The sequence below is a fragment of the Ylistrum balloti genome, unplaced genomic scaffold (genome assembly GCF_031769215.1).
Source record: "Ylistrum balloti isolate Yb309-2 unplaced genomic scaffold, AGI_CSIRO_Ybal_v1 Utg370776, whole genome shotgun sequence".
NCBI lineage: Eukaryota > Metazoa > Mollusca > Bivalvia > Pectinida > Pectinidae > Ylistrum > Ylistrum balloti.
The window spans coordinates 417,103-489,191 of record NW_026782454.1 but is presented as its reverse complement, the minus strand read 5'-3'; the positions used below and the strand labels follow the sequence as shown (position 1 = coordinate 489,191).

General features: G+C 35.2%; 4 protein-coding genes and 1 pseudogene across 4 annotated transcripts in view; 3 read left to right on the top strand and 2 right to left on the bottom strand.

Annotated features, from left to right (window-relative positions):
* Nucleotides 1-2,614, bottom strand: part of LOC132558250 (prostaglandin E2 receptor EP4 subtype-like) — a 3,943-nt gene extending 1,329 nt beyond the window's left edge. Inside the window, exon 1 of the mRNA XM_060222790.1 lies at nucleotides 1,805-2,614. Coding sequence (XP_060078773.1) covers nucleotides 1,805-2,614 — 810 coding nt within the window. The remainder of the gene's footprint in view (nucleotides 1-1,804) is intronic.
* A 4,166-nt stretch (nucleotides 2,615-6,780) lies between these two features.
* Nucleotides 6,781-10,942, top strand: LOC132558249 (prostaglandin E2 receptor EP4 subtype-like; annotated as a pseudogene).
* A 2,024-nt stretch (nucleotides 10,943-12,966) lies between these two features.
* On the top strand, nucleotides 12,967-22,880 carry LOC132558268 (myosin heavy chain, clone 203-like). Its single transcript, XM_060222810.1, has 11 exons — nucleotides 12,967-13,049; nucleotides 13,986-14,043; nucleotides 14,613-14,905; nucleotides 15,947-16,028; nucleotides 17,053-17,251; nucleotides 17,461-17,528; nucleotides 17,831-17,907; nucleotides 19,205-19,311; nucleotides 20,041-20,144; nucleotides 21,158-21,313; nucleotides 22,807-22,880. The coding sequence occupies exons 1-11, from the start codon at nucleotides 12,972-12,974 to the stop codon at nucleotides 22,878-22,880; spliced, it is 1,296 nt and encodes a 431-aa protein (XP_060078793.1). The 5' UTR covers nucleotides 12,967-12,971.
* Nucleotides 22,881-30,110: 7,230 nt separating this feature from the next.
* LOC132558259 (THO complex subunit 1-like) lies at nucleotides 30,111-56,546 on the bottom strand. Its single transcript, XM_060222803.1, has 19 exons — nucleotides 56,503-56,546; nucleotides 53,450-53,523; nucleotides 51,655-51,715; nucleotides 50,467-50,533; nucleotides 49,696-49,814; nucleotides 49,088-49,136; nucleotides 47,047-47,142; nucleotides 45,736-45,806; nucleotides 45,201-45,259; nucleotides 44,548-44,650; nucleotides 44,042-44,173; nucleotides 43,377-43,477; nucleotides 40,962-41,079; nucleotides 38,977-39,074; nucleotides 37,296-37,427; nucleotides 36,706-36,789; nucleotides 35,034-35,278; nucleotides 32,562-32,743; nucleotides 30,111-31,048 (listed from the first exon to the last, which is right to left on the bottom strand). Exons 1-19 carry the CDS (start codon nucleotides 56,539-56,541, stop codon nucleotides 30,950-30,952), a joined length of 1,929 nt encoding a protein of 642 aa, XP_060078786.1. The 5' UTR covers nucleotides 56,542-56,546; the 3' UTR covers nucleotides 30,111-30,949.
* A 59-nt stretch (nucleotides 56,547-56,605) lies between these two features.
* LOC132558260 (adenosine 3'-phospho 5'-phosphosulfate transporter 2-like) lies at nucleotides 56,606-68,864 on the top strand. The gene is made up of 10 exons (XM_060222804.1): nucleotides 56,606-56,627; nucleotides 58,679-58,998; nucleotides 59,267-59,388; nucleotides 60,805-60,959; nucleotides 63,281-63,388; nucleotides 63,706-63,803; nucleotides 64,272-64,364; nucleotides 65,946-66,057; nucleotides 66,943-67,012; nucleotides 68,029-68,864. The coding sequence occupies exons 2-10, from the start codon at nucleotides 58,711-58,713 to the stop codon at nucleotides 68,195-68,197; spliced, it is 1,215 nt and encodes a 404-aa protein (XP_060078787.1). The 5' UTR covers nucleotides 56,606-56,627; nucleotides 58,679-58,710; the 3' UTR covers nucleotides 68,198-68,864.
* The last annotated feature ends 3,225 nt before the right edge of the window (nucleotides 68,865-72,089 follow it).

Here is a 72,089-nt window from a genome sequence, read left to right as displayed (position 1 = left end):
ATATAAAAAAGATCTTATTAAACATGTTTGTTAAGTTATAAAAAAGATCTTATAAAACATGTATGTTAAGACATAAAAAGATCTTATTAAACAGGTATGTTAAGATATAAAAAAGATCTTATAAAACATGTATGTTAAGATATAAAAAAGATCTTATTAAACATGTTTGTTAAGTTATAAAAAAGATCTTATGAAACATGTATGTTAAGACAAAAAAGATCTTATTAAACAGGTATGTTAAGTTATAAAAAAGATCTTATAAAACAGGTAGTTAAGACAAAAAAGACCTTATTAAACATGTTTGTTAAGATATAAAAAGATCTTATAAAACAGGTATGTTAAGACAAAAAAGATCTTATTAAACAGGTATGTTAAGTTATAAAAAAGATCTTATAAAACAGGTATGTTAAGACAAAAAAGACCTTATTAAACATGTTTGTTAAAATATAAAAAGATCTTATAAAACAGGTATGTTAAGACAAAAAAGATCTTATTAAACATGTTTGTTAAGATATAAAAAAGATCTTATAAAACAGGTTTGTTAAAACATGATATAAAAAGATCTTATTAAACAGGTATGTTAAGATATAAAAAGATCTTATTAAACAGGTATGTTAAGATATAAAAAGATCTTATAAAACAGGTATGTTAAGACATAAAAAGATCTTATTAAACAGGTATGTTAAGTTATAAAAAAGATCTTATTAAACACGTTTGTTAAGATATAAAAAGATCTTATAAAACAGGTATGTTAAGATATAAAAAGATCTTATTAAACAGGTATGTTAAGATATAAAAATATCTTATTAAACAGGTATGTTAAGTTATAAAAAAGATCTTATAAAACAGGTATGTTAAGATATAAAAAGATCTTATAAAACAGGTATGTTAAGATATAAAAAGATCTTATTAAACAGGTATGTTAAGATATAAAAATATCTTATTAAACAGGTATGTTAAGTTATAAAAAAGATCTTATAAAACAGGTATGTTAAGTTATAAAAAAGATCTTATAAAACATGTATGTTAAGATATAAAAAGGTTCTATTAATCATACATTTTCAGATATAACAATTTTTGAGCAACCAGGGCCTGCTGTATACAAGACTCCGATCTCGGTAACCAAATCAACATTAAGATTATCGAGGGCAGAATGTACGTTTGAATTGTTGTCGTAGTGTTGTTTTTTAACTTGATAAAAATCTTCGCTCTGGCCCTTTAACAAGTTAAGAGAAGTTGTTTTTTGTGTCTCACAACTCACTACGTAAATTGACCTCTATAACTAATAACGTGTACAGATTGTGATTTATTATAAACAGGGGTTGCAGTTATGTGATAATTATTAACTCTCGAATTTCCTCCGTTTCCAACACCAGCCGACTTGTGTTTACTTGAGGAAAATTAACATAGTCAATATAATTTGTGAGATGTCCATTTAGAATTGATTGTTCTTTGTTTTTAAAATGGAATATTTGAAATATGTTTTTGAAAAGATAAAAACAGTGTTAAAGACACGTGTATCTATTTTCCGGAAACTTTTTAACAAACAGAAAACGCGGCCTTTATCGTTCATTACGTTGATTTCAAGGTACATTCGATTTACCGACATCATTCCGGAAATGTTAGATTAAAGTTCTGAGACAAATCAATAGTTTGTGATAAAAAGAAACAGAATTAATTTATCCATGTTAAAGTAGATTTGATATCATCGTTTATTTCTTCATTAAAATTTCAAACGGTGTCGGCGATGTGGTGTAAGAAGCAGGGGACACAAACACTGCCATACAAAGATACAATACTCAACCATTAACGGAAGCCAGCAGATAGTAAACACCATCATGAGCACCACTAGGAACACCACGTTGAACACGTCACCAGCTCGCCGTGACTCTGAGGTCGCCCGACCTTCATGGTTAGTTTTTAGGAGCCTCCGTCTGATCAGCACTACAATGACCAATGTATTTAGGACCACCATCATCCCGACCATACCCATCCCGAGAGAGGCATAAAGGTAAGAAAACAGCTTACCACCGGCGTCTGTAGCAAACTGATTAAAGAAACACCAAGTTCCAGGAAACTGATGGACATTCTCGTTTATACCCATTAAAGGTAGGCAAGCCAAGATGAATGCAAAAGTACATATCCCTGCCATTGTGATGTTAACACGACGTTTACCTAACACATTAGTGTAGAAAAATGGGAACCACACAGCCAGAAAACGGTCTAAGGACATTGCTGCTGCAAGCATCGCCGATGTCATTCCAGCAAATATAAAGAAAAACGACATCAAGTCACACACCGCTTGCCCTCCCATCCATTTCTTGTTATTGACATAAGCGGTAATGGAAACCGGAAGTGGGCCAACGAGGCCTATAAAATCCGAGACTGCGAGGGCCAACACGAGCCGGTAAAATGTCCGCCATTTGTGTTTTCGTGACGTGCAAATGAGAAGAACCAAAGCTAGAATATTTCCGGTTCCGCCAAACAAGAGCATCATTACTACTGGTAGGACGGGGAGATCTTTCCCGGGTTTTGGCGTGGAACTGACGAGATTCCAAGTCGTAGGAGTGACGTCATCTGTGGTGGCTATGAAAGGGGTAGATACTGACGTCATAGTAGTGTAACTTTCCACCTTAAATGAAAAAACAAAGAAATAAACATGTGTTATGATCAACTGCAATGATAATCATGTCTAAAGCATTTATAAGACACAAATGATTAGCAGCTTTCAGTACAAATGTTTAAACAAAAGATGTTCAACTAGCACATTTAAGGAAAAATGATTATACAAAAGACACCAGTGAATAGATCGATTCAGCACACGATATTGTAAAATAATACACGATAATAAACCGTAATTACAAATTTAGATACAGGATTAAACTTCATGATTTGTAACGTTTTCGGTTTTCAATAACTCGTCCATGATTTTACACAATCATTTAGGTGACAATTAGTTTCATTCTGTGTAAATGTTTTGGACTCTCACATTATTGATATCAAACATGGAGAAATTTCTTCATATGTTTGCTGGTCTAAAAGTAAATCGTGTACCATATTTACTTGATTCATGACATCAATTTTTGTTTAAACATGTGACTTAAATGAAGTAATTGTCGGCCATCTTTCACCTTCTGTATCATAGCTGACTTTTGTGTTGTAACTCTATGTATACTTCTGTTGTGGTGTATCGTTTGATCACAAACTACTTATGTAGTACATAAATACCTGAAATTTATCCATATTAAATGGGGAAACTTTAGTCCAATTTTGTAAATAAAACACATCATACCAACATGGCAACATAATTATAGTTCACACTCAACAACAAGGAGAATAAGACCAGGTATTCCGGAAGAGTAAGCGTCTTCTGCTTCATCGACAAAACCCGCCATGTATACCTTGGTCAATCCAAGTAGTAATGTCACGTTCTCAAATAAGAACAAGGTATACAACAACGGAACCTATACCAAACTAACGAGCATCAAACACGACCAGCTTCATGTCGCACAAAGAAATAGAATTTTTCTCAATGAGATCACTATGGCGACCATAAAACTTTTCCAAATTTTTATCAACCCGCATCTTGTACCTGAACCCTCGTGTTCCGAGTTTGTCGGTCAGTTGACGACTTCTCTTAAGAAAATCGTTAAAAAAGGAAACAGGTCCTTGAACATCGAATCAACTGTGACATGTAAAAACCAAAGGTTGGAGATGCAGGTATACTGCTATCCATAAATGGAAAATTCACAAAAGGGAAATTGAGATCGTCACGTTTATCATACAATTAGAACTATTCCTTTGGTACAAAAAACCCAACATCTTACATTATATCATTACGTTATCTCACAGTTTGTACATTTTTTAATGATTGGCACAGTTTCGCTCCCAGACATATTTGCTTCAGCAAAGACACTGTGATATTTTAACAATCAGTTTAACTATCACATATTTGGTAAGTATATCTGTTAATGATAAGTCTGTGAAAACATACCTGACAAATGTCTTCGATGACTTTGTAGAGTGTGTATGTAAACAAGGTCTCATCAGAAAGGGAAGTGATGTACCATAACACGGAATGTAGGCTCAGAGGTTTTCATGAAAGACGAGCGAAGGACGTGTAGCACAATAAACAAGGACAAATGATGGTGGTTTTACCTGCTTAAAGTAGGATAATTCAATCAAAAGCGGACACAGAGAAATACATTCACTTAAAGGAAACGAAGCACGGAACCTATTGCGTGTCCTTTATACTTTATCACATACCTGGTGTTGTGTATCGTTTCTTCCGATACCTTGTCCGTTTGGCTTGGTTTATAATATATTGTGGTACTCAAATACTTCCGCTGTAATTTGAGAACGCAAAGATCTGCATTAACAATCAAATTAAGTATTTTTGATGGTGTTAGAAAACAGTAATAGATGTTATATCTTTTCTAAGGTTGTTATAGAGATGGAAGTTTTGCGAGGAAGTATTTGTCCTAGAATGAAGTGTTGTAGTATTTTGGCGAGGGACTTATTTTCGTTGATTTCTATGGTGCTATTAATCCATGATTTCATTTTTATGAATTTACTGAGGTATATATTTATCCACGAAATCAAGAGTCCACGGGTAGTTTTTTTCGAAAAAAAATATGCGATGTCATCATGAATCATAATTATCATTTACTCTGAAATTACAAATAATGCCATGCCCTTTTTCTATTGATGCTTTCTTGGTTCTACATGGTGCTATTGATGAAGGTAAAACACCTCTCCAGAACGCATGTTTTTATTCTCGTTGATGATATCAATAAAATATTGATATTACGATCTTGTTATCTTGGCATGCATTTCGGTTCCTATGCTTTGGATAATAACGACAGAGACATATCGACTAAACGCTAACATATATCTGTTTTTAAAATTATAAAGAAAAATGAAAATATTAGACAATATAACAACATTTCCATAAGCACTTTTGAATTTCGTGAACTAACTTTAAACAAACAATATAGAATATATCGTTATGTTAACAGATTTTATAAAATTAAAGATTCAATGAAACCAGTGCAGATATTCAAAAAACACAGATTTATATGGACAGATCTGAAAGAAATACAAGGAGAATAAGACCATATGTTCCGGAAGGGTAAGCGTCTTTTGCTTAATTGAATACGTACGCCATATAAACGACCGTAAACCTTCTCCATGATCTTCATCAATTTTCATCTCTCGAAACCTTAGACTGTGTGTTTATTCAGTTATCGACATCTTATGCTAAAATCGTGACTATAGGAAAAATTCCCTGAATGTTGCAATACATTAGGAAAGCTAGTTGTTACTACCTAGAAATAGAAAATTCATCCTAGAAATCGAAATGCTTATTAGACAGCTTGATGGTAAGAAGTCCATGTTTGTTTCTGGTAGGAAAGTTAGACAAAACATCGACAATATATCTCATAGTGAAAATTGGAAAGTCTTTCTGACCTGTTTTGAATTCAGCTCGTTAAAACAGTCAGAAAAGAAAGGGGCACAGTTTGTTCCCACAAGTATGTCAGTTCTTTAAATTCCAATTATATTAAGGTATCAGTATTTTCCCACACAAAAATGATATACATCGCAATGAAGGGTATTCACAATAAAATTGGGCAAATTTCTTGAACACTTTGACTATGTGTCTGAAGTTTCTTTATCAACAATGTTGTTAACGTTAAGGAAAATTGCACATATGTATAAGTAGGAATTCACAGCCAACCTTTGATATGTTAATTTTTTATCAAACATGATTGATAGGGTAAAAGCCATTTAGAGATCAGACTCCAGACTCAGCTAAACACTCACATACTACGTTGGACAACCTCTTCTACTCCATCAATGGTCCCAGTCTGCACTTCGCTGGGTATATCTAATATCCCTTGCTTGTCTGGAAAGTGTACCTAACCAGATCAAAATCAGACAGGTGCCTTCAAAATAAAAGCTGAAAACTTGTCAAGTATGAATTATGTACCTGGTGGTAATCATTGTGTGACGTGACAAGTATGAATTATGTATCTGGTGGTAATCATTGTGTGACGTGACAAGTATGAATTATGTACCTGGCGGTAATCATTGTGTGACGTGACAAGTATGAATTATGTATCTGGTGGTAATCATTGTGTGACGTGACAAGTATGAATTACGTATCTGGTGGTAATCATTGTGTCACGTGACAAGTATGAATTACGTATCTGGTGGTAATCATTGTGTCACGTGACAAGTATGAATTACGTATCTGGTGGTAATCATTGTGACGTGACAAGAATGAATTACGTACCTGGCGGTAATCATTGTGTGACGTGACAAGAATGAATTACGTACCTGGCGGTAATCATTGTGTGACGTGACAAGTATGAATTATGTATCTGGTGGTAATCATTGTGTGACGTGACAAGTATGAATTACGTATCTGGTGGTAATCATTGTGTCACGTGACAAGAATGAATTACGTATCTGGTGGTAATCATTGTGACGTGACAAGAATGAATTACGTACCTGGCGGTAATCATTGTGTGACGTGACAAGTATGAATTATGTATCTGGTGGTAATCATTGTGTGACGTGACAAGTATGAATTACGTATCTGGTGGTAATCATTGTGACGTGACAAGAATGAATTACGTATCTGGTGGTAATCATTGTGACGTGACAAGTATGAATTACGTATCTGGTGGTAATCATTGTGTCACGTGACAAGAATGAATTACGTATTCTTGACTGTAACATTCTTTATTAGTATTTATGGTGGAAAGTCACACCACTATGACGTCAGTATCTACCCCTTTCCTAACCACCAAAGATGACGTCACTCCTACGACTTGGAATCTCGTCAGTTCCACGCCAAAACCCGGGAAAGATCTCCCCGTCCTACCAGTAGTAATGATTCTCTTGTTTGGCGGAACCGGAAATATTCTAGCTTTGGTTCTTCTCATTTGCACGTCACGAAAACACAAATGGCGGACATTCTACCAGCTCGTGTTGACCCTCGTAGTCTCGGATTTTATAGGCCTCGTTGGCCCACTTCCGGTTTCCATTACCGCTTATGTCAATAACAAGAAATGGATGGGAGGGCAAGCGGTGTGTGACTTGATGTCGTTTTTCTTTATATTTGCTGGAATGACATCGGCGATGCTTGCAGCAGCAATGTCCTTAGACCGTTTTCTGGCTGTGTGGTTCCCATTTTTCTACACTAATGTGTTAGGTAAACGTCGTGTTAACATCACAATGGCAGGGATATGTATTTTTCGTTCATCTTGGCTTGCCTACCTTTAATGGGTATAAACGAGAATGTCCATCAGTTTCCTGGAACTTGGTGTTTCTTTAATCAGTTTGCTACAGACGCCGGTGGTAAGCTGTTTTCTTACCTTTATGCCTTTCTCGGGATGGGTATGATCGGGATGATGGTGGTCCTAAATACATTGGTCATTGTAGTGCTGATCAGACGGAGGCTCCTAAAAACTGACCATGGAGTTTGGCTGAAATCAGAGTCACGGCGAGCTGGTGACGTGTTCAACGTGATGTTCCTAGTGGTGCTCATGATGGTGTTTACTATCTGTTGGCTTCCATTAATGGTTGAGTAGTGTATCCTGGTATGCCAGTTAATAGTCAGGGTTCTGGAAGGGTTAGCGTCTCCTGCTTCTTCGACGACACACGCCAGGTAAACCTTGGTCGATCAAAGTAAGTGATATCACGTTCTTCTCAAATCAGAGAGAAAAGGAATCATAAAACTTCCTCGTCATTATGACAACCACAAAACTTCCTGGTCATTATGACAACCACAAAACTTCCTGGTCATTATGACAACCATAAAACTTCCTCGTCATTATGACAACCATAAAACTTCCTCGTCATTATGACAACCACAAAACTTCCTCGTCATTATGACAACCACAAAACTTCCTCGTCATTATGACAACCACAAAACTTCCTCGTCATTATGACAACCATAAAACTTCCTCGTCATTATGACAACTATAAAACTTCCTGGTCATTATGACAACCACAAAACTTCCTCGTCATTATGACAACCATAAAACTTCCTCGTCATTATGACAACTATAAAACTTCCTGGTCATTATGACAACCACAAAACTTCCTGGTCATTATGACAACCACAAAACTTCCTGGTCATTATGACAACTATAAAACTTCCTCGTCATTATGACAACCACAAAACTTCCTGGTCATTATGACAACCACAAAACTTCCTCGTCATTATGACAACCACAAAACTTCCTCGTCATTATGACAACCACAAAACTACCTGGTCATTATGACAACCACAAAACTTCCTCGTCATTATGACAACTACAAAACTTCCTGGTCATTATGACAACCACAAAACTTCCTCGTCATTATGACAACCACAAAACTTCCTGGTCATTATGACAACCACAAAACTTCCTGGTCATTATGACAACCACAAAACTTCCTGGTCATTATGACAACCACAAAACTTCCTGGTCATTATGACAACCACAAAACTTCCTCGTCATTATGACAACCACAAAACTTCCTCGTCATTATGACAACTTCCTGGTCATTATGACAACCACACTTCCTCGTCATTATGACAACTCATTATTATGACAACCACAAAACTTCCTGGTCATTATGACAACCACAAAACTTCCTGGTCATTATGACAACCACAAAACTTCCTCGTCATTATGACAACCATAAAACTTCCTGGTCATTATGACAACCACAAAACTTCCTCGTCATTATGACAACCACAAAACTTCCTGGTCATTATGACAACCACAAAACTTCCTGGTCATTATGACAACCACAAAACTTCCTCGTCATTATGACAACCATAAAACTTCCTGGTCATTATGACAACCACAAAACTTCCTGGTCATTATGACAACCATAACACTTCCTGGTTATTATGACAACCACAAAACTTCCTCGTCATTATGACAACCACAAAACTTCCTCGTCATTATGACAACCATAAAACTTCCTCGTCATTATGACAACCACAAAACTTCCTGGTCATTATGACAATCATAACACTTCCTGGTCATTATGACAACCACAAAACTTCCTGGTCATTATGACAACCATAACACTTCCTGGTCATTATGACAATCATAACACTTCCTGGTCATTATGACAACCACAAAACTTCCTGGTCATTATGACAACCATAACACTTCCTGGTCATTATGACAACCATAACACTTCCTGGTTATTATGACAACCACAAAACTTCCTCGTCATTATGACAACCATAACACTTCCTGGTCATTATGACAACCATAACACTTCCTTATCATTATGACAACCATAACACTGCATCATTTTTATCAGCCTACCCACTTGTTATGTGATTTTTTTTCTCTGTCAATTGCATATATCTTGCATGAAAATAGTGATATTGGAAATAAGCCCTTGAAGATCGAAACAGTTGCGACATGTAAATACTATAGGTTGTGGATGAAGGGATGTTGATATCCGGCGATAGAAACATCATATACCTGAACAGTGTGAATTCTTACTTAAACATTTAAAGTTTTTACAACAATACAAACGTGTTTCATTCATGAAATGTTTGTTGTTCTGACAGAATTTTTTTATCAGTCTTCATCTAAGTTTAAAACTCTATGAAACACTAGCTTAAAGTTCTTTGCAATACGGTGTTCCAGGTTTACTTGTGTATGTTAAAGGAAGTAAATGGCTCATCGTGCGTGTTTATGAAACGTCTTCATGTGATACTACTCTGTAAAATTGTTACTGTAATACCTGTTTTGTGGGGTGTGTCTGAATAGATGACGGCGTCACAACTTGGGAACTACATCCTTCATATGCACATTAGAAAACGAAATAAATAAATAAATAATCCTTATATTTGCATTTCATACCAACGTGTTTTCATTTTTAAAAAATAGCTCCGCAAACGCGGGCAATACCCCACAGCCAATTCAAGATGGTGGCCGTAACCGCCATATTGGATATCGAGCGACGACGAAAAACAATAGGGTTGTGTAGGTCCATAGGCCCAACATCCTCAGTGAAAATGGTGACCACCGGTGTTGTCGTTCTTGAGATAATGAGCGGAAAGCAAATTCAAGATGGCGCCCGTAACCGCCATATTGGATATCGGGCAGCGACGAAAAACAATAGGGTTGAATAGGTCAATAGGCCCAACATCCTCAGTAAAAATGGTGACCACCGGTGTTGTCGTTCTTGAGATAATGAGCGGAATGCAAATTCAAGATGGCGCCCGTAACTGCCATATTGAATATCGCGCGGTGACGAAAAACAATAGGGTTGTGTAGGTCCATAGGTCCAACATCCCCAGTGAAAATGGTGATGACCGGTGATGTAGTTTTTGAGATAATAAGCGGTATGCAATTGTGGATGGACGGCGAGACGGACGGCGAGACAGACGGGCGGACGCCGTGCGTGACCGCAATACCCCACACCCTTTCGGACTGTGGGGTAAAATGTTCGGTTTGGTTAGCTACAGCTGCTATGCAACGCTTCTATAAATGTTACATCATAATTTGTTTATGTGTTGTTACCCTGTTATAATTCCTAATAAACATCATCCAGAAGAATTGCTGAAGAGTTGAAAGCACCAGGGAAGATATATCTATAAGTTTGTCCATTTATGTGTTTATATATCATCATTACAGGTAAGTATATTAATCAACCAATCAGCGCTCGGCGATATCGACCGTTTTAGTGACTTGATGGTCATGAGACTGGCTCTGGCAAATCAAATCTTCGGAAAGACTCCATAACTACGGTTATCAAAATAGGAAAACGTGCTCTTAAAAAGGGAGGCTATCTAAAACGGAACATCCAAAACGGATCTGCAAAATCTTGCTCAACCGCGACGAGTACAGTTGGGGGATCATACCTCGGATGCGGTGTTCACATAAAATTTCTCATTTTAAGGAACACTGATTGAATTTCATAAGCAATTACATGTCAGTATATTTTTAAGAGCGCAAAAGTCGCGCGAATGTAGATAATTAATGTACTAGATGCGATACTAGCACGCCAACATAATTAAGTCTTCTAGCTAAGTCTTGAACGTCAACTATGTCAGGTAAAATCAGAAACGTATGATAGAGGAATCTGAGACTGTTTTTTCTGCTTTCCCTGGTTGTTTCAGGTGCTGGAAAATGCATGTTTGTATCTATTTTGATATCTGATTATGATTGTGTCGAAACGTGCTAATTATAACAGATAAATTGATATTGTCTGTACGATGGGTGTGTTGTGGAACTTATTGAACTGAAATACTGAGTCAAATAAAGTTAATTAGCCTTGCTGTGTTCATATAAAATTTTCTCCAAAAGTTCCTAACTAATCTTGCCAAAACAAACAGTATAGAGCAGATGTCAATTTTCAAACTGATCCCACTAACTCTTTTGACAAATACTTTCTGTTAACTTTAGATATTTTAAAAACAAAACGGCTATTCACAACTGAAATATCACACTTTATTAAGGAAAGTAATTTATAAATCGGTGCCACTAAAAATCTGACTAATTTTCTGTTTGGTAAATTTAATTTATATGATTAGTCATTTTAATCTATTAGTATTATTTTTGTTACGAAAATGAGATTCCCTTTTCACTTTGGCTCTGGTCATGCCGGTCAATGCAAAGACAGCTTATATTTTGTAGTGAATGGGGTACAGTTAACTAAAAAAATTGAAGGCCTTGACGACTCAGTGAAAAAAAAATCTTGATGTAATACGTCCCGGGCAAAATTCCTGTTTATAAATTACTGCCATTACCCTATGATCTCCGCCGAGCTCTTTTAAAACCAAGAAAGTATCTGAAAGCATTCTGAACCCAGATAAAACGAAACCAAGAATATCTCAGTTATAATCATGGTTACAGTATACACTTCTCGTTAAAAACGATTGTATATGTAAATATCAACATCAACATAGTATATACATTGTACACTTCTTTAATAATGCTTGCATGATTCGTCATTATTGTTTTATTTACTATAAGTGAATCGGTCAGTATATATTCACACCAATGGTTACAAATGTCAGTCGTAAACTGAACGCAATATATAGAGATAAGCTTACAAAAAAAACCAATTGGAGAAAAAAAAACCAACAAACAAGGCATTAAAATAAACTCAAGTGTACTATGTTTTGATTATAACTGTGCCTTAAATTTTGATTAGAAAACAATATAACTATGTAGTATATATAAACAGCAGTCCGTCTTAATGACTCATCGATACACGTACATTGATGGTGTGTTACATATACAACGATATGACTTAAAAAATTTCCATAAACTGAAATTATGTGCTATTTTCACCTAAAAAAATGACACAACTAATTTTTAGTTCAAGTTTGTCAAAGTTATATCCATGTGTTGGAAAGTTACTATACTTGATATTAAGGGGCATACATTTGGAGATTTATACATTTTACATTTATACATTTTTGTACATTATACATAATAATGCTATTATTTCACAGTGAAATTGTCAAAATAATCATTTTGTTAAAAATTTTATTAGACTATGAAGGAGGTTCATGGTTCATTTTCAGTGGGCCAAGATCCACCGTTTATACAAAATTTCACCGGGGATGCTTCTGCCAAATTTGTTCAAAATCCTGTAAGTCGTTTATGACAGGTAGCGATTTGTATGAAAAAGCTGACGGACGGACGGACGAACGACAGACACCGGGGTATGCCATAAACTTACAGAATGTGCGTTTTTACTGATCAAGTTGTGCTCGCTTTTAGGCAGTAGCTATTTCATATTACCATTCTGTTATCATGTGTTAGCTTGATATCCAATTATGTCTCGCTTCCCTTTTTTCCGGATATGTTTAATCCGTTTTGCTACTTGGTAGTCTCCCTGATCTTGGTGGGTAAGACGTTTAGCTTCTTGGACAACGCAACCAACCGTAACATGTCAAAATTGTAACCACGGACAAGGAAACTTGGGAGACTATGAACCACAAAACAGATTGGGAGGGCAAAGTTTCTTCCCTTTTGCGAGAAACACAGTCAAATTTGTCACGAATGAAGGTTCGTATTTGCAAATCGGAAGCATTTATCTGTTGGCGAACATTCACCGGTCCAGTCATGTTTCATATCATTTTTTTCACCAATAACAATAGAAGATCAACAAGTACATGACTTGTGTATGGTTCTGACGAAGTTGATGTCTACAATAAAAATACAGTCTTTAACTCTTTTTTTGAAAAAAAATAATAGCTTATTCCAATTTGCAACATCGTCAGAATCAATCATATTTAAGAAAACAGAGACACGATTCTTTTACAACCGACTATCGTATTTATCTGGTAAAAAGCTCATGGCTGGTAATAAGTCCACCCATATATATATTGCTGTTTAATAAAATCAGTAAAGTGTACTATTTTCTTGCCTTGAAATAAGCCCTGGCTTTAGTAAGAAGGAATGTAATGACCCAGGGCTTATAACAGGATAAATATGAAACAGTATACTGTATCTCTAGGACCCAATGTAACAGGACATAAACATGATGTTGCTATACTCACATCATAATCTGCGTAACAAGCTGTTTCAATAGCAACCCAGAACCAAATTCAAATCCACTGGTTAGTATATACTAACAATTAATATCAAGATCCTCTATCAGTATTAGACTACATCATTGATATTGCTATAAGACTGCTGTTTGATAGGTGAGCTGACAAAAAAACAAAATCCCAGATGGATACAAATTAGACAGATTCCTTCGGATTAAACAGATCCTAATAGCCATCGATACCATGGATTTTGTAATGTGGATGTGGCCCATATTCGGCCCCTTTCTAAACAGAAAATTGACCTGTAGTTTTCCCATGTGTATCCATTACTTTTACAATTAGCAGTTTGTATGTTTCTTTGTCCTTGAAGCTTAGTTTGAAAGAATTTCTGTTTTCTTTTGATATATATAGTACTGTATAATCATATCAAATATGACTTTGTCTGTTGTAGAAAAGAGCTGGTGATGGTGTTGGTTTTCGTGGTTACAACGATTGGAAGTATAGAAGATGTACAGTTACTTTCTTACTTACAAATCTTAGTTTAAAACTTGTGACCAAATCAGGACCTGTTGACTCTATAAAACATTTGTTTATCTTTATAAAGTCAAGTGCATAGCAGTTATACCATAGAAAATCAGAACAGAAAGAACTATTCATATGTTAATGTTTCAGAAACTATTTACAATTACACGGAAAAATGATCAGAAATCTGATGTTACCAATAAGTTGCAATATATATGCTTTACTTTGTAATCCAACTCATTACATTATTGAAGATCATATCTGAATAATATTGTGGTGTGTGAAATTTCTCGATCTTCTGAATCAGAATTCACAATGAGAATATGTAGGTAGAATGAAGATCAAATTCTGCTTGACCAATTTTGTTTAAACTTTTAAGAGCTTCAAATGAGCCATAAAAAAGATTTATTTAATCGTTAGGACTGAAAATTTCATACATAGTAAAAAGGCGATGTGGAGATGTGTAAATATTTTCAGGTCATTGGGGAATCATTTTATCCATATTAAATTATAAGCAAGAATATTTTAAAACAAATCACTGTTTTGTGATTTTTAGACTCCAGTTCATCTCCATCTATGAGAAAGTTTTCTTCCATGTCTGATATATCGCCAAGCACCTCCCGCTATCCCAGTGGTTTGAATACATCTTTCCGTCAAGGGACACAACTCAGTACAATCCCAGATGCTTATGAATCTACTGCCTTAGATACAAAATCATATACACCCAGTGGTGGCCATAGTACCACATATACAGGAGCCACAAGTGGTAGTCAGGGCACCACATATACAGGTGGTGCTACCCCTATGTTCACACAATCACTGCAAGAGAAACTGGACCAACAAAATAAGGTAGGTATAGACGGGAATTCGGTGTTGCAGCCATGCTATCTCCTGTTATAAACCATTATCTTTTACAAATCAAGGCAAACTTGACGACTTTTGAAATAGAAACCTTGTGTAAAAGATATCACTTGTTTATTCACACCATTATATCACTCCATCAGGTTCTACATCTGATTACTTTTTGTTGGCCATTGGTCAGGAGTTGTACAAAAGACTCCCAAGTGGACAGAACCTATCAATGCAGATTTAGAAAAATAAGATAGAGTAGAGCCAAATACTGAATTAAACTGCATCATACAGCTGTTTTTTCTTTCTTTTACTTGTCAGTGATGCTACATCATACAGCTGTTTTTTTCTTTCTTTGACTTGTCAGTGATGCTACATCATACAGCTGTTTTTTCTTTCTTTGACTTGTCAGTGATGCTAAGGGCCTTAATTTTGAAACCTAGGTGGCAACTGAGGGATGAAAAAGTTGATTGAATGAAATATCAAAATCTAGATGGGGATGTGCACTTTCCCTGTAATTTGATAAATTTTGTAATTTTCATATCTTTGATAATTTCAAAAGAATGTAAGAAACAGCAGCTGAGTAATGCCAGTATTTGAATGAATTAAAATGTGGCATACAGGTTACAGCAAACCTCAGGGACAAAAAGTCCACCAGTAGTGTCTACCACCTGCAATCTCAGCAACTGTACATGGGTAAAGGGTCAATAGCTACACTTGACCTCTTTTTGAAATAAACAGTTTTGTATGAACCCTCAACTGGTTTAATTGACAATAGTTTGATCAAAGTGTCAGTGTACATGTTATTAGTAAGCACCTTCTCAATTTGTTTTTGTCTTTGACATCCTGTAAATTATACATAAATTATAAAAGTCCATTGTTAAATGAGAGGACATGTTTTGTCAGCTGCAGATTTAGATAAACTTACAAAATTCTATATAACTTGATACTGATGTACAGGTATATATATATTTGCTGGTTAATAATTATCTCTGCCCTAATGATAAAATTCCACACAATTGGTATTTTATTTTCTTACAGTTGATTGATCAGCTGATGCAGATGGTTCACAAGTTGGAGAGCGAAAGAAATAATTATGGCGAACAGATTCGAGATATACGAGGTATGTCAGGGTAATCATACAAATTAAAATATTTTGTCAACAAAGTATGCTGTCAGACTCAAAGTGACAGGAAGGATACATGATGTCTTATGGTGAATGACATTTAAGTAAAATACGTGGAAATTTTGATGAATTAACATTGTTACCCACAATTGAAAAATTATATTAATTAAAAACCTTCAATTTGTGTCTTATTGAATAACAATTACAGTTGAGATAATACATGTATACTCTATAGGATTGAGTATCATAATCAGTGGTGAATCCAGGATTTGGGATGTGTGAAGAGGGGATGGCAGCAACTTGATTTTTTTAGACTCAAATTTATATATATATATATATAGCCAAGAAATTTGACAACTGCTAGGTGATTTGGTCTCGTAGGTCGTGAGCTCAAGGCCCAGATAGGGCACAAGTAAAAATTGTCTTCCTTCATCAGTTGTGTTACCATGTGCCAATATCAATTAACACATTGTATTATATACGATAATGATTCGTAGGTATCAAATTTAAATAACCTGTTGTAACTGTACCTGTGTTTAATATATATATATATTATATATATGGAAAATTAATGAGATCCACCACTGGTATTTCTGAAGAGTTTGTAACATCAGAGTGAGTTACCAATTAACATTTCATCTGCTGAGACAAGGACTGGTCTGTGGCAGTAGGTAACACTACAAAGATATTATGATACCACAGTTGACAAATGCAAGTTTTGAGCTGTTTTTCTCCTAATGCTCTGTTCTCTTATTTGTCAGATAAGAATGGAAACATTGCACTCACTGTTTTCTGCTTCATATAAGCTGATATCTAGACTTTTCTTATGTTGATATTTAATGAATCTGAAAATAATCAGTTGTTGACTTTTCTGATAAAGGAGATGTATGTGTATGTACTACATATAAGAGTTAGTCCTGTTTCCAAACTTTTTGTGCACAGACAAACTGTCTGTCTGTCTGTCCGCCTGTCCGTCTGATAGGTAAGAATTAGTCCTGTTTCTAAACCTTTTTGTCTACAGGAGAAATACAATCATTGGGTGGGAAAATGTATGACAAAAATTCAGACAACACCATGGAACGCCGCATGGAGCAAGTGAAACGCGAAATGTTGTCTGAGATACATGTACTACAAAATCAGGTCCAAATGTACCGAAATAAGGGAGACAATCAAGTGTCAGACATTCAGGTGAACACAATCAGCAGAGATATGATGGACATGTAAGTATAAATATTTCTGTATTTATGTTGATCATATTAGACACGTCCTGAATCACCTGCAGTCTTCATTTATAACTAATGTTTAAACAATATATTTAGATGTCTTGGTTCTTTCTTACACATTTTTAGAATTATCTGGAAGTTTGTACTTAGGAATAAAAAAGTCACCCAGTTGTTATGAACAAGTTGCCAAATGGTTTACTTTACAGGAAACATACATTAAGAGAAGAAATGGAAACAGTGAGGAGAGATGTTGAAGTGTTGAAGAGTAGACTTAGTAAGTGTGATTTTAGAACTTAATTCCTTTTTCTTCCTTTACTGAAACTTACTCTTTTCTTAAACTCTGTATTTGTTAACTAATACTCAGTCCAGTGAAACAGTTACTGGAGAACAATCTATGGACCAACATTATGAAGACAGAATAAAGGTGTCTTATCTCTTTATCATTTTGAATCAATAGTTTGGGTTCTGATATTGATGTCTGTATCCTACTAAAGGTTTTCTTGAACCATGATTTCCTTTTGAAGAATTGAATTTTTTTCTTTCTGGTATATGATGTATAATCAAATTTATTCACAGTGAAAATAGAACTGGATATGTCTGATATTTACTCAAATCGGAAAGACATTGAACGTCGTCAAGACAGAATTGATCAGGTGAGTGTGGCACATTCTTAGGAAGTATTGATCAGGTGAGTGTGGCACTTTATCAAGACAGAATTGATCAGGTGAGTGTGGCACGTTCTTAGGAAGTATTGATCAGGTGAGTGTGGCATGTTCTTTAGAAAGAACTGATCAGGTGGGAGTGGCATGCTGTCAAGACAGAACTGATCAGGTGGGTGTGGCACATTCTTAGGAAAGAATTGATCAGATGAGTGTGGCATGCTGTTGGGACAGGACTGATCAGGTGAGTGTGGCATGCTGTCAGGACAGAACTGATCAGTTAGGTGTGGCATACTGTCAGGACAGAACTGATCAGTTAGGTGTGGCATGCTGTCAGGACAGAACTGATCAGTTAGGTGTGGCATGCTATCAGGACAGAACTGATCAGGTAGGTGTGGCATACTGTCAGGACAGAACTGATCAAGTAGGTGTGGCATACTGTCAGGACAGAACTGATCAAGTAGGTGTGGCATACTGTCAGGACAGAACTGATCAGGTGGATTTGGCATGCTCTCAGGACAGAACTGATCAGGTGGGTGTGGCATGCTGTCGGAACAGAACTGATCAGGTAGGTGTGGCATACTGTCAAGACAGAACTGATCAGGTGGGTGTGGCACATTCTTAGGAAAGAATTGATCAGATGAGTGTGGCATGCTGTTGGGACAGGACTGATCAGGTGAGTGTGGCATGCTGTCAGGACAGAACTGATCAGGTAGGTGTGGCATACTGTCAAGACAGAACTGATCAGGTGGGTGTGGCTTGCTGTCGGGACAGAACTGATCAGGTGGGTGTGGCATGCTGTTGGGACAGAACTGATCAGGTGGGTGTGACATGCTGTCGGAACAGAACTGATCATGTAAGTATGTAAGGGCAGTATCTACTGTGTTGGATAGGGAGGAATTTTCTATTAATATGATTACATGGGCTTTACAGGTCTTTCATATTTATTATCAGGGAGTTGTTTTATTCTCTGATATTTAATCATTTACTTTTATTATTCACGAGAAAAAACATGAAAACAATTTTATATCATAGCATTGTTTTAATTGGATTGGCTGTTGGACTTTCAGATAGAGATGTATTGTTTTGATATGCATGTTTAAATTATTAACTTATTTTTAAAAAAATGTTTAAAAGTCAGACTTTCATTTATTTAAAACTATTGATTTAAATATAACTCTTTGAAATCTCTTTTGATTAAATCAACAAAAATTTGAAAAGTACAGTGTTTGAACTGTTTAACAATACTTGAATACATACAGAGGGATATTTAAGATAAATTTCTCTACAGACAGTACAAGATTTATCTTCTCCGGCCAAAACTTTGTCAACTCCGTACTGGTCACCTGGTCATGTCTCTACTTCTACCTCGGACAAACTGCACATGTCAGAACTCAGGTAACTATATATCAGAGCTTGGATACTTAAATCTGGCTACATCACACATGCTGTGTTAATTAACCCTTTGTGAAATTTTTGTGTTTTATGATTTGATCAGTTTTGATGTTCTCCAAAAGTTTTAGGGAAGCTTGTAGTCGCCACCTTGTTAATCCCTATGGCTTTCTGTCTGTCCTTTTGTGTCTGTGGCATAGCTTTGCCCACAGTTAAGTAAGGATGATGAAACTTGGTGTATACATTGGTCATACTGGGGGATGTGCAGTGTACCAAATCCAGGGTCCTTGACTCCTCGATTACAGAGTTATTGCCCTTCATTAAAATTTTGTGTCATGAGCATGGCTTTTGTATTAAAATTAGGATTGTGAAACTTGGTGTATACAAAAGGTCATACTAAGAGAATGTTCAGTATACCAAATTCAGGATCTGCAACCCCTTAATTACAGAATATTGCCCTTTGTTAAAATTTTGTATCATACAAAGTCATTTTCGTCGAGCATTGATCAATTTCATGGATATTCTTGTCAGTTTTACTTGATATTCATACCTCTGGAGCAGATTGCTTCTCAAAAAACTATGATATTGATATTATAGTAGTGTAACCTGACAAAAGAACCAAGCGTTACGTGATCATTCTTTAGAACTTTTGACAGCTATCAGGAGGTTAATGTTACAGATGTTTACTGACGTAATTAACTCATATTTCAAAGCAACTTTAAATGATTCGTCCAGGTCCACCATTGCTACTCTGAAAAACAAAGTAGATAACATGGAAGCTTCCGTACACCGTGACGCCACATTATCAGGAGGAAACCGTCCATACACACAAACAAATGGTAAGTTTCTTATTTTCATAAAAGACAGCATGTATGTTAACTACGAGTTCAATTTCATTTGAACCTTGTTTTCCCAGCAATCAATATTTCTAATGTCTAGTTCTCCAAACAGCTGGGATAAGGGCGATTCCAGAATGTTTCCTTCAGTCAATGGAGTAGAAGTACTTCGAACCAAAAGAAGATTTTAGTGTAACATTTTGATGTCTATGTGGCCTCCTTTATCAGACAGATGTGGAGTATACTAGCACTGTCCTACTAGTACTTTAATGCTTGTGTTATAAAAACTTCTGTTCTAAGGAATAAGGGTGAATTTCTGAGAAGATGCATGCATGGATGCCCTTCACTTTCTGATATATAACTAACATTGCAGTAAAAACACCATGTTTTCTCCTCAATTCATTTCTAAAATGTTTAAAGAGGTTGGCTACAATGAGGACCAACTATGTTCCCAGCAAAGCTGAAGGCCAGAGGGTATGTGAATATACTGGAACCAGGACATCTGTCTATACACATATAAAACAGGAGAGTGTCCAGTTGTCTACAATACTTCCCCTCAATCTCTCAACCACTTTGTAATCATTACCAATACATTAAGCTTGTTGCAACTAAGCTCTCATTTAGTGGTGTTTTTTAGAGTTATGGCCCTTTACAATATAAGAAGTTTGTTCAGAGCAAAATTTTTCACTCCTTTTACCAATTGCTATGAAGCTTCATCCACATGATTAAATTGTAACTGTGGGGTCATGATTTATTTTCATTTCAAGGATTTTCCCAAGGTCATGTCCCTTATATTCATACCAAATTCTTTGTGCATGATTGAGGGGTAGGTGCCTATTAAGGCTGTTTTGTTTTTAGTGACCACTACTTGTACTTAGCAGTTGGGTCAGAAATTCTCTGAAATAGATAGATAGCAAAAGTCAGCGTGTATAAAATTGTCAAGGTGCAAACATGTTTAAATCTTAATTTTAAATTATGTTGCAATATATAAATATTAAAATATGTTTGGTGTCCAGGTTACCGTGGGTCAGACAACACAAGTGTGATGGACTTGGAGGAGTTGAATCTGAGCGATGATGATGAAACAAGTCTAGACACATTTATAGACAGACCAGTGAAACAGAAGAAAAGTTCAAAGACATCTGACCCTGAAAATCTTGATCTTGATTCTGGTAAGTGTAGTATATTATCAGAAATTTTAAATGATTATTCTTAGTCTGATAATTCAGTAAAATATTTCAGACTTCTGTACTGATTGGTCTTTCAATGTGCTATTATCCTACAGGACTTTAGGAAATCAGTTACAAATCTATAATTGATAATTATTTCAAATCTTGTCTGCTTTCTGATGTTGTTAATTGATTATACATCAAACTGGCTATGTGATGTTCATCATGTTGCTGTGTGATGAATATTGATAAACTTACCATGTGATTAACATTCATAAACTTACCTTGTGATGAATATTCATAAACTTGCAGTCAGATGCATATTCATACAATGTTCATGTGCTCTCTATTACAATAATATTGATTTTTGTAACTTTAACATAAAGAACTATAAGAAGATAAAACAGAGACAATCTTAATTATTATTATGCACAATATCATTTTTTTGAAATTAAAATGTTGTGGCTGCAATGATCAATTATGTAAAATGAAAATTGATCATCACAATTTAAATGAAAGTTTATATTTAATTATGTCCCATCATCATCTTGTAACTTTACTTCAGCTCTTGACATGTTAATTTTCTCTCGATCTCCTAAACTGAATTCTCTACAAGGATCTGGATATCATTATTTCATTATTACTGCCACAAAGAGTCTGTCTTACTAGACCTAATTCGATATTCAGAAAGTGACTATATTAATAAAAAGCCTACTCCCTCTCTCCACATCAAACACCCTGTCTTACTAGACCTAATTCGATATTCAGAAAGTGACTATATTAATAAAAAGCCTACTCCCTGTCTCCACATCAAACACCCTGTCTTACTAGACCTAATTCGATATTCAGAAAGTGACTATATTAATAAAAAGCCTACTCCCTGTCTCTGAATCAATAAAGTATCTGCTCCTTTCCTTCTTGTGGATGAAATCTTATACACATTAGATTTCAAAGTCAACATTATTTTCAATATGAAATTCAATTCATATCAGGAGTTAATTTTATACTTCAGTGAGCTTGCTATTCTTTATGTAATACATAAATGTATTTTTCTATATGAATGTTACAAAACTTCATACACTGATCTTCAATATCAAAATATCCGTTGCCAGTGATTACAAAAAAAAAAAAATTAACACATACATTATTCCTTATATCTGCAGGATTTAAGTTTCTGTTTATTTGTAAATACTGACATCATCCAGGTGTAAAGTTATGATATAAAATCAACTGCAATCATTACTCAGTGAAAGTAATTTTTTCTGGTAGTACTCATATGGTAACTAAATGGTAAAAATGTTTATACCATATTCATGTCTTCCCAACATCAACGACATATGCAGTAGTAAGTCTGTCTTTATATTTAGCCTTCACTCCCCCACCTCCCCCTCCACCCCCTCCCACCCCCGCCCCCACCCCAATGTTGAATGAGAGGGCTGATCAACTTCCTTCAACTTTAGAGATGACCATTACATGTGATGTATCATGTTTTACAGATGAAGACCTTGACTTGGAAGATTTGGACCTGAGTGATGATGATACAGTATCTCTAGAGTCTCAGCATTTCTGATATAATCAACGTAGGTCAGGCATTGTTCCTGAACTATCGCCAAAATGTGCCCAAAAGAATCCAGGTCCACAAAAGTTTTTATTGAGAAATAAAAAAAAAAGATATTGTCAAAAATACAACTACTTGCCAAAATACATAACTGTCCTTTTATTATCAATGACCAAAAGAAACTTTCCTCTAATATATATAGTCAATTTACCTATTATAACAGAGGACTTAAAAACTCACTGCAGTCTGTGTTTGACTTTTTAAGGAAATAACAAATTGTGAAAACGTCTCTTATTTAACTTGATATAGTATTTTAAAACTTTTAAAATGAAAAACTTTACACAATGTAAAATATCATGGTAAATTTCAAAACTACATTGTACATTATACCCATCTTACCATATCAGTGATTTCCAAACCCCTCCCCCACCTTCAGAACCGGTGGCAAAATGACATGCATTTAAGTTCTCTAGTGGATTCACTCATTTATTCCTTTGTATACTGAAATAATGTTTTTTGTTTTCATTTTGTATCTGAAAATTGTTTTTATCATCAGCTGAAATGGTGCAATTTGATGTACAAATATATCTGTGAGGTCATGATTGTGGTTATCTTTAGAAAAAATATACCAGTATGTGTATTCTTATAATATTCAGAAATAAATGTCTACTGTAGAAAACCTGCAAGGACATTAGTGCATCATGTACTAGGACATGTTGTAGGACTATTATACTACAGGTTGTACTAAAACCTTGTAGGACTATTATACTACAGGTTGTACTAAAACCTTGTAGGACTATTATACTACAGGTTGTACTAAAATCTTGTATGTAGGACTATTATATTACAGGTTGTACTAAAATCTTGTATGTAGGACTATTATAGTACAGGTTGTACTAAAACCTTGTATGTAGGACTATTATACTACAGGTTGTACTAAAACCTTGTACGACTATTATACTACAGGTTGTACTAAAACCTTGTACGTAGGACTATTATACTACAGGTTGTACTAAAACCTTGTATGACTATTATACTACAGGTTGTACTAAAACCTTGTACGACTATTATACTACAGGTTGTACTAAAACCTTGTACGACTATTATACTACAGGTTGTACTAAAACCTTGTATGTAGGACTATTATAGTACAGGTTGTACTAAAACCTTGTATGTAGGACTATTATACTACAGGTTGTACTAAAACCTTGTATGTAGGACTATTATACTACAGGTTGTACTAAAATCTTGTACGACTATTATACTACAGGTTGTACTAAAACCTTGTATGTAGGACTATTACACTACAGGTTGTACTAAAACCTTGTATGTAGGACTATTATACTACAGGTTGTACTAAAACCTTGTACGACTATTATACTACAGGTTGTACTAAAACCTTGTACGACTATTATAGTACAGGTTGTACTAAACCTTGTATGTAGGACTATTATACTACAGGTTGTACTAAAACCTTGTATGTAGGACTATTATAGTACAGGTTGTACTAAAACCTTGTATGTAGGACTATTATACTACAGGTTGTACTAAAACCTTGTATGTAGGACTATTATACTACAGGTTGTACTAAAACCTTGTATGTAGGACTATTATAGTACAGGTTGTACTAAAACCTTGTAGGACTATTATACTACAAGTTGTACTAAAACCTTGTAGGACTATTATACTACAGGTTGTACTGAAACCTTGTATGTAGGACTATTATAGTACAGGTTGTACTAAAACCTTGTATGTAGGACTATTATAGTACAGATTGTACTAAAACCTTGTAGGACTATTATACTACAGGTTGTACTAAACCTTGTATGTAGGACTATTATAGTACAGGTTGTACTAAAACCTTGTAGGACTATTATACTACAGGTTGTACTAAACCTTGTATGTAGGACTATTATAGTACAGGTTGTACTAAAACCTTGTAGGACTATTATACTACAGGTTGTACTGAAACCTTGTATGTAGGACTATTATAGTACAGGTTGTACTAAAACCTTGTATGTAGGACTATTATAGTACAGGTTGTACTAAACCTTGTATGTAGGACTATTATAGTACAGGTTGTACTAAAACCTTGTATGTAGGACTATTATAGTACAGGTTGTACTAAAACCTTGTATGTAGGACTATCATACTACAGGTTGTACTGAAACCTTGTATGTAGGACTATTATAGTACAGGTTGTACTAAAACCTTGTAGGACTAGGACTATTATACTACAGGTTGTACTAAACCTTGTATGTAGGACTATTATAGTACAGGTTGTACTAAAACCTTGTAGGACTATTATACTACAGGTTGTACTGAAACCTTGTATGTAGGACTATTATAGTACAGGTTGTACTAAAACCTTGTATGTAGGACTATTATAGTACAGGTTGTACTAAACCTTGTATGTAGGACTATTATAGTACAGGTTGTACTAAAACCTTGTATGTAGGACTATTATAGTACAGGTTGTACTAAAACCTTGTATGTAGGACTATTATACTACAGGTTGTACTAAAACCTTGTATGTAGGACTATTATACTACAGGTTGTACTAAAACCTTGTACGACTATTATACTACAGGTTGTACTAAAACCTTGTACGACTATTATAGTACAGGTTGTACTAAAACCTTAAAGGAATTTCAATTCTAGTAGGTTTCAAATTGGGCAAAACTTTTCAAATGTTTTCTGTTGCATGTTATAAAGGCTTGTAAAAAACTCTATAAAACATTTTTATTGAAGCTCAAACTAACTTTTTTTCAAAAGATCACTATTTAGTAAGTAGTTCATTACATGAATGGTACTATTAAACCAATCACTTATCTGTATGTGAGTTATTAGAACGTATGATAAACCTCCTCTAAATTTGATGAATGAACAGCATTATTAAATGCATTATGTTTAATCTGGGTTTGATGGAGTTTCCAAAATACTTGTGAATGTATCACTTTTGATGGTTTTCTTTCCATATGTTGTCGAAGTCCTGTACTATACAGAGCACAAATGTATAAATATGTGTTGTAAATGCCAGCTGGTCATTGTCTTAAGACTTTTAAATAAGAGTGATATTACGATGTTTTCTTTCATTGTTTTTAGCTGTATTTGGCAGCTTGGTATTGTGAATGAAGATTTGTTTGTTCTTTGACTTTTTATATACATATTGTACTATAAATCCACTTTATAACTAAGGTAGCAGATTTTCTATGAGAAAGCTGCCCCATTTTTTGTACCTTTCATGTTAAAGCCAAAATATCTTTTATTGATTCAATTGTCACTGGTATATTCTTAGTATTCACAGCAGGCTAATATCATGAATATTATCATTAATAAGTCAGTTCAGATTGATCTCCTATGAAGGCCCATAAACCCCATAAACAGTCTCCTTGTAGTAGCTGGTACTACTTCACTGAACAACATACAGAAGGTCTGCCACAGCACTCAAGGTGTCTTGCCATAGGACACTACAGTGATTTTAGGCACTGAGATATATGAATCCTGGATATGTGCTTTTCCTTTGGGATTCACTCAAATTTTGAGAACCACTATATCTCTTCAGTAATGGACTCATCAAAGTTTTGGTGTTCTGGAATCGCAGGAAAAATCCTACAAAAGTTTCTGCACAGCCATAACAGCACAGAAATGTCCATTTCCCAGCTTCCTGTGACACACAAATCACCATGAGTTGTTAGTTTCACATCACTAACCTCAGGTCTGTCTTAGCTTTAAAAGGCCAACATATTTCCAACTGATCTGTCGAGGTCCCTGTAGACAAATGAATGAAATATACCATACACAAAGTAGTCCATCGACCCGATGAATTTCATAGTGAAATTAACTTTCAAGGATTTATGTTGTTGTTTACATATGCCTTGATTCTTTCTGTGGTCTTTCCATAGGAGAAGATATTGTCTTAAAGAAGCACTCTTGTTACGATCTCTGTGTTTGTTGTTATCAACATTTAAATATTATCATTTAGCAGTGTCTATACCTTACACTGTCAAATATTCAAAAATATAAATATCTAATATAATATGGTTAGTCACTGACATATGTAAAATTAAAAATCATTCTTGTTGATGTAGATTTTCAGAAAAGATAACTTAAATTTCAAGAATTGAAAATACCGGTAGGTAAAATAAAAATTAAATCAACATACAGGACACAAATCCAGTTCAGAAAGGGTGATGATTGCCACTTAAGCAAATAAACCTAACACCATGTGGGACACAACATATATCAGATAAACATAACACACTGTGGGACACAACATATTGGTCAAAATAAACCTAACACACTGTGGGACACAACTTACTGGTCAGATAAACCTAACACCTTGTGGGACACAACTTACTGATCAGATAAACCTTACACACTGTGGGACACAACTTACTGGTCAGATAAACCTAACAACCTGTGGGACACAACTTACTGATCAGATAAACCTAACACACTGTGGGACACAACTTACTGGTCAGGTAAACCTAAAACACTGTGGGACACAACTTACTGGTCAAATAAACCTAACACACTGTGGGACACAACTTACTGGTCAGATAAACCTAACAAACTGTGGGACAGAACTTACTGGTCAAATAAACCTAACACACTGTGGGACACAACTTACTGGTCAGATAAACCTAACAAACTGTGGGACAGAACTTACTGGTCAGATAAACCTAACACCCTGTGGGACAAAACTTACTGGTCAGATAAACCTAATACCCTGTTGGACACAACATATTGGTCAGATAAACCTAACACACTGTGGGACACAACTTACTGGTCAGATAAACCTAACACCCTGTGGGACACAACATATTGGTCAGATAAACCTAACACACTGTGGGACACAACTTACTGGTCAGATAAATCTAACACCCTGTGGGACACAACATATTGGTCAGATAAACCTAACACTGTGGGACACAACTTACTGGTCAGATAAACCTAACACACTGTGGGACACAACTTACTGGTCAGATAAACCTAACACCCTGTGGGACACAACATATTGGTCAGATAAACCTAACACACTGTGGGACACAACTTACTGGTCAGATAAATCTAACACCCTGTGGGACACAACATATTGGTCAGATAAACCTAACACTGTGGGACACAACTTACTGGTCAGATAAACCTAACACACTGTGGGACACAACTTACTGGTCAGATAAATCTAACACCCTGTGGGACACAACATATTGGTCAGATAAACCTAACACACTGTGGGACACAACTTACTGGTCAGATAAACCTAACACCCTGTGGGACACAACATATTGGTCAGATAAACCTAACACACTGTGGGACACAACTTACTGGTCAGATAAACCTAACACACTGTGGGACACAACATATTGGTCAGATAAACCTAACACACTGTGGGACACAACTTACTGGTCAGATAACCCTAACATACTGTGGGACACAACATATTGGTCAGATAAACCTAACACACTGTGGGACACAACTTACTGGTCAGATAAACCACTCCCATCGAACAGGACAGCTGAATACAATTATTGATTGGTAGTTATCATAATAAATGGATCTACAGAATGTGTCAGATTAGAATGCCTGATAAGGCAGGTTTAACCCTTCCGATATAGATAATGGGGGAAGTTAGAAAAGTTTCTGCCCCCATCAGGATAGACTCTTCGGTCAACTGGAAATTTTTTCCATATCACTGGATAGTCAGGATTCTGTGTGGATTCTGTGTCAGTTTAATGTGTGTTAAACTTTTGTTTGTTGAACCCATATACATGATGTATACATGTATACCTAATATAACAATTATCATAATCATATACCTTCTATTAGGTTATAGTAAGATGGTATACATTCCGCAAACTATAATGTCAAACCTGTCTATAAAGGTCACTAAATGCAACTTGAGAAAATGAACTTTCTACAGAAGTTCATTTACTATCTGTTGTACTACACTGTGCTGAAACAAACTGGGTGTTATAGATATTTGTTTTATATATATCTACAGATGGCCTTTATAAAGAGTTTCAAGATGTATCATATATGTATGAGAAACCAACTGGCCTTTATAGACAGGTGTTTGTTATATACAGGTAAACTGTTAGCTGATGTCCTTTTTAGACAGGTAAATATAGACATGTATGACTGTAAATAGTAACATGTCATCATTATCTAAATGATTAGATAAATATTTCATTAATTCACGGCTTGATTGACATATGAAGATGTTATACTCTTTTAAGGGTAGAATATTTGTTGAAACACTTGGAAGTTTGGTGATCTCATCAGATAAATGAAGCTTTACATCAGCATTTTGGATCAGAAAAATAGAATATTTGCATATTTTTATGGTGCTAAAAAAGCCTGTCAAATCATGTTGAGTCCTGACAGATGCTCAAATCACTGTTTTAAACACAATTACAAAAATTGCACTTATGTCAAAACATGGCTGGCAGAAACAAATGAGACTAGTGATATGTAGACAGAGTTTCTGTCTACACATACCTGGTGATTGATTGTGCTATCAGTTGTTGTCTGTCCCACACACCTATGTCACTTCATGGTACCAGTAATGCTGTCGTCAGTGACGTCCACTATGCACAATGTGATAAATATTTATGCAAGTTATATATATATACCATTAAATATTTATTGATATTCATTTAATGATTTCCTTGTTTTTTTGTTTGTTTTGTTTTTCAAACTATTTCTATAATGGAACAACAGTGTATAATCAAGCTGAATTACCCCACTAGAGAGCTTTTTTCATGAAATTGTAATGATGACCTTGACCCTTCAACCCTGTAACTCACACTTGTTTGATATTATGGTCATTTATATGAATGCAGGCTGTCAACCAATTCCTAAATTTTCCGATATTTTGGTTAAAAAACCTCTATTTTGTAACACCTATATTTCCGATATTTTCCGATTTTTTGAAAAATATTCCTATATATGTTAGTCAGTAACAAGTTATCTCCCTTTGTATAACGGAATACATTTAGAATATCTCAGCTCAATTACAGTACCTTCCATCAGGCCAAGGTATTCCTAACAAACAAAAAAGTCAATAACAGGTTATCTCCCTTTGTATAACAAAATACATTTAGAACATCTCAGCTCAATTACAGTACCTTCCATCAGGCGAAGGTATTCCTAACGAACAAAAAAGTCAATAACGAGTTTCCTTCTATTGTATAACGAAAAAGATTTATTGAACAAATTAAAAGAAGATCATTTGAAACTCTGACTTTTTAAAGAGAGAGTAAACTGTAAGTTGTATTTTACCACTGTTATTAACATTAATGTAATGATAATGTATCATTTTATGCCATGTTTTTATAACATTTTCTGCATCGTGGCAGAAAGTCAATAAAACAGCGACATTTTTGTCCATAAAACAGGATCCAATTTGTTATTAACAGCACCAAAAAGAAATTTTCATTAACTCACGAATAATATAACTACAGTAATATCAGTTTAAATATGATACTGTAAAATCACTATTTTTGAGAGGCTTGAATATCCTTGGCACTTGATTTCATGGTTAAATACTGCTAGTACTATAATTCATGTCAATTTTTATTCATCTATCACTTTGTGGAGATATAACGTGGGTAAGAAATACCCACCAATTCAGCAAAAATGAATACCTCATGAAAATTGATGATTTTGCATTTTTTGGGGTTTTGTGCTGTCAAACATGGTCCCATGATTTCTTGATGAAAAATTCACTTTCATGTAAAATTAATGTCACATCCTCTTTTCTCTCCGTTTGAAACACTCACACACCTCACAGTTTGTGAAATCTATGGCCGCCATCAAATGAACTCAATCACACAATTTTTCCTGCTGTTTTAGTAGCACATTGACACGTATCACAAACCATACATTTCACATGTTCAAATTTTAATCATTTGTTGTGCTTCATGTCAATTTTTCCTGCTGACCTCTGATCATGAATATCTTTTCTCATTCCTTGACAGATCCAACAGAACATCTGTGTAACAAAACATCTCGGCCATGATTTAAAGATTTAGGAGAAATTATCAGTATTACAACCATAAGACTGAAGTTAAAGATCAAGATTTGCCGAACACTGATTGTATCTCATCCGTGAGTCCGACCTCCTTTAGAGCTATCTTCAGTGTTCCTTCTGTAGCACGTTCACCCTCGTTACCCTGAAATAAACACCAATAAAAACGATTAGTCAATATTTAAAATTTGTCTTAAGAACTTCATGTTCCCTCAATTGACTGTCAGGGATATAAAGATTCCTTTTACCATGTATAAAATTCAAGCTTCTAATAACCTCAAAAGTCCGTTAAAGACAATAAACCAATGTATGTGAGGTAAGTGCATCTGTTTGTGAAAGGCAGCAATATAAAGTTATAAAATATAATAATATAAAATCATAAAGCTATCTTACTAAAGTAAACTGTCAAAAAGGCACCGGACATGATGTCCCCAAAGGGCCACTTAATACGGATGATGGACGGAGCAATTGTTACTGTCAAAATGGCACCGGACATGATGTCCCCACAGGGCCACTTTATAAGGATGATGGACGGACCAATTGTTACTGTCAAAAAGGCACTGGACATGATGTCCCCACAGGGCCACTTTATACGGATGATGGACGGAGCAATTGTTACTGTCAAAAAGGCACCGGATATGATGTCCCCAAAGGGCCACTTTATACGGATGATGGACGGACCAATTGTTACTGTCAAAAAGGCACCAGATATGATGTCCCCACAGGGCCACTTTATACGGATGATGGACGGACCAATTGTTACTGTCAAAAAGGCACTGGACATGATGTCCCCACAGGGCCACTTTATACGGATGATGGACGGAGCAATTGTTACTGTCAAAAAGGCGCCGGACATGATGTCCCCACAGGGCCACTTTATACGGATGATAGACGAACTAATTGTTACCAAACCACTATGCTGGCAGTATTGACTACCAAACACTTTACTCTCAGTTTTACAATATTATTTTACCAAAACTTTGTCACCACCTCACAACTGTTGACTGATGATGACCCTGTGACAGCATATTTTCTTTTCCCTTGTCGGGTTAAACATCTCTCAAAGTATACATCATCAGCTTTCTTAATGAAAATAAATCTTCCTATCTTAGCAATGAAGCTTTCAAACCACTTCTTTTTGGAGGAAATATCATCCCTGTCCAAACCACTTCTTTTTGGAGGAAACATCAACCCTGGCCAAACCACTTCTTTTTGGAGGAAACATCAACCCTGGCCAAACCACTTCTTTTTGGAGGAAACATCAACCCTGGCCAAACCACTTCTTTTTGGAGGAAACATCAACCCTGTCCAAACCACTTCTTTTTGGAGGAAACATCAACCCTGTCCAAACCACTTCTTTTTGGAGGAAACATCAACCCTGGCCAAACCACTTCTTTTTGGAGGAAACATCAACCCTGTCCAAACCACTTCTTTTTGGAGGAAACATCAAACCTGTCCAAACCACTTCTTTTTGGAGGAAACATCAACCCTGGCCAAACCACTTCTTTTTCGAGGAAACATCAACCCTGGCCAAACCACTTCTTTTTGGAGGAAACATCAACCCTGGCCAAACCACTTCTTTTTGGAGGAAACATCAACCCTGGGTTGAAACTCCTTCAGTGAGGACACGTTTTTCTGTAAAACAAAACTGGACTTACCAGCCAGACGGTGAGCATCTTTAATGCTTGCTGTTTTTCGTCACTGTTCTCTGTTTCAAAATAAGTGATATCATCCTCAGGGAAGTTGAGTTCTGTAGCTAGTTTCTTCCATTCCCCTTTCAGAGCAGTTGCTAGGAGGTCCAATGTGGGCTGTGTGAGAGTGTCCTCTGTATTGTCTTTACCTGCAAGCAGTCGAGTCACATAAATACCAAGGCATAGATTGGAAACATTTGAAACCTAAATGTTCATGTGGATATTTAATACATAAATCAATCCTATCTGATATCCTATGTGTGATATCATAAATCTAGTATCTAAAATCTTATATCCTAAATCTAGTATACTAAATCTGATATCATCAATCTTGTATCCTACATCTAGTATCCTAAATATGATATCCTAAATCTAGTATGCTACATCTAGTATCCTAAATCTGATATCCTAAATCTAGTATCCTAAATCTGATATCCTAAATCTTGTATCTAAAATCTGATATCCTTAATCTAGTATCCTAAATCTAGTTTCCTAAATATATGTCCTAAATCTAGTATCCTAAATCTAGTATCCTAAATCTGATATCCTAAATCTAGTATCCTACATCTAGTATCCTAAATCTGATATCCTAAATCTAGTATCCTAAATCTGATATCCTAAATCTTGTATCTAAAATCTGATATCCTTAATCTAGTATCCTAAATCTAGTTTCCTAAATCTATGTCCTAAATCTAGTATCCTAAATCTAGTATCCTAAATCTGATATCCTAAATCTAGTATCCTACATCTAGTATCCTAAATCTGATATCCTAAATCTAGTATCCTAAATCTGATATCCTAAATCTAGTATCCTAAATCTTGTATCTAAAATCTGATATCCTAAATCTTGTATCTAAAATCTGATATCCTAAGTCTAGTATCCTACATCTAGTATCCTAAATCTAGTATCCTAAATCTTGTATCTAAAATCTGATATCTTAAATCTTGTATCTAAAATCTGATATCCTAAATCTTGTATCTAAAATCTGATATCCTAAGTCTAGTATCCTACATCTATATCCTAAATCTGATATCCTAAATCTTGTATCTAAAATCTGATATCCTAAGTCTAGTATCCTACATCTAGTATCCTAAATCTGATATCCTAAATCTAGTATCCTACAACTAGCATCCTAAATCTGATATCCTAAATCTAGTATCCTAAATCTAGTATCCTAAATCTTGTATCTAAAATCTGATATCCTAAATCTTGTATCTAAAATCTGATATCCTAAGTCTAGTATCCTACATCTAGTATCCTAAATCTGATATCCTAAGTCTAGTATCCTACATCTAGTATCCTAAATCTGATATCCTAAATCTAGTATCCTAAATCTTGTATCTAAAATCTGATATCCTAAATCTTGTATCTAAAATCTGATATCCTAAGTCTAGTATCCTACATCTAGTATCCTAAATCTAGTATCCTAAATCTTGTATCTAAAATCTGATATCTTAAATCTTGTATCTAAAATCTGATATCCTAAATCTTGTATCTAAAATCTGATATCCTAAGTCTAGTATCCTACATCTAGTATCCAAAATCTGAAATCCTAAGTCTAGTATCCTACATCTAGTATCCTAAATCTGATATCCTAAGTCTAGTATCCTACATCTAGTATCCTAAATCTGATATCCTAAATCTTGTATCTAAATCTGATATCCTAAATCTTGTATCTAAATCTGATATCTTAAATCTTGTATCTAAAATCTGATATCCTAAGTCTAGTATCCTAAATCTGATATCCTAAATCTTGTATCTAAATCTGATATCCTAAATCTAGTATCCTAAATCTGATATCCTAAATCTTGTATCTAAATCTGATATCCTAAATCTTGTATCTAAAATCTGATATCCTACATCTAGTATCCTAAATCTGATATCCTAAATATTGTATCTAAATCTGATATCCTAAATCTTGTATCTAAATCTGATATCCTAAATCTTGTATCTAAATCTGATATCCTAAATCTTGTATCTAAAATCTGATATCCTACATCTAGTATCCTAAATCTAGTATCCTAAATCTTGTATCTAAAATCTGATATCCTAAATCTAGTATCCTAAATCTGATATCCTAAATCTAGTATCCTAAATCTGATATCCTAAATCTAGTATCCTAAATCTGATATCCTAAATCTAGTATCTAAAATCTGATATCCTAAATCTAGTATCCTAAATCTGATATCCTAAATCTAGTATCCTAAGTCTGATATCCTAAATTCAATATTATAGATCTTTCCCATGAAGGTATGAAATAGGAAGGCACACATCACTGTATCACTGATAACAATGTCAATATTACATTTCAATCTCAGTCAAACACTGGAGAAGTTTAAATATGAATTCTAAACCTGCCGATCATGATCTAATTCTGACTATAAATTTTTCATATAAACAGATTCTTGTGCTCCACAGCCAATATATCTGCACATTACCTTGTTCATCATTCTGTTCTTCAATCTCTTGTCGTTCCTGGATAGCTTCTTCCTCCTCACCGATTTCTGTTTTCATCTCCTCATTACTGGCTGTCTGTGGAATTTCCTTGGCAATTTTATTTAGCATTGCTTCTAGATACTCAGACAAGGGGATAGCAGGCTTGTTGGTATGTGTGAAAAAATGGGGACTACGCCGTGCCAACAAACGTAAGGACTTCCATTGGAATATCTGTTCATTAATCAATCTGGACGAAAAAAGCAGATTACATCACAGGTTCGTTTACAGTGATCATTATTTTCACCATAATTATATCATCAAGAATCTTGAAATAAGTTTAAGAAAAATTATTTCAACATTTCAACAAAGTCAAAATTTGAATACACATGATTCTCTCAATTTGTCTCTCTACAAAGAAATTCCTGTTGATTATGCCTGGTGTTAAATCTAATACTGGTCAAGATTACACTCAACAGAATTCAAGTTTACACCCAACACAGTTCAAGTTTACACTCAACACAATTCAAGTTTATACTCAATACATTTCAAGTTTACACTCAACACAATTCAAGTTTACACCCAACACAATTCAAGTTTACACACAACACATTTCAAATTTACACCCAACACGATTCAAATTTACACCCAACACAATTCAAGTTTACACCCAATACAATTCAAATTTACACCCAACACAATTCAAGTTTACACACAACACATTTCAAGTTTACACACAACACATTTCAAGATTACACTCAACAGAATTCAAGTTTACACCCAACACAGTTCAAGTTTACACTCAACACAATTCAAGTTTATACTCAACACAGTTCAAGTTTACACTCAACACAATTCAAGTTACACCCAACACAATTCAAGTTTACACCCAACACAATTCAAGTTTACACCCAACACAATTCAAGTTACACCCAACACAATTCAAGTTTACACCCATCACAATTCAAGTTTACACCAACACATTTCAAGTTTACACACAACACAATTCAAGTTTACACACAACACAACTCAAGTTTACACACAACACAATTCAAGTTTACACCAACACAATTCAAGTTTACACCCAAAACATTTCAAGTTTACACACAACACAATTCAAGTTACACCCAACACAATTCAAGTTTACACACAACACATTTCAAGTTTACACCCAACACAATTCAAGTTACACCCAACACAATTCAAGTTTACACCCAACACAATTCAAGTTTACACACAACACAATTCAAGTTTACACCCAACACAATTCAAGTTTACACCCAACACAATTCAAGTTTACACACAACACATTTCAAGTTTACACCCAACACAATTCAAGTTACACCCAACACAATTCAAGTTTACACCCAACACAATTCAAGTTTACACACAACACAATTCAAGTTTACACCCAACACAATTCAAGTTTACACCCAACACAATTCTATTGCTCTTGAATAATCAGAAAAAAAGTTTTGTGGTTTCATTGACTGCTTGTTTAAATTTGAATTTTTTTTTTCTTTGCATGAAAATCATGAAATAGACAACTGACAGTTCTCTTTTTAATTTCATTTTCAAGGTAACTTACACTTCCTTTCCAGTTTTATTCCATGCACGCACACACACACACAAATTTCCATCAAATATCAATATTTCACGGTTAGTTTGAAAGTTTACTTGTATTCATCTTCTATCATGGCTTCAGGGTCGGCTTGTTCCATTGCTTCAGCAAAATACTCCTCTAACGTCGGTAGAAATACTCTGTAAATGGAATGGTACAGTTAGAATTACAGCTATGTGATGTTCAGTCATCCACCACTAGGATATCCCGAGGGTATGCAGGGCGTCCCACTAGGGGTAATAAAAAATCCAAGAAGTGGTAGGACACAACAAGTCAGGGATGATAGGTTCGAGGTTTATTTACTGTTGACTCAAGTTTCGCCTGTGAAGGCTACGACGGGACAGTTTTCACATATTTTGAAATTTTGAATTTTTGATTTTCTCAACATGAAGGATTGGTCTCTATAGACAGGTTTTTCTAAGGTTTCACTAGAAAGATTTTTCTCATTAGGAAGGATGGGTCTCTCTGGACAGATTTTTTGCCTAGATAGAAATGGGTATTCCTTCTGGACAGATTTTTTGCCTAGATAGAAATGGGTATTCCTTCTGGACAGATTTTTTGCCTAGATAGAAATGGGTATTCCTTCTGGACAGATTTTTCTCTGAAAGCGTTTCTATACTCTTTTAAGGCTTGAAGATAAAGGTACCTTTTGTCTGCCCGACATGCTGCCATGTTGTTAGGGTTGATATTCCACAGGCGTGTTAATTCCGAACTCCCCATTTTGATAATCTTTCCACCACTAGCCTGAAGATCATCTCCAACCCATCGTCGCTTTGCCCTGGAAAGAAAGTACCATATCTAAAGTTTCTACAACAGGACAACCCTGAAAAGTGCTGCGAAATGAATTCAACATTAACAGATGAAATTCTTACATCAAACTGGGTTTTCTTTTTCAGATTAATAGGAATAAATTCATTCAGCTATATAATATTATTGTTAAATACTAAGAGAACACTTTCAAATTTTCCATTTGATCTTCTTTGTTATAATATGGATGATGTATTTCGTTTTATTTTTAGAAATTTAAATCTATATTTCAATATGACACTTCAATTGGTTATTATAACCATAATCAATGAAGAGATTCAGTGAACCATGTCATTCCTGCACTCCAAAATAAATATCAGTGAACCATGTCATTCCTGCACTCCGAAATAAATATCAGTGAACCATGTCATTCCTGCACTCCAAAATAAATAAGGTTAGTATCTTTGATGTATGTCTTATGTAATACCACAGATCCAAGTAGAGAAATTTAATCAGTAGAGCTTTACACTAGATTCCTCATACAGGAAGGCATTTATTGTAAAAGTTTCTCATGTAAAACAGGACTTAATGTTTACCTGTCTATAACTTACAACTATTACTGTTTCTCTCGCTCTCTCTTGTTTAATATCTACAACTATTACGGTTTTTCTCGCTCTCTTTTGTTTAATATCTACAACTATTACTGTTTCTCTCGCTCTCTCTTGTTTAATATCTACAACTATCATGGTTTTTCTCGCTCTCTTTTGTTTAATATCTACAACTATTACTGTTTTTCTCGCTCTCTTTTGTTTAATATCTACAACTATTACTGTTTCTCTCGCTCTCTCTTGTTTAATATCTACAACTATTACAGTTTTTCTCGCTCTCTCTTGTTTAATATCTACAACTATTACTGTTTTTCTTGCTCTCTCTTGTTTAATATCTACAACTATTACTGTTTATCTCGCTCTCTCTTGTTTAATATCTACAACTATTACGGTTTTTCTCGCTCTCCTTTGTTTAATATCTACAACTATTACTGTTTCTCTCGCTCTCTCTTGTTTAATATCTACAACTATTACTGTTTTTCTCGCTCTCTCTTGTTTAATATCTACAACTATTACGGTTTTTCTTGCTCTCTTTTGTTTAATATCTACAACTATTACTGTTTCTCTCGCTCTCTCTTGTTTAATATCTACAACTATTACTGTTTTTCTCGCTCTCTCTTGTTTAATATCTACAACTATTACTGTTTCTCTCGCTCTCTCTTGTTTAATATCTACAACTATTACTGTTTTTCTCGCTCTCTTTTGTTTAATATCTACAACTATTACTGTTTTTCTCGCTCTCTCTTGTTTAATATCTACAACTATTACTGTTTTTCTCGCTCTCTCTTGTTTAATATCTACAACTATTACTGTTTTTCTCGCTCTCTCTTGTTTAATATCTACAACTATTACTTTGTACTTGCTTTGACGTCTGCCTTTTTCTCTCTCGTTTATAATTCACAACTATTACTGTGTTTTTACTTTGGGTTTGTGCTTTTTTTCTCTCTCTCGTTTATAATTCACAACTATTACTTTGTTCTTTGTTTGGCATCTGTGCATTTTTCTCTCTCGTAAGTTGGACAGCCGTCATTTTTCCAATCGTTCCAGTACTCCTCTCTGGACAATATGTGCTACAATAGACAGAACAGAAAATCTGACAGGTTTCAAATACTGAAAATAGACTTGGGCGGCTAATACTGATAATAGACCAAGGTATATCTGGCACAGGAAACAGATTCAGGTTTCTGAAACGGAAAATAGACTTGGGTATCTGACACAGAAAATAGATTTGTAATAACAATATAGATAAATTACATGTACATATGTACTCATTTCATTCCATCTCGCACACATGATATAGACAATTCATATTACAGTCAATAAAACAAAACTAAATTCACTTTTGATACGCTACTAGAATGAAGCTACAGATAATATTAACATAAATTCACTATGAATGAAGAAACATATGAATCTGGTGGCACTGATGGCACTGGTGGCACTGGTGGCACTGATGGCACTGATGGCACTGGTGGCACTGATGGCACTGATGGCACTGATGGCACTGATGGCACTGGTGGCACTGATGGCACTGGTGGCACTGGTGGCACTGATGGCACTGATGGCACTGATGGCACTGGTGGCACTGGTGGCACTGATGGCACTGGTGGCACTGATGGCACTGGTGGCACTGATGGCACTGATGGCACTGATGGCACTGGTGGCACTGGTGGCACTGGTGGCACTGGTGGCACTGATGGCACTGATGGCACTGATGGCACTGGTGGCACTGATGGCAATGATGGCACTGGTGGCACTGATGGCACTGATGGCACTGATGGCACTGGTGGCACTGATGGCACTGGTGGCACTGGTGGCACTGATGGCACTGATGGCACTGATGGCACTGGTGGCACTGGAAAGTTTTTTTCTGTTATACTTTATACATTCTCTCGATTTATATATAGACTCTATCAATGGGAAATACTCTCAGTACTGCATTGTTCAAACACATAGACTCTATCAATGGGAAATACTCTCAGTACTGCATTGTTCAAACACATAGACTCTATCAATGGGAAATAGAAAGCCATTAGCATAGCCAGACAACAGCATAGTCAGCCAACAGCATATATAGCCAGCCAACAACATAGCCTGCCAACAGTATAGCAGGCCAACAGCATAGCCAGCCAACAGCATATATAGCCAGCCAACAACATAGCCTGCCAACAGTATAGCAGGCCAACAGCATAGCCTGCCAACAGCATAGCCAGCCAACAGCATATAAAGCCAGCCAACAGCATATATAGCTAGCCAACAGCATAGCCAGCCAACAGCATATATAGCTAGCCAACAACAAAGCCAGCCAACAGCATAGCCAGCCAACAGCAAAGTCAGCCAACAGCATAACCTGCCAACAACATAGCCTGCCAACAGCATAGCCAGCCAACAGCATATATAGCCAGCCAACAGCATATATAGCTAGCCAACAGCATATATAGCCAGCCAACAGCATATATAGCTAGCCAACAACCAGCCAAGAGCATAGCCAACCAACAACATAGCCAGCCAACAGCATAGTCAGCCAACAGCATAGCCTGCCAACAGCATAATTAGCCAACAGCATAGCCAGCCAACAGCATCGCCAGACAACAGCATAGCCAGCCAACAGCATAGCAGGCCAACAGCACAGCCAGCCAACAGCATAGCCAGCCAACAGCATATCTGCCCTGAGGTGAGATGGAAATTGGCAGCTGGATTGGAGGGGCCTTGCAAAATTGCAAAATGGTGATCAGTTTTCAGATTTACCATGCTGAGATGAATACTGAGGCAATCAGATTAAAGGGTAGATTAACATTAGGGAGATCTGTTTTAGTATTAGATTTTAGTATCACCAGCCGGCTACCAGGTTAATCTGATTTACAGTGCCCCACTGTATTTACACATCATCAGACATGGTAATAAAACCTGCAATCTTTATACAACAGACATCAATAGCTGGCAGACTGAAACCTCACCTCTACATTACGGGCAAACTGCTCTCCGTCTGGGGGTGTCTCTCTGATCAGTTGGTATACTTTTTCCTGTGTGTTTTTAACCCACTGACTTTGGTCATCTGTCAACGTCTGATTGCTCCTGTGAATTCATTACAAATTAAACTAAAAATTCTGTTTAAATATAGACACACCACTTCCAATAAGGATAGACACATAATTCTGTCCAAATATAGAAACACCACTTCCAATAAGGATAGACACATAATTCTGTCCAAATATAGACACACCACTTCCAATAAGGATAGACACATAATTCTGTCCAAATATAGACATACCACTTCAAATATGGATAGACACATAATTCTGTCCAAATATAGACATACCACTTCAAATAAGGATAGACACATAATTCTGTCCAAATATAGAAACACCACTTCCAATAAGGATAGACACATAATTCTGTCCAAATATAGACATACCACTTCAAATAAGGATAGACACATAATTCTGTCCAAATATAGACATACCACTTCAAATAAGGATAGACACATAATTCTGTCCAAATATAGACATACCACTTCCAATAAGGATAGACACATAATTCTGTCCAAATATAGACATACCACTTCAAATAAGGATAGACACATAATTCTGTCCAAATATAGACATACCACTTCAAATAAGGATAGACACATAATTCTGTCCAAATATAGAAACACCACTTCCAATAAGGATAGACACATAATTCTGTCCAAATATAGACATACCACTTCAAATAAGGATAGACACATAATTCTGTCCAAATATAGAAACACCACTTCCAATAAGGATAGACACATAATTCTGTCCAAATATAGACATACCACTTCAAATAAGGATAGACACATAATTCTGTCCAAATATAGAAACACCACTTCCAATAAGGATAGACACATAATTCTGTCCAAATATAGACATACCACTTCAAATAAGGATAGACACATAATTCTGTCCAAATATAGAAACACCACTTCAAATAAGGATAAACTTATATGTCTACTTTAAACACATTACATAAAATCACAATAAACTTGAAAATCATTTTGGGTGTCAACACAACCTTAAACCTGGACCAAAAATTAAATTGATTTCTCATCTTCCAAAAACACCCAATACAAAGTCATTTCAGAGAAAACACTTTTCTGTTGAAGAGTGAACATGCAATTAAAACAAAAGTTTTACTCTTACTTATAAACTTATCCACATGTAAACATCAAAATGTCACAACACAATGGACAATGTCACAACACAATGGACAATGTCACAACATGACAGACAATGTCACAACACAATGGACAATGTCACAACACAATGGACAATGTCACAACACCATGGACAATGTCACAACACAATGGACAATGTCACAACACAATGGACAATGTCACAACTCAATGGACAATGTCATAACACAATGGACAATGTCACAACCTGACTGACAATGTCACAACATGACAGACAATGTCACAACATGATAGATAATGTCAAAACACAATGGACAATGTCACAACATGACAATGTCACAACACAATTGACAATGTCACAACATGACAGACAATTTCACAACACAATGGACAATGTCACAACACAATGGACAATGTCACAACACAATGGACAATGTCACAGCCTGATAGACAATGTCACAACACAATGGACAATGTAACAACATGACAGACAATGTCACAACATGACAGACAATGTCACAACACAATGGACAATGTCACAACACAATGGACAATGTCACAACACAATGGACAATGTCACAACACAATGGACAATGTCACAACATGACAGACAATGTCACAACACAATGGACAATGTCACAACACAATGGACAACACAATGGACAATGTCACAACACAATGGACAATGTCACAACAAAATGGACAATGTCACAACACCATGGACAATGTCACAACACAATGGACAATGTCACAACACAATGGACAATGTCACAACACAATGGACAATGTCATAACACAATGGACAATGTCACAACCTGACAGACAATGTCACAACATGACAGCCAATGTCACAACATGACAGATAATGTCAAAACACAATGGACAATGTCACAACATGACAGACAATGTCACAACACAACTGACAATGTCACAACATGACAGACAATTTCACAACACAATGGACAATGTCACAACACAATGGACAATGTCACAACCTGATAGACAATGTCACAACACAATGGACAATGTCACAACACAATGGACAATGTCACAACATGACAGACAATTTCACAACACAATGGACAATGTCACAACACAATGGACAATGTCACAACACAATGGACTATTTCACAACACAATGGACAATGTCACAACACAATGGACAATGTCACAACACAATGGACAATGTCACAACATGACAGACAATGTCACTCACCCTTTAAACTTGACTTGTGAGTTGAGGTACTGGAAAAGGATGAGGAACTGGACAAGAACATACCTCCGGAAGTTACTATCATTTAGCTGCAGGTCCATCAACTGGTGATAAAGATAATAATAGTCACATGATCAAATTTTCAATATCTTGTCTGCATTATCACATATTTCTCCAAAGAATATTAGACCTATTATCAATTTTTAAAAATTTTTTCTGAGAATTTACTCATGTTAAGTTTTAATCATGATTAAACCTTCCACTTAAATTTCACTGTGTACACTGTATACAATAGCTAAGTATAACAAAATTGTTCAATATTTGACATTCAAGAATATTTATAATCATTATTAATATTTAACATGTACTTGCTCTCTTGCTGTAGATTTCTAATTCTTGTGATTAATGAAAGTTAGATTCTCCTCTAGGCTCTACCAACAAAACACACCTGTGCCTTCACCTGGTTTTTTTCATATTAGATATCCATGGCCTTCTTTATCATTACTTAGGTTTTGGTATATAAATCCATGATGATAATTTCATCTAGTGATGATCTGTTCAAAACATTTTATGCTAAAACAAGAAGCCTTGCAGCCTTGACAGTGGCCTGAGTTATGTAATGCTGTGTATATCTACAGAACGTTTTCATATGAACATAGTTTAGATACCTTTTCACTGGTCAAGTACTTGGCAAAAAAGGCTGTGGTGTCAGCTGGACGAGGCATTGCAACTTTTTTGCGTGAGGACTTCATGTCATCTAGTTTTGCACTATTGAAAGCACTGAGCACCTCATCTGAGTTCTGTGAAGGATAAAAAATAGCTCAAAAGTAAAATTTAAATCCACAGCCATCATTAAAATTTAAACAGGTGATTAGAAATCAGAATTTTAAGGAGACTAAAATTTCGTTTTACTTTAACTGAATGCACAAATCAATACTGACAACACAAGTCATACTGACTAAAACAAAATATCAGAGAAAGAAAGAATATTTTTCACTACTTTGTCATGAACTTGGGATATTCGATTATAAAGGATGTGTCACGTGGAATTAAACACACTGTTTAATATACAGTAATATATGTTTTTATTAAAAAAATCCAATATAACATATGTAATCTTCTATGTAATATTTAAATGAGAGTCACACATGAACACTTATACAGCAAAATATACCATTTGAAACATTTTCCAGGGAACTTTTTCATAGCACTGTGTTGGTTTTCTGAAGAAATCTTGTAATGCCCAGAACCTTCTGTATAAGTTGTAGTCCACTGGTCTAGGAAGAAAACAAAGAAAGGAAGTGTCACAATATCATGCTTTATAACAAGACCATGAAATATTTATTTATCAAAAAATACAACAAAGAACATGAAATTAGAACAAATGTTCTTAAATGATTGTCACAGTTAACAAAATTCTAAATGGTAACAACATTTCTCTACAGTAATCATGGCAACCATATTGCCCTGAGTGGCAGTTGGGGAAACAACACTGCTGTGAGTAGTTGTCATAGTAACCCAATTCTTTCTGAGTGGTTGTCATGGTTACCATACGGATCTGAATTTTTGTCACATTATCAATAATGTTGCCATAATTAACACAATACCCAAAAATGTATATCATCTATGTAATCTCGCAAAAAAACCCCACAAAAACTTTTGAGTTTGCACAAACGGAAAAAGCAAAGGTAAATGTGATTGTGGTTGTCATAGTAACACAGTGAAAACTTTACTTGTAAGTGGTTGTCCTCTGGTTAAAAACTATTATTTGAATCCAGCTGGTTGTCATAGTTTCTCTATTGTTTTAATTGATTTCTAAATTATTACTTTGGTTGGTCATCTGTTTCTCCATCTTCCACTTCCATTCCATCTCCCTTCAACTCCGTCTTCAACAGAAAACAAAGATCAATGACATTTCACACTGTCAGAGTACCTGTACCTACATCTCCCTTCAACTCCGTCTTCAACAGAAAACAAAGATCAATGACATTTCACACTGTCAGAGTATCTGGACCTACATCTCTGTGCATATAGTATAAGCAATCATTTTTCTTCTTCATTTCTGCTTCAATTATTTTCTCGGGCAATAAGCCTATGCCTGGTAATAAGCCCACCTATATCTATCACTACTCAGTGGAACTAGTAGAACTACAGATTGTTATGTCCTGAAATAAGCCCATTATCAGGTGAGTACCTGTTTATCTTCCCAGCATCACACACTGCCAGGAATACTACAGACATGATACAGGCAATTAAATATTTGAGAATTATGAAAATTTATATCATAAAAATAAGTTTAACAATACCATAAGACTGAGTACTTATAATAAGTGACAATATGTCTCAGAGTGGATGGTCCTACCTCAAATCTGTCTGCCTTAGTTGTGTAGGTTGTCACATTTTCTAAGTTGAACTGACTCATTAAATTTAATGCTGGAATAGAAAACACACTTCAATACACTGTCACATTAACAGCTAGTACAATTACACATCTAGAGGGATTTTTTTCACTATAACTACACCATTGTGGGTTACATTTTAAGATAGGTAGTTGTTATGTATAAGTGGCCTTTATAGACAGGTATTTGCTGTGTGCTGATGTTCTTTAGACAGGTATTTGTTATATACAAATGACCTTTATAGACAGGTATGTTATATATAGGTGGTTGTTAAAGACAGGTACTTGTTCACATACAGGAGGTTGTTAAAGACAGGTACTTGTTCACATACAGGAGGTTGTTAAAGACAGGTATTTGTTCAAATTCAGGTGGTCTTTAAAGACAGGTATTTGTTATATACATCTGACCGTTATAAAAAGGTATTTGTTATATACAGGTGGACTTTGTAGACAGGTATTTGTTATATACATGTGGCCTTTATAGACAGGTATTTATTATATACATGTGGCCTTTATAGACAGGTATTTGTTATATACAGGAGGGCTTTATAGACAGGTATTTGTTAAATATAGGTGGACTTTATAGACAGGTACTTGTTATATACATAAGGTCTTTATAGACAGGTATTTGTTTTATACAGGAGGATTTTATAGACAGGTATTTGTTAAATACAGGAGGACTTTATAGACAGGTATTTGTTATATACAAATGACCTTTATAGACAGGTATGTTATATATAGGTGGTTGTTAAAGACAGGTACTTATTCACAAACAGGAGGTTGTTAAAGACAGGTATTTGTTCAAATACAGGTGGTCTTTAAAGACAGGTATTTGTTATATACAGGAGGACTTTATAGACACGTATTTGTTAAATACAGGACTTTATAGACAGGTATTTGTTAAATACAGGTGGACTTTATAGACAGGTACTTGTTACATACAGGACTTTATAGACAGGTATTTGTTAAATACAGGTGGAATTATAGACAGGTATTTGTTATATACAGGTGGACTTGATAGACAGGTATTTGTATCAATTCATGATGTTCAGTGATGTACTCATCACCTACTACAAAGAGATCCTCATCTCAAAATGATCTTTTTCACCAGGCGATAAAACCAGAAAAAATAAAACAAAAACAAGCAGATTAAGAGAGGTAAGCGTTATCAATCGAATACCAATTTTCTGATAAACAAGACATTTTACATTTATCTTAGACTTACAATTACCGTAGCTGTACTGTGATTAAAGAGGTCCAACCAAAGTTTCTCACCTGATTTCTCTGACAGAGGAAATAGTCTAGACAGAAACAGCTGTATCCGTCCACAAAACACAGTGTTCTGAGACTTTGAGAGTCTGCGGAGAAGGTCTGAAAGAAAGTATACACAATACGTCTTAATTTGAGGACAAGAGTGTAAAGACATATTTTTTCATACAAAATGAAAGAAAATTCACAACCATTCAAGATATTTTTTTCTTAACATATTTCAAATATATCTCCTTCACCTACAATATCACAAATTTATCAAACATTTCAAAGGAAGTTCACATGAGAAAAATATATATTGTATTTATTCCATCCATCAGAAGAGATAAATTTATAAAATAATGAAAAATTCTCCTGAAGTAATATTCTTGAGTTTGAGTTTTTTCCATGTATATTTTGATATTCTGGTTAGTGATTTGACCTCTGGTTAGTGATTTGACCTCTGGTTAGTGATTTGACCTCTGATTAGTGATTTGACCTCTGGTTAGTGATTTGACCTCTGGTTAGTGATTTGACTTCTGGTTAGTGATTTGACCTGTGGTTAGTGATTTGACTTCTGGTTAGTGATTTGACTTCTGGTTAGTGATTTGACCTCTGATTAGTGATTTGACTTCTGGTTAGTGATTTGACTTCTGGTTAGTGATTTGACCTCTGATTAGTGATTTGACCTCTGGTTAGTGATTTGACTTCTGGTTAGTGATTTGACTTCTGGTTAGTGATTTGACCTGTGGTTAGTGATTTGACTTCTGGTTAGTGATTTGACCTGTGGTTAGTGATTTGACCTCTGGTTAGTGATTTGATATTCTGGTTAGTGATTTGACCTCTGGTTAGTGATTTGACTTCTGGTTAGTGATTTGACCTCTGGTTAGTGATTTGACCTCTGATTAGTGATTTGACTTCTGATTAGTGATTTGACTTCTGGTTAGTGATTTGACCTGTGGTTAGTGATTTGACCTGTGGTTAGTGATTTGACCTCTGGTTAGTGATTTGATATTCTGGTTAGTGATTTGACCTCTGGTTAGTGATTTGACCTCTGGTTAGTGATTTGACTTCTGGTTAGTGATTTGACCTCTGGTTAGTGATTTGATTTCTGGTTAGTGATTTGACCTCTGGTTAGTGATTTGACCTCTGGTTAGTGATTTGACCTCTGGTTAGTGATTTGACTTCTGGTTAGTGATTTGACTTCTGGTTAGTGATTTGACCTCTGGTTAGTGATTTGACCTCTGGTTAGTGATTTGATATTCTGGTTAGTGATTTGACCTCTGATTAGTGATTTGACCTCTGGTTAGTGATTTGACCTCTGGTTAGTGATTTGACCTCTGGTTAGTGATTTGATATTCTGGTTAGTGATTTGACTTCTGGTTAGTGATTTGACTTCTGGTTAGTGATTTGACCTCTGGTTAGTGATTTGACTTCTGGTTAGTGATTTGACCTCTGGTTAGTGATTTGAATTCTGGTTAGTGATTTGACCTCTGGTTAATGATTTGACCTCTGGTCAGTGATTTGACCTCTGGTCAGTGATTTGACTTCTGGTCAGTGATTTGACCTCTGGTTAGTGATTTGACCTCTGGTTAGTGATTTGATTTCTGGTTAGTGATTTGACCTCTGGTTAGTGATTTGATTTCTGGTTAGTGATTTGACCTCTGGTTAGTGATTTGACTTCTGGTTAGTGATTTGACCTCTGGTTAGTGATTTGACTTCTGGTTAGTGATTTGACCTCTGGTTAGTGATTTGACCTCTGGTCAGTGATTTGACCTCTGGTCAGTGATTTGACCTCTGGTTAGTGATTTGACCTCTGGTTAGTGATTTGACCTCTGATTAGTGATTTGACTTCTGGTTAGAGATTTGACCTCTGGTTAGTGATTTGATTTCTGGTTAGTGATTTGACCTCTGGTTAGTGATTTGACCTCTGATTAGTGATTTGACCTCTGATTAGTGATTTGACTTCTGGTTAGAGATTTGACCTCTGGTTAGTGATTTGATTTCTGGTTTGTGAATTGACTTCTGTGATGACCAAATGCCAGCTACAAGTCCTGCTGTTCCTTACCGTTACACATCCTGAGTAAGTAGTTTTTGCCTGCTGTATAAAACGTTTCCTTTAGTAAAAAAAAAAAACGGAAATAAACATCATTACTGACGGCTTTAGTTGATTTAATTCAATAAAGTGAGATCTACAGATTCTGATTTACTGTCAGCTTAGTACTGCTATACAATAACACCATCATGTCAACAAAATCTAAATTTAAACTCAATTCAATGAAACTAGGGCAAAATATGAAGGAAAGAAAAATTTACAAGGAAACACCTGAAAAAGTACAGGGCATGTAATCTTTTCAGATGCTATGCTTCACTGACAACAACAGCCATGTAAATCTTGGTAAATCAAAGTAAGTAATGTCACATTCTCAAATGATAAATAGGTTAATATCAAATATTGATATATTCATATCAGACATCCAATATATACAATTTTCACTCAATTTAATTCTCTTTAAAAAGACACATGAACTACATATCATAATAATTGAATTATCGACCTTTAATGAGGTAGAAACATGAATTTTTAAACCTAAGGAAGACACAATTATGATATTTATCACCAGACTGGTTAATATAAAAATGGTATATCATTTTAATGCTAGGTTTGTCACTTACAGACTTCCAGGTACTTAATCTGTCCTCCACGAGACAGAAGAGTTCCTCACATTGACTCAGGGTTACAACATCAAAGACATCAGACAAAAGAAGGAATGGTGTGGAAGGTGCACAAGCCTCTGAAGATAAAAACATCCATTATTTAATCTCTATTTTTATGCTTGGCTTACACAGTCCATTGATTGTACTGATTATTAAGCACGTTACAGTTTTACATCACAGGAAGATCAACATAGTTCTCAGTACATTAATCTATGATTGGTGAAGGTCTTTTTTTTAATCAGATATTTGAACTTCACTCATGAATATGGAGCGACATACTTGGCATGATTTACATAAAGTGCTCCTTCAGCCAACCATTATTACCATTATCCTAACATACCCACAACTAAACCCTAAAACTGATTTATTTCCTCTATAACTTAACCTGGCACACTTCCATTTGTCATATGCTTTGAAATACATGTTGTATTAAATCACTATGCATTTCTCTCAACAGAATCACAAGTTTGGTCAACATGGGTGTTCTATTTATAGACACTCAGGGAATCCCCATCTTCATTAGCATGAAAGGTGGCATTATAAAAATGCTTAGTTGGTCCATGTTTCAGTTATTTTTGGTGCATTGAATGTTCATAGAAGGACATGGTAGGGAGGTAACTCTGCCAGGTCAGAGTACCATTTTATATCTTGTAATAAAGCCAGCAATCCAACACATTTCGGTGGATAACACTACTACATCAAATGGTACACGTTGCGCTGTATACATACCCTGTGTGGCCAGTTCTACTGCAGTTTGTATAACGGACTGGCACACTTCGTAATTAGGATGGTTGGTCTGTAAACAGAAGCATCATAACAGAGATTACAAAGACTGAAAATGCAAGGATTCATTAAGTTACAAAGTTGTGTATAGGGTTTCAAAAGTTGTGTATAGGGTTTCAAAAGTTGTGTATGGGGTTGCAAAGTAGTGTTTAGGGTTACAAAGTTGTGTATGGGGTAACAAAGTTGTGTGTGTGGTTACAAAGTTGTATATGATGTTACAAAGTTGTGTATGATGTTACAAAGTTGTGTATGAGGTTACAAAGTTGTGTATGGGGTTACAAATTTGTGTATGTGGTTACAAAGTTGTGTATGGTGTTACAAAGTTGTGTATGGGGTAACAAAGTTGTGTATGGGGTTACAAAGTTGTGTATGGGGTAACAAAGTTGTGTATGTGGTTACAAAGTTGTATATGATATTACAAAGTTGTGTATGATGTTAAAAAGTTGTGTATGAGATTACAAAGTTGTGTATGGGGTTACAAAGTTGTGTATGAGGTTACAAAGTTGTGTATGAGGTTACAAAGTTGTGTATGGGGTTACAAATTTGTGTATGATGTTAAAAAGTTGTGTATGGTGTTACAAAGTTGTGTATGATGTTACAAAGTTGTGTATGGGGTTACAAATTTGTGTATGATGTTAAAAAGTTGTGTATGGTGTTACAAAGTTGTGTATGGGGTTACAAAGTTGTGTATGGGGTTACAAAGTTGTTTATGGGGTAACAAAGTTGTGTATGGGGTTACAAAGTTGTGTTTAGGGTTACAAAGTTGTGTATGGGGTTACAAAGTTGTGTATAAGGTTACAAAGTTGTGTATGGGGTTACAAATTTGTGTATGGGGTTACAAAGTTGTGTATGGGGTAACAAAGTTGTGTATGGGGTTACAAAGTTGTGAATGGGGTTACAAAGTTGTGTATGGGGTTACAAAGTTGTGTATGGGGTTACAAAGTTGGGTCATATTGAGTTTATAACCCAATGAACAGCCAGCTGGGTCATACTGAGGCAGAATTTCCTTTAGTAACTGGTGAAGTTTAGTGAGTTATATATCACACATGACCCATACATTTTCCTCATATGACGATAGTTTTGGGTGATTCTTTGTTCTATAATTTTTGTATTCATTATCACCAACAAACTCACCACAGAGGCATGCATGACATCTCTCAAAGCTTGATCCATAGCCAGCTTCTTCTCTGTGTCACTATAGTAAACAACAAGTTATTAATTATAATAAATAATTCATAATGACCTTATATGGACATATACATGTAGTGCAACTATTCATTTATAATGCCCGTATACACAGAGATAGTACTATGGTTTAGTTATAATGACATTCTATAAATAGATACATGTAATACAATAATTGATAATAACCCTATGGATGTATACATGAAGTATAATGATTAATTCATAACAACCTTATATGGACAGAAATTACTGATTCACTTGAATTGACCATAATTATAAATGTAGATAATGCACCAATACATTTACCTGTCTTTATACAGAGATTAATCTAGAAAAATTTTACTACCAGAGCAAGAGGCCCAATGGGCCTGCACTGATCACCTGATATATATATCATCCAAATATCATGGCTCTAAGCCTTTAAGTTCACAAGAAGAAGTTATGTAAAGGTTTTTTTTACAAATCTGACTACTGTGACCTTGAACATAGGTCAAGGTCATTCCATTTAATAAACTTTGTCGGACTTCATCATAGAAACATACCTTGCAAATATCATGCCTCTAGGCCTTCTAGTTCATGAGAAAAAGTAATTTAAATGTTTTAACAAATCTGACCACTATAACCCTGCATATAATTCAAGGTCATATCCTTTTAAAAACTTTTGTTAGGCTTCACTCTAGGAACATACGAGCCAATTATCATGCCTCTAGGCCTTTTAACAAATCTGACATCTATGACCTTGAATATATATCAAGGTCATTTATTTTCGCAAATTTTGTCAAGCTTCCTCATAGGAACATATCAGCCAAATATGCCTTTAAGCCTTTCAGTTCATGAGAAGAAGTAATTTGAAAGTTTCAACAAATCTAACCCCTATGCCCTTGAATATAAGTCAGTTGGTCCATTGCTTATTGAGAAGTTGTTTAAAGGAACAAGAGGCCTAATGGCCTTGATGGTCAACTGAGATAAGCAATATTGAATTTATAGATTTAACAGTAGTTATCAAGTGTCATGAAATAGAAATGAACCAACATTATGCTCAAAAATGCAATTTTTCTGTGAAAAATTCAGTAAAGGCTAAAAAAACATATTCCTCCCCAGGAAGAAATGTGAGACCCATTTTGGTTATTAAAGCACCTTAAGATGCTTCCATTCCTACAGAGCATTTGATTCTACCACCACATCTGGGTGTTGAGAAGATGAGAAGAAGATTTTTGAAACTTAAGTCAATCTGATTCCTTTTTACCCCACTCATCAGCCCCTGGGGGTCAGGATCAATATGGGCATACTATCAAACTGTTATCCTTCACTCATAACTCTAACCAAGTCTGAAGTATTTCCAATGGATATTAATCAAATTATGTTTTCCCCTCTGAATATGAAATCTTCCATTGAAAAAATATGCTGAAAACATAGAGAAGTTTCTCCAAAACAGAGAAAAATTTATACAAAACAGAGCTAATTAGTGTACATTTATACATTTTCGTGTCATGCTATCTTTTCTTCATGTATGACATATATATTATCCTATCCCTCCTTCTTTAGAATATTTTAGAATAGAGAACATGTTTTCAGAAATTTCTCAAAATAGGCCAATATTTCTCCTTTTTCCACAATGGGTAGTATCACAGCTTATTCTAGACAAAAACATGTTATATCAATTTGTAAATAGTAACTGCCATTATAAGAATCTCAGACTAATATACAGAAGGAGAAACACTTTAAGATATTGCTACATATTTACCCGCCATCATAAGAACGGAATTCTGCCACATATTTATCTGCTGCTTGGTTCTTGACAGTCTTCTCCACCAGGACCTGAAAGTGAAATGTTTCTTCTTGAAGTGATAACTTTTGTAGTCGTATCATTAAAATAAAACTTCAGTTACTTTCCAGAACTTAACCTATTCCAACTGAAGTTAATCTTTTTTGGCTCAGACGAATGCATACAATCTTACTGTTAAAGTCATTCACAGTTTCTGAGAAAGTCTTTGTTGAGAAAGGCTATGTGGGGAGGTAACGATGACCTGAAAGCTTACAATCCGCAGAATGTAAACCTATTATACATCTAGGTGAAAGTTGTATTGCTGATATACATCGTATGTTACATTCTTCAGTGCATTTATGGTATGAATGAAAGTTTTGAACAGCTACAAAAGTGTGTCAAAAAGATGAAGATAATTTTCTCTTTTCTTTCACTTCTGCTTATGAAGATGCAGTTTGTATGCAAATTTCTCCATAAAAAATATATGGTGTTTTGTCTGAAAGGCTGATCAAAGAAGTATAGAAAACTAAAGTGGAAGCCACTTTTGTTGTCAGAGATAGATATTCGTTGACATGGAGCTGTTGTAAAATCAAATAGAAAGCATCTACAAGAAAGATCCTCCTTATTGAATGAATTTCGACCTCATACTCTGTCAAAAGGAATACTTAAAAGATAAATGTATGTATTTGTAAAGAAAATGTGACAAGATGTGAGGTGTAAATTAAACAGAAAGTAAAAACTGTATGTAAACAAATGCATAATCTTTAGTGATGAGTGTAAGTTTGAACTAGACAACTCGGAGAAGAGTGGTCACCAACTCGCTGGAATCCTATCATGGAGCATGCATGAGTTGAATTACCAGGGAATGCATTATATATGATGGGAAAAATTATCGTTGTAAATATCAAGGCTTCTAAATGTATAGAGATCATTGTGCCTGGCCAGTTATTGCTCACCACTGCCCCAATAGTAACTATATACATCAAAACGATGCTCCCGTTCATGGAGTCTGAGCAGTAAAAGAATATATGTAACTAAACCACATTGTATGGAATGGCCTGCTCTAAGACCAGATACTGACATTACAGAAAAATGAAACAAAAACAGACTCAAATTAGGTCACTTTAAGATAACCTGGTTGTAATGATTCAGGTGGTCCAGAATTTTTTAATGATACATGAACACATCTGTACAGTTGTGGGATCGCACAAAGTTACACAATGTGTGATGTACACACCATGTCTGCAGGATGTGCACATGATAGGAAAATTGAACGAAATAAGTTATCATATATTTGTATGCACATTGTGCAGTTCTATCGCACAAAGGTGTGATTTTATCGTGGTTAATATAAATTAAGAAATTGTCATGTTAGTGTAGCAGGGTTATCCCCCTTCTCGGAACTCCTGTCTATATTTGGTAGCGGGATTTCCATTTTCTGTGTCGTATGCTTAACATTTCAAGATGTCGGACGTGTTTACATCGCTGAGCAATTCACACAGTACAATTCTAGGAATTTTACCGTCTCTAGTCCCCCAAAGAGTGAGTTTATTTCCCCATACAAGTTCAAGAATTATGTTCTTCCAATTGTTGTAAAATAGTCACTGCCTTTGATACGCTACGCAAGTTGGAACTTATTACCAATCTGCCAATTTTTCCACTGTCCCATTTTGACCCATAATGTTTTCATCCTGAATCGACCCACTATTTGCTCCCATCTCGATTTCGTGTTCTTTCTATGTTTTTGCTAAATATGAGCCGTAGTAGATTTTTCCCAATTACTCGTGTTGTGTGCCCAAATTTTGGTAAGTGACTTATGAGTGCTCATTTTGTTCTTTCAGTTTTTCACTACATACATGCTCACATCCGTAGTCTGATCTAAATACATACATCGATCAACATGTTGTACTTCGTTTGACTTCTACGTGTTAGCGACATACTTGAAGTATTGCTTTTTCTGGAATAAAATCGAAGTCAACATTTCTACATGCTTCAAGCGTTTTTCATTTTCATCGATCACAGGCTTGATAGAAATGACTTATAAATAAGCGTGGGAAAAAATGATTTATTTTCTAAATAATAAAATATATACGATAGACTAATTTAAGCAGGTCAAGTGTTATTTCGAAAACTGTCAAATTAAAAATGACTTTCATACTCACTGATCAATCCTTATGTTCATGTGATCGCTATTTAGTAATAACTTCAAGAATTTTTTGTTTCATTTTCAGTCTGTAATATTAGCCAACCATTTTTATCATACTGCACAAGACGTGCGAAATATATGTAAGCACTGAACCTGCTTTATAATGAAATTCAGAAAACTACTGATATTCAGCGAGGTATGACTGGATCCTTCAATCTGCTTGTGCTGAATATTCTATAGTTTGGCCTCAGTTCTGATCTATACCTGGCATTTTTCTTGCAGATTCAACTGGTCCAACAACAATGGCTTACATGCAAGCGACACTAATATTGCATGGCTAGGCAATCCGAACATTTGGATAGATAGAAAGACATGAATTTCAATAAAACCCATACCATTCAACCCCCTAAGTGTAACCTAGACTAAATGAAACTCAAAGTGTTATGTAAGTCAGTGATCATTTTGCTGGGAGATGCAAGTATAATATGCAAAGTGAATTTGTTACTGAAAATAGCCCTGAACCATCTCTTTCTTGTCAGTGTCTTTTTTCAGATATATGTCCCAAACTGAACTGACATATTTAAGTTGAGCGCGAACTGGAGATTTAATAGCTTTTTCTTTGATATTAGAAGATGAAGATTTTGGTGGTTTTCCTTGTGATGTTGTTGATTTGGGACGCCCGTTTCATGTCTGGTGGTAACACCGAGGTATTTGGCCTCAGACACTCCATGAAGCCTGTATTGGGGAGGGGGGCAATGGATTATTATTTCTAGTGATAGACCTAGATGGACTTCCACTTTCTCTCCCAATGACCCAGTCTGACAAGGTAGCTTTGCAGAGATTGTGCATCTCGCTCTGATGTTATTGAGATTTACCAAAGCATTACCTTAAAATCGTTCCTTGCTTTCCCGAACTCAAACATCATGGAAGCTGCCATTTTTGTGATTTACCACCAAACCTATGACGTACTACACACTTCCGGTTAAAGTTAGCAACTAAACAGTAGCAAGGGTGAGTGATTTTGCCACATATTAATAGCTGAATCGCTTTTTACGATTTGTACATTTATCTATGTTTGCTGTACTCTTACCTAAGATTATAGGACGATATTGCTGGTGCACAAATCTTTCCAAGACACGATAAAAAATTGAAACCAAATAAGCCACGTCAAAGTCCGGTACCGACGTTTACTGATAATAAGATATGATTAACTCCGTCAGGTAAGATGTGTTTCATGTATTCACATCCACAACAAAATGAAGTTTACGGGTACTCAAGTCTTAGACTGAAGGAAATATAGGCAATCAAACAATTCACACTTTGACTAGCATCCACAGGTAAAATAATTAAATTGTACAGACATACAAGTACAAGTAAATATCGCCTTGTGATACTTAGAATTAGATGCAGGAGAGTATGATAATGCAGTCAAATGCATCTCACAACTGTTACGTTTATGTACTTTTAGGAAGCATCAGTGAGTTGGGGACTGAAGAAGTTCAGAGTAGTTGATTATCAATAAAAATAACTGACTGTTGATCATCTCTGTGCAGCAGCTAGATCTAGATTTTGTAATGAAAGACTCCAAAGCATCCTTTGAATTCTGAATGGGTTTTGGCTATAATTGGAAAAAAAAAAAGAAAATATGAATATGGAGGCAGACCCCTTGGACTATAATTCCTCTGAATGTGTACATGTTCTTTTTATCATCACACATATATGAAATTAAATATGGAAGTCTGTTCTAGAAACCACTGTAGGAAATATTAGTGATGCAAAATGTATTTTAAGCAGAAAAAAAGACTGTGATATAATCATTAAAACACAAGTAAAAAGTGAAAAAATGTGAATTTATCCCTAAATAGAAAATACAAAAAGACATATAAAAAAAGGAATAGATAAATGAAAATTATAAATGTAAGAGGAGCAGGATGGCCTAGTTGGTATTGTTAAATATATGGTACATATACATCCTCTATCATTCAAATGAAAGAGCATGCTTGAAACTTCTTTGGCTCATAAGTTGATAAAGCAATGATCCAGATTATGAAGTAGTTGGAATGATATATACCTATATACCAATAAAAAAGATCATATTTCAAGACAAAGTTAACAGGGAAAACCAGATAATATTTCAGTTTATGTCTCTTTGCTTCAAACCATTAATTGATCAACCAATAAAACTTTTAACCACACACGAAAAACTTTACAATTTGTAAAAGTTATCTTTATTTTTCAGTTTTGTATTTTCATATTTAGGATAGAATATATTTAGAACTATGTAAAAAAAATATATTGTAACATTCAAAATAAAAGTAACAGAGAATTACAAACAAATTTGTGTAGTTCTTTTCCTGCACACTTTGGAGAAAAACATGTACGTCAATATTTTTTTTATGGTGTGGTTTGATGGCACACCTAGCTGTCCAGGGTTTGCTTCCCAAAACAAATGTGAAAAGGTATATGGTCACTTTCCTGACTATATATGTTTTCCCAGAGTACTCAATATCCTCCTACAGTAAGACCCCTAAGGCTTCCATCCAGGCCAAAAGGAGCGGTTAAGACCCCTAAGGCTTCCATCCAGGCCAAAAGGAACGGTTAATATAAACTTATTGCTTGTTTCACAATTGTTGTAAAAAGAGGTGAATTTTATATTATGTTTTATCTTTTTGTTTTCTTTTTCAATCTTTCGGTAAATCCATAATAATTTTATTCATGAAAAAATAAAGCATTTACAATATGTCACTCAGAAATACACATTTAGTTACATAAACCATAAAGGTGATATTGTTTAGATATCAAGTTGATATTTTTGAAATCTAAATTTACAACATATAATAATGGTTAATCTTGAAAATAACTTCTCCTGTCTTCATTGTGTTCTTTTCAATTTACTAAATTAGTACTGACAAAATATAATAGGAAATATTAGCAAAGCAGTCTGCATATCTTGGAAAATCTTCTCTAGTGTTGCAATGATTACTGAGATATATCTCAGATATAAAATTACAGCAACTGAGTAAAAACATCAATTATTGACGACTGTTTTATTTTATTCACAGACAATGATATAAAATCCAGATGAATCTCAAGAATGTCAAGATATCCACAAAATTTGTCCAACAATGTTCTGCGTCAAAAAACGTCCAGTTCCACAACTTTGAATAGCATGGCAGGAATGTCTCCAGGGAAAATTTCTGCAGATGACAGAGTGATTTTGGATGTTTCCAAACTTGACCAATCCATTGATCCAAACGAAACCTTAACTCGACCTGAGGTGAAACTGCTTTATGTAAACATTTCTCATCTTCCTTCCGTTGTCCAGTTTACTCTGCTAACTGTCGCAGCTTTTGGATTTTATCTCGTTTACGGCTATATACAGGTGAGTTCAAGGTGGTCGTTAGTTCATATTTAATTTATTTATTTCCACTTAATACACATGAATCTGTATGTGACAGCATGGGTATGAAACATTTCTGGGGATTACCAGAATTAGATTTCTAGTGATTGCTACAAATTGCCAGAGATATATTTCTAGAAATCATAGATTGAAATTTCTAGTGATTACCAAGGATAACCTAAACAAAATTTCTAGAAATCATATGTTACCAGACCCATAAAAGATCTTTTTTCATACAATCTGTTTTTAGGAGTTAATATTTCGTCTAGAGGGATTCCGGCCATTTGGATGGTACTTGACCCTTGTCCAGTTTGCCTTTTACACATTGTTTGGATTGGTGGAGCTACAGTTCAAAGAAGATAAAATCAGAAGGTCAGAGATCCTCCTTCAATCTTTCTGATGAAACTGACAAAAATATTGATTATGTCTGCTTCCAATGACAGGGATATTTTAACTTGTAAATAATACTGAATTAATGATAAATAAGTTTTGGAGATTTATTGTGACTACATTTTTTAAAACTAAGATATTATAATTTTCAATGTTTTTAAATGTTTATTGTAATTCTGATTTAATTTACAACAATGACAGTACATGAAACTTTCTGGTAGTAAATACAAATTATTAAGCAGATACACAGAGTTATGTCTCGCAGACAATACAAAGCTGTTCATAAAATTTAATTGAGTTTTGAATGGTAAATCTTTTAATAGTGTTATACTGGTCAACTATTTCAATTAAGTAAACATGAAACCTTCCTGTTAACCCATGACTATATTTATTGGAGTCCCCCAGATTTCCTGTCCAAACTGTTACTCTTGGATTGTACGTAGTTCTGATACCTGGTTAACATCCATATTGAAATAAACCATAGCTTTGTGCAATTTTATGTACATTATATTGCCTTGCTATTCTTTATAGTAGATGTATACCTTTAACTGAATAAGGATCACATCATACAATTTCTTTCCCATTTTAAAATCTGGTATAAATCAACACACAAATCAGTACTTAGGATGACTTTTACAAAACCTACATTTGTAGTAGAAGGAATATTAACCTTGACCTCTGACTGACCAGTAGAAGGTAGGATGGATATTAACCTTGACCTCTGAGTGACCAGTAGAAGGTAGGATGGATATTAACCTTGACCTCTGAATGACCAGTAGAAGGTTGGATGGATATAAACCTCAACCTATGAGTGACCAGTAGAAGGTAGGACAGATATTAACCTTGACCTCTGAGTGACCAGTAGAAGGTAGGATAGATATTAACCTTGACCACTGAGTGACCAGTAGAAGGTAGGATGGATATTAAACTTGACCTATGAGTGACCAGTAGAAGGTAGGATGGATATTAACCTTGACATCTGAGTGACCAGTAGAAGATAGGATGGATATTAACCTTGACCTCTGAGTGACCAGTAGAAGGTAGGACAGATATTAACCTTGACTTCTGAGTGACCAGTAGAAGGTAGGATGGATATTAACCTTGACATCTGAGTGACCAGTTAGCCATCTTTACTGAATCATATTGAAATCAAATCTCATATTTCATTGTTTTTCTCCAAACTCTTGTCCAATTACTCATTATGGTTGTACTTGATTTGATTATTAAATTAGGAAAAAACTCATTGCATATTGTATAAACACCACAGATGTATGTAGTACGTATAGGTTTAGTCAAAACAGTCAAAGCTGTATACCACATTGTATTTTTTATCCTTGTGATTTTGTTTCAGAATTCAAAGTGATTATTATATATTCAATATTTTCCTTTTTCTTGTAGAATTCCGCTGAAGATGTATGCTGTGTTAGCTTTTCTGACAGTGGCCACCATGGGTTTATCAAACACATCTGTTGGTTACCTAAATTATCCTACACAAGTTATCTTCAAATGCTGCAAACTTATACCTGTTATGTTGGGAGGAGTCATCATACAGCGTAAGTACTGATACAGGACATACCTGTGATGTTGTGTGATGTCATCATACAGTATAAGTACTGATACAGGACATACCTGTGATGTTGTGTGATGTCATCATACAGTATAAGTACTGATACAGGACATACCTGTGATGTTGTGTGATGTCATCATACAGTATTAGTACTGATACAGGACATACCTGTGATGTTGTGTGGTGTCATGCTACAGTATAAGTACTGATACAGGACATACCTGTGATGTTGTGTGGTGTCATCATACAGTATATGTACTGATACAGGACATACCTGTGATGTTGTGTGGTGTCATCATACAGTATAAGTACTGATACAGGACATACCTGTGATGTTGTGTGATGTCATCATACAGTATAAGTACTGATACAGGACATACCTGTGATGTTGTGTGATGTCATCATACAGTATAAGTACTGATACAGGACATACCTGTGATGTTGTGAGTCATCATACAGTATAAGTACTGATACAGGACATACCTGTGATGTTGTGTGATGTCATCATACAGTATAAGTACTGATACAGGACATACCTGTGATGTTGTGTGGTGTCATCATACAGTATAAGTACTGATACAGGACATACCTGTGATGTTGTGTGATGTCATCATACAGTATAAGTACTGATACAGGACATACCTGTGATGTTGTGTGGTGTCATCATACAGTATAAGTACTGATACAGGACATACCTGTGATGTTGTGAGTCATCATACAGTATAAATACTGATACAGGACATACCTGTGATGTTGTGTGTCATCATACAGTATAAGTACTGATACAGGACATACCTGTGATGTTGTGTGTCATCATACAGTATAAGTACTGATACAGGACATACCTGTGATGTTGTGAGTCATCATACAGTATAAGTACTGATACAGGACATACCTGTGATGTTGTGAGTCATCATACAGTATAAGTACTGATACAGGACATACCTGTGATGTTGTGTGTCATCATACAGTATAAGTACTGATACAGGACATACCTGTGATGTTGTGTGATGTCATCATACAGTATAAGTACTGATACAGGACATACCTGTGATGTTGTGTGGTGTTGTGTTGTGTGATGTTATCATACAGCGTAAGTACTGATACAGGACATACCTGTGATGTTGTGTGGTGTCATCATACAGTATAAGTACTGATACAGGACATACCTGTGATGTTGTGTGATGTCATCATACAGTATAAGTACTGATACAGGACATACCTGTGATGTTGTGTGTCATCATACAGTATAAGTACTGATACAGGACATACCTGTGATGTTGTGTGGTGTCATCATACAGTATAAGTACTGATACAGGACATACCTGTGATGTTGTGTGATGTCATCATACAGTATAAGGACTGATACAGGACATACCTGTGATGTTGTGTGGTGTCATCATACAGTATAAGTACTGATACAGGACATACCTATGATGTTGTGTGATGTCATCATACAGTATAAGTACTGATACAGGACATACCTGTGATGTTGTGAGTCATCATACAGTATAAGTACTGATACAGGACATACCTGTGATGTTGTGTGGTGTCATCATACAGTATAAGTACTGATACAGGACATACCTGTGATGTTGTGTGATGTCATCATACAGTATAAGTACTGATACAGGACATACCTATGATGTTGGGAGGAGTCATCATACAGTATAAGTACTGATACAGGACATACCTGTGATGTTGTGTGATGTCATCATACAGTATAAGTACTGATACAGGACATACCTGTGATGTTGTGTGGTGTCATCATACAGTATAAGTACTGATACAGGACATACCTGTGATGTTGTGTGGTGTCATCATACAGTATAAGTACTGATACAGGACATACCTGTGATGTTGTGTGGTGTCATCATACAGTATAAGTACTGATACAGGACATACCTGTGATGTTGTGTGTTATCATACAGTATAAGTACTGATACAGGACATACCTGTGATGTTGGGAGGAGTCATCATACAGTATAAGTACTGATACAGGACATACCTGTGATGTTGTGTGTTATCATACAGTATAAGTACTGATACAGGACATACCTGTGATGTTGTGTGATGTCATCATACAGTATAAGTACTGATACAGGACATACCTGTGATGTTGTGTGGTGTCATCATACAGTATAAGTACTGATACAGGACATACCTGTGATGTTGTGTGTTGTCATACAGTATAAGTACTGATACAGGACATACCTGTGATGTTGTGTGTTATCATACAGTATAAGTACTGATACAGGACATACCTGTGATGTTGTGTGATATTGTAGATATGTATCTGTTTTACAGGTAAACGATACAGCTGTATTGATGTAGCTGCTGTTCTTTGTATGTGTGTGGGTCTGATCTTGTTTACTTTGGCTGATAGCAGTGTCTCTCCTTCTTTTAACACCTATGGTAAGTAACATATCAGTTTTAATCTGAGGGCACAATGTCCATTTGCTGTGTTCCTAGTCTGTTGCTTAACAAATTTACACTTTGGTTAAACTGCATCTTATAAAGAACTGAAAGACATGCAGACATAATAATTACCCCATATAAGTGGACTTCAATAAATTTTGTGAATGGAGATGGTTAAGAAGAAATTCAACATAATTAACACAGAGAAATGTTAGAAAGGAAAAGAAAAAAGAATTTTGTAAAGAATGAAAAATGTGAAGTCACTATTTCAGTTCAGTAACGTACTACTCACATTGATGTTAACTTTTGTGTAGGTGTTGTCTTGATCTCGTTAGCCTTGTGTGCTGATGGGGCTATTGGAAATGTTCAGGAGAAAGCACTGAAGCAGTACAGCAGTAGTAATTCAGAAATGGTAGGTAACATCCATGGAATTGTGTATACAGTGAAGATTATATCCATGTAAGGGAGATAAATGTATAGATATTATTTATGTATTACAGAAACACTTTAAGGGAGGTAACTGTGTAGACATTTATTAAATATTAAAATACTGCAGGGAAGATAATAATGTAGACATGACAACATTATACTATAACAGATTGTTTTCAATGTATAAATATAAAAAATATATTAGATGTGAAGTTTAATTAAGGACAAATTTTCAAGGTAAATATGCTATTTTTTTCATCTGTATAATAATCTAATTTGTAAAGCATGAAGAGTTATTTGATTTAAAGATAAATTGCTACAAAAAATATTTGTTCATGAAAAATAGTTTTGTGTTAAAAGTATGCAATTTCCTTGTGATAATTTGTAAAAGATGGCAGACATGTACTTACCTGTATACTTATATGACTTCCTCTGTTTGACTGATTTACAGGTGCTGTATTCTTACTCTATCGGATTCCTGTACATACTTGTTGGACTCATCATCTCACAGTCCTTACTACCTGCCTATGAGTTCTGTAAAAATGTTAGTAACATATAACAGATTTTTATGTCTCAGTCTACTAGCTAACAGCCTACCAGGTAGTAGTTTTGTAAAAATGTTAGTAACTTGTAACAGATTTTTGTGTCTCAGTCTTTACTAGCTAACAGCCTACCAGGTAGTAGTTTTGTAAAAATGTTAGTAACTTGTAACAGATTTTTGTGTCTCAGTCTACTAGCTAACAGCCTACCAGGTAGTTGTTTTGTAAAAATGTTAGTAACTTGTAACAGATTTTTGTGTCTCAGTCTTTACTAGCTAACAGCCTACCAGGTAGTTGTGTTGTAAAAATGTAAGTAACATGTAACAGATTTTTGTGTCTCAGTCTTTACTAGCTAACAGCCTACCAGGTAGTTGTGTTGTAAAAATGTTAGTAACATATAACAGATTTTTGTGTCTCAGTCTACTAGCTAACAGCCTACCAGGTAGTTGTGTTGTAAAAATGTTAGTAACATATAACAGATTTTTGTGTCTCAGTCTACTAGCTAACAGCCTACCAGGTAGTTGTGTTGTAAAAATGTTAGTAACATATAACAGATTTTTGTGTCTCAGTCTACTAGCTAACAGCCTACCAGGTAGTTGTGTTGTAAAAATGTTAGTAACATATAACAGATTTTTGTGTCTCAGTCTACTAGCTAACAGCCTACCAGGTAGTTGTGTTGTAAAAATGTAAGTAACATGTAACAGATTTTTGTGTCTCAGTCTTTACTAGCTAACAGCCTACCAGGTAGTTGTGTTGTAAAAATGTAAGTAACATGTAACAGATTTTTGTGTCTCAGTCTTTACTAGCTAACAGCCTACCAGGTAGTTGTGTTGTAAAAATGTAAGTAACATGTAACAGATTTTTGTGTCTCAGTCTTTACTAGCTAACAGCCTACCAGGTAGTTGTATGGTAAAAATGTTAGTAACATGTAACAGATTTTTGTGTCATGACCCATTTTTCAAGCAAATATTGTAGAACACTGAGAATTCCAGTGACAGCTTTATATTTCTGGTCTCTGTTGTTACATCACAACGACATCTGTGATGTGTGCCATCATTGGATGATCTAAAATGACGTCACAATAAGCTACATATGTATCATTACACATGCAATACACAAAAATATGACTTTGGTAAATTCGCTGAATAACGAGGCAATCATGTGATGAATAACATGTTCACACAAGATACAATTTAACCGGTTCATTAGTATCTATTGCTCATGATCAGCTCTCAACTACTGTTCAATGAAATATTTCAGTGGTTTTCTAAAAAATATGCATTTTTGTTTTCACTTGATTTCATGGATGTTGCTTGCAGATCCACTGGTATTATAATCCATGTCAACTTTAATTTATCACTTCATTGGCATATGAATTTAGAGTCACCATGAATATAATGAAAATAGATCCCCCATGAAAATTTGTGATTTTACAGTTTTACTGAATTAGAAATATAATGTTATAAATTTTAGAGTAATTTTCCACTGAATTTCAAATGTGTGATTATTTTTTTCTTAACGTGAAATTATGTTCCAACATCCAATATAGAAATGACAATATATATGTATTAATTTTTATTTTTCAGTACCCCAGAGAAACATACGGATATGCTATGATATTTTCTGTGTTCGGGTACCTAGGTGTGAATGTTGTTCTGAGTCTAGTGAAAACATTTGGGGCATTGATAGCTGTTACAGGTAAATAAACAGTTTTATGAAATTGATTTTTGATGACCTGTAGCCATTGTGCTTTGTCCGTTGTCATGCGTCTTGCCTCGTGCTTAAACTTTTTCTTTAAAACCCTATTCCTTTTTTATACCTAAATTGATTTCATCCAGATTTGATTTGACAGCCATCTTGGGTTTCCCCTAGTAAAGATTGCTATCCCTATTTCTCAAATTCCATATGTATGTTCCCTCTGGTTTCTCCTTGTGCCAATTTGATTTTGGGACTGATCAGAAGAAACAAAATGGCTTCCAGGTGGCTAGGGTGAAAGGGTCAAAACAAGGGTCATGACCTTTCTTGCATCGTTTTCCATATTTGTTTTTTGCTAAAACATGGAGTATAAAAAATTAACACAAATAAATAAACCACTTTCTATTATATTATATACAGTACTGCATTCATCACATTTTACCTCTTATTCATGATTCTGGAAGCTGGCAGCCTTAATGGCTGTTAGTAACACTGTAGATAATTCATCATCCCAGGATGTACCAAAAGACATATGTCACAGTCTAGTTCCAGTCTACAAGCATCCCTTCTTAAATCTTTATTAATCATTCTCTCAACAAAAAGCAGTGTTTTACAACTTTTTTAAAGAAAGAAATCTGGGAATATTACAGGATGTAAGAAACCTACCATAAGTAGCACATTGTCTTTGATCTGCTTCACCTTGTTCTAATCACATTATTTGAAAATCATCATTAAATCATTAAAAAGTCAAAATAAATGATTGTCGATATTTGAAATATGGATTTTCATATTCCTTGTTACCTTGTTACAAAGCAAGTATGTAAAAGTTTGTAAATCAGAAACAACATGGTTGGTAGTATGTATGATATATGTGTGTTTTTATTTCAGTAACCACCTGTAGGAAAGCTGTGACGATTATACTATCCTTCATATTCTTTACCAAACCGTTTACATATCAGTAAGTACATACATTGATCAAAGTCTCTGTAACAATGAACTGATTGGTGATGGGGGGAGGGGGCGGGGCTCCTTTAACAGTGTACTGATTGGTGATGGGGGGAGGGGGCGGGGCTCCTTTAACAGTGTACTGATTGGTGATGGGGGGAGGGGGCGGGGCTCCTTTAACAGTGAACTGATTGGTGATGGGGGGAGGGGGCGGGGCTCCTTTAACAGTGTACTGATTGGTGATGGGGGGAGGGGGCGGGGCTCCTTTAACAGTGTACTGATTGGTGATGGGGGGAGGGGGCGGGGGCGGGGCTTCTTTAACATTGTACTGATTGGTGATGGGGGGAGGGGGCGGGGCTCCTTTAACAGTGAACTGATTGGTGATGGGGGGAACTGATTGGGGGGGGGGGGGCGGGGCTCCTTTAACAGTGTACTGATTGGTGATGGGGGGAGGGGATTTGTAGGGGGGTGTACGGGTGATTTGTAGGGGTCGGGGCTTTTTAACATTGTACTGATTGGTGATGGGGGGAGGGGGCGGGGCTCCTTTAACAGTGAACTGATAGGATACACATTACTTTCCTTATCAATTCTCTATAGTGATTTGTAGGGGGCGGGGCTCCTTTAACAGTGTACTGATTGAATACACATCACTTTCCTTATCAATTCTCTATAGTGATTTGTAGGGGTCGGGGCTCCTTTAACAGTGTACTGATAGGATACACATTACTTTCCTTATCAATTCTCTATAATGATTTGTAGGGGGCGGGGCTCCTTTAACAGTGTACTGATAGGATACACATTACTTTCCTTATCAATTCTCTATAATGATTTGTAGGGGGCGGGGCTCTTTTAACAGTGAACTTATTACACATCACTTTCCTTATCAATTCTCTATAGTGATTTGTAGGGGTCGGGGCTCCTTTAACAGTGAAATTATTACACATCACTATCCTTATCAATTCTCTATAATGATTGTGGGTATACAGGTCTATCATTATCATCATCAATTATTTTTCTTTATTATTCCAGATATATATGGTCTGGATTGATTGTAATCCTTGGAATTTATCTGAATGTGTACAGTAAAAACAAAGTGAAAATAGATGCCGTATTATCTCGTAGCTGTGAATGTATTCTACTGAAGGTCAAGGTGAAAAAATCCTACAAACCATACACTAGTGCTTTGACTGAGGTATGACTGAAGCATGTTTTCCTGGAGGAATGGAATTTGCTCTCAAGAAATTTCTTCAGCAACCAGGTTGTTGTGTGCTTGTAACAACAGAGATATCCCTATTTACATTGTGTACTGCCAAGTGTTCTTTATAGAGAAGAAAATCTTACCAACAAATTATATTTATTAACTTTTACATACATCACTCTTGATGGCCCTGAAGTGTGTGAGGAGTCTCGCTGTGAGAGGAAACTGGGGTACAAGTGTATTAGACCCCTGAAGTGTGTGAGGAGTCTCGCTGTGAGAGGAAACTGGGGTACAAGTGTATTAGACCCCTGAAGTGTGTGAGGAGTCTCGCTGTGAGAGGAAACTGGGGTACAAGTGTATTAGACAAACCTGATATAGTGTAGGTGATCCTGACCCAATACTTTCACATCAAATCAGGGAGTTTGGTCACCTATTAAAGAGAAAGTCAAGTGTACATATGTTTCACCAACAAACCAACCACAAGAAGTCTTCTTTTTCATCAATTTTATTATAACTGGGTGTTGGCATCTTAGTCAATTTAAATCTTTTCTTACAGATGTTCACAATCCATTTCATTCTCAATGTGAATAATTGAATTTTACTATAACTCTTAGAGGGCCATCGACAAAATGGTTTGTGGTATTAAGATAAAGATATTTAAAACTTTTGTCATGAGTTTGATCATCTCTATAAGTAAGAAATCAATATTCTATATTTTTAGGGATAATTCATTCTACATCAGTCAAGTTGTTCATAATTATCACCTAACTTCAACACTTTTGGGAAAAATATGTGTTACTGTGTTTCCATTTATTTGTCAGTCCATCCTCTCGTTTCTTTACCTGTATATTGGTTATGACTATATGTGTTCTATAATTAATTCACATCTTATTATCAAAGACTAGCTTCAATTAATTGAAACACATTTAACAAAATTTATAAATGAGGTAGACTTGCTGGTTATCAGATTGTCAATGCACACCTGTTGACCAAGCAGGTTAAAAAAAACTGAAATTTAAATCAGAGTTTCTGTTTCAATATATTTATATAATTCGAAATTGAGTAACTTAGTTAAATGTGAGACAGATCAGACTTTTTATTCAAATTGGAAACAAATCTGTGCTTTGTTGCCAACAACAGCAAACAGGCGTATTGACTATTACAGAAGTGTATAACTCACTGTGCTGTACCTGTTCAGGAATTAAAAATAGTGGAAAAAGATTGCCGTAAAAATGTAAGAGCTCACTTTAATTTACAAAACCACAGGTTTATGGAAATAATCAGACTGGTAGCAGTACCAAACACAGAAATACTTGGAATCCATCACAGTATTTATATGTTGATGCTCAATTGATGAATAATCATGATCCTTCCCAAATGTGGGCAAACTGTTGGCATCAAGGCAGAATCATTGTCAGGGATACACTCCAATTACATCTGGTTTAAGCAAAATATTTTTCAAGTTCATCACCCAATAATATTTACTAAAACTAAAGAAAACAATCTTGTTTAAATTACAGACTGGTCCTCAGAAATGTGTGGCAACCTGCACAATATCGTTTCCCTTCGTTGTTCTTCTGGAAAACTCCTGAACCAATTTCAGTGAAATTTTACAAAATTCTTCCATGGCATAAGGTGTACCAAAAATTTTAAATTATATTGACTCCAACCCCACGGGCTTGAGGGGCAGGGCCAAGAAATGGGGAGGGGGTTTTACTATAGTTTATACAGGAAAATCACATTTTTAAAACATGATTATTTTCTATTGCAAATAGTTCAAACCTGGATATATTTATTGGTTTAAGATGACAGTTAAATGAGCTGCACATATTGACCTCGGCTGACCCAAAGGGCTGTTGGGTGGGGCCAAAAATAGGTGAAATTTTAAAAATCTTCTCAAATTCCAGGTATGGTAGAATCAAGTACTGTTCATGGATGAAAAGACCTTCAGATGCTTTACCAAAATTGTAAACATCACAACCCCAGGGGTTCACATTTACCCCAGGGGAGGGGGTATAATTTACAATAGTTTTTATAGGTAAATTACATTTTTGAGCATAATTTATTTTGTTTTGGAAATAGTTCAAACCTGGATAGAATTATTAGTTTAAGATGACAGTTTAATGAGATGCAAATATTGACCTCGGCTGACCCCAAGGGGCTGATGGGCAGGGCCAAAAATGAGTCAAACTGACTGAAATTTTAAAAATCTTCTCAATACCCAGATAATGTTGAACCAAATACTCTTCATGGATGAAAGTGTCTTATGGTGCTTTATAAAAGTTGTAAATTTCAGGATCCCAGGGTCTCACATTTCCCTCACAGAGGGGATAAATTAACTTTATTTTATATAGGAAAATTACATTTATGAGCATAATAGTTCAAACTTGATAAGATTTTTTTAATAAGTTTAAGCTGTTAGATAAGATACACATATTGACCTTGACTGACTCCTAAGGAGCTGATGGGCGGGGCCAAAAATTGGTCAAATTGACTAAAATTTCAAAGATGTTCTACTGTTCCTGGATGGAAGATTTTATATAGGAAATTTCAAATCTTGCGTGAAATTTCTTTTAATTCAAACTTAGTTAGAAGCCTTGGGAGAGCAGTTAATGCATACACAAAATGCATTTGTATTAAATATACAATTTAGTTAAAGTTATATTACTTTTTGTAACAAAATCATTTCTATGATATGTTACAAGAAAAATTGTGACTCAGGTGACCGTTACGGCTCTTGGGCAATATATATGATTTTGGGGTTATATAAGTTCTGTTCAGTAACAGGATTGTGCGATAACCTTTTTCAAAATATCACCAACAATGCCTTAATGTCCAGCTGTATGTTAGTGTATGTATACATAATTGCAGGTAAGAGTTTTTTTTCTGGAATCACATCATACAGGTGTTTCATTATTGATAAAGCGAAAGTTGAAAATCATTTCGATGAAATTACTATGATTTCTGTAACATTCATGTGGTAGGTGTACAGCCAAATTGTAAGTTCCAGAAACCAGTCTGAAGTGAAGGTTATGTCAAAATTAACCTCTAAAAGCCAATCAAACTTCTGTCTCCTACAAAACTCTACAAGTTTTTTTATTCTTTATATATAAATATATAGAATTTAGTAAGTAATATCGACGGTATGGTCCAATATTGGTACGGGATCTTCTATATATAGAATCTAGTAAGTTATCGATCGACGTTATATCGACGGTATGGTCCTAATATTGGTACTGGACCTTCTATATATAGAATCTAGTAAGTAATATCGACGGTATGGTCCAATATTGGTCGGGATCTTCATATATAGAATCTAGTAAGTAATATCGACGGTATGGTCCAATATTGGTACTGGATCTTCTATATATAGAATCTAGTAAGTAATATCGACGGTATAGTCCAATATTGGTACTGGATCTTCTATATATACTTATAAGTAATATCGACGGTATGGTCCAATATTGGTACTGGACCTTAACAAACAAATGTTCATTGGATGCACATTACTCGAATATATATATTCTCAACAAAAGAAACTGCACAATTAAATTATGCAATCAAAAAGATCAAAATGTATTCTAAATATGGTAATAAAGGCAGCCATTTTGAATTTCCTTTTCACTTTAAAGTGATAAGAATTGATAAGTACCCTGTATTTTTCATTTGCACATTTTATTATGATCTAAAATATTGATAATTATACATATGTCAAAGGTCAAATAATGGCCACCAAAGGTATACATCTCATCTGCATATCTTATCATAATGAAAAATAATGTGAAAGGTCAGTTTGTAGGTCACCAAAGGTCAAAGGTCTTTAAGTCATTAATATCAATAATGTATTCTTTTCTTTTGCACATCTTATTACAATGTCAATTTATGTCAAACG

What these genes read in the sequence shown, in the direction of transcription:
- LOC132558268 (XM_060222810.1), top strand. Translation starts at nt 12,972, where the DNA reads ATGAACCACAAAACAGATTGGGAGGGCAAAGTTTCTTCCCTTTTGCGA. An exon ending in AACTGGACCAACAAAATAAG is followed by an intron (nt 14,906 to 15,946) that starts GTAGGTATAGAC and finishes ATTTTCTTACAG; the next exon opens with TTGATTGATCAGCTGATGCA. An exon ending in AGCAGAGATATGATGGACAT is followed by an intron (nt 17,252 to 17,460) that starts GTAAGTATAAAT and finishes TTTACTTTACAG; the next exon opens with GAAACATACATTAAGAGAAG.
- LOC132558259 (XM_060222803.1), bottom strand. Translation starts at nt 56,541, where the DNA reads ATGATGTTTGAGTTCGGGAAAGCAAGGAACGATTTTAAG. An exon ending in AGTAGAACTGGCCACACAGG is followed by an intron (nt 49,815 to 50,466) that starts GTATGTATACAG and finishes TTTTATCTTCAG; the next exon opens with AGGCTTGTGCACCTTCCACA. An exon ending in ATGATAGAAGATGAATACAA is followed by an intron (nt 35,279 to 36,705) that starts GTAAACTTTCAA and finishes TTTTTCGTCCAG; the next exon opens with ATTGATTAATGAACAGATAT.
- LOC132558260 (XM_060222804.1), top strand. Translation starts at nt 58,711, where the DNA reads ATGTCAAGATATCCACAAAATTTGTCCAACAATGTTCTGCGTCAAAAA. An exon ending in CCTATGAGTTCTGTAAAAAT is followed by an intron (nt 64,365 to 65,945) that starts GTTAGTAACATA and finishes TTTATTTTTCAG; the next exon opens with TACCCCAGAGAAACATACGG. An exon ending in ACCAAACCGTTTACATATCA is followed by an intron (nt 67,013 to 68,028) that starts GTAAGTACATAC and finishes TTATTATTCCAG; the next exon opens with ATATATATGGTCTGGATTGA.